Genomic DNA, 72,089 nt, shown 5'->3' with positions numbered 1-72,089 from the left:
TAGAAGCTTGTGGATTTACCACCAAACATCAAGCCTATTGGTTGCAGATGGATTTATAAAGTTAAATTTCATGTTGATGGCACTATTGAGAGATACAAAGCAAGATTAGTGGCCAAATGTTATAATCAAATTGAAGGGTTGGATTATTTTGACACATATTCTCCAGTTGCTAAACTTACAACTGTCAGACTTGTGATTGCTTTGTCATCCATTCATAACTGGCATCTTCACCAACTTGATGTTAATAATGCCTTTCTTCATGGTGAACTACAATAAGATGTGTACATGTTAGTTCCCCCTGGTATTAAAATTGATAAACAAAATCAAGTTTGCAAGCTTCAAAAGTCTTTGTATGGCTTGAAACAGGCTAGTAGAAAATGGTATGAAAGATTAACTTCTACTCTTTGGGCTCACAATTGCCTGCAGGCTACCTCTGATCATTCCTTGTTTGTCAAGAAAACATCCTCTTCATTTACTATCCTTCTTGTATATGTTGGTGATATCATCCTTGCAAGCAACTCCCTTCATGAATTCACCCACATTAAGTCAGTTTTGTATTCATTGTTCAAAATCAAGGATTTAGGTCAGTTGAAGTATTTCTTAGGCATTGAAGTTGCTCATTCCAAATCAGGAATTTCTTTGTGCCAAAGAAAGTACTGTCTGGATTTGCTTGATGATTCAGTCACTATAAGTACCAAACCTGTCTCCACTCCATCTGATTCATCCATTAAACTTCATCTTGATTTTGGCCCTCTCTATGATGATGTTCCTGCATATAGAAGATTAGTGGGCAGACTTCTTTACCTCAACACTACCATACCTGATATCACCTTCATCACTCAGCAGTTGAGCCAATTTCTATCCAAACCTACACAATCTCATCATCATGCATCTATAAGAGTCTTAAAATACCTTAAGGGATGCCCAGGCAAAGGTTTATTCTTCCCAAGAAACACTTCTCTCACTTTGCAAGGAATTTCATATGCTAATTGGGCTGGCTGCCTTGAAACTAGAAAGTCTATCTCCGGTCAGTGTTTCTTCTTATGAAGTTCATTAATTTCATGGAGAACAAAGAAACAAATTACTGTATCCAGATCTTCTTCTGAAGCAGAATATAGGGCATTAGCTTCAGCTACTTGTGAGCTTCAATGGATTTTATATCTCCTCAGAGATTTGCATGTTTCCTGCTCCAAGTTACATGTGCTCTATTGTGATAATCAAAGTGCTATCCATATTGCTTCTAATCAAGTTTTTCATGAGATGACCAAAAACTTAGAGATTGACTGTCATCTGATTAGAGAAAAACTACAATCTGGCATACTCAAATTGCTTCCAGTTTCTTCACAAGATCAAGTAGTTGATTTCTTTAAAAAGGCTTTGCTTCCTAAGACCTTTCATGTTCTTTTATCCAAGTTGGGTTTGATAAACATTTATCAACCTCCATCTTGTGGGGGGATATTAGACAGTGATCATGATAATGATCACATCACTTAGTTTCCCATTTCTTGTTGAGCAAGTAACTGATATTAGGGTTCTTATCCTCTATTGTATGTATATGATAGGCTACTATACACTTAGATATTAGTGTGTGTGTGTGTGTGTGTGTGTGTGTGTGTGTGTGTGTGTATCAGTTGTAATCACTCTTTCATCAATAAGAATTCATTTCTATTCATTTTACTTGGTTTCCTAATACAAATAACACCAATAAATGTCCCCTTGAGTTTTGCTTGGTTAGTAAGAATATTGCATACTATATGTAGGGGTTAGGGTTCGAATCTCGGACACCCTACTTATTCACATTAAAAAAGTGAATTTCTAGTTAATAAGTTACTTGACAAAGAAAATGTGAATAACACCAATAAACTTAGATGCATGAAGCAAAAGTACAACTAGCATGACAACCAATAATTATTACAATATCAAGCATAAAAAAAACAGATATAGTTCTAATCTAGAGGTCAAAGAAGAAGCATGAATAGAGCATAAGAACAATACACCAGAAGTTTTTCATGTTTTGTCTAACAAAGACCTGCATCTAGAGGAGAAAAAACCTCTCCAGTCCACTGTCAAAGAGTTATTAGAAAGAGTTACAAGAAATAGGGTTCAATAAGGTCGCCAAGAAAGTTATAAAAGTGACCTATTAAGGCTGCTTCCAATGTATCCAAGAGCAACCCTAAATTTTTCTCTTTTACCCTCTAACAACCCGTCAATAATTTTCACTCTCAGTGTGTTTTCTGCGTGTTTCCCACCCCAATAATCTCTACCCCAAAAGGTACTAATTCTCACCTAAGAACTCTTTTGATTCACCAAGATTCAAAATTTTCTAGTCGTTTTGAATCTCACCCTAAGACCCTCAAGACTCAACATTTCATATCTCCTTCCTTTCGTTTCATGAGATTACACAGAAAGAATAAGTTTTGACCTTTTATACACGTCAAAACTTATAAATATGTTTTTATGCACCTCATATGCGCCTAACGCATGATATAACAACAATATAATTCAAACCCATTTGGGTTAGTCTGGTGACATAGACTTGGGACTTTTTAGTGCGTTTCTATCAAAGCCTCGAGTTTAATTCTTCACGGTGCCAATTTTTATGGGGAAGAAAGCATATTTCTAAAACATTATCAAAGAGTCGTTACAAAAAGATACAAAGAGATATAAGAAATTAACGTCAACAAGTTCTCTAAGAGCAAGCTTAATTTCAACCTTTTTCCTACTCTCTTAAGTTGACCGAGAGAGTTACAAAAGTGAACATGAAATTTAGCTCCCAATGTTCTCCAAAATATCCCCCAAATTTCTTTTATTTGCCCTTGTACAATAACTCAACAATTTTCACTCACAAGGTGTTTCCCAAGTGCTTCTCACATGTTTCTCACCACTAAAATCTCTCCCCAAAAGCAACCAATGCTTTTGAAAGAGTCCCCTTGTTTGGTTCTCCAGGAATAAGATTTTTATACACTTTATGAATCAAATCCTAATATCCTTAACTTCTAAAGTTTCTAAAAGTTCTCTCGTTGGATTTCATGAGATTACACAAAAAGAACATGTCTTGAACTTGTATTGTTCCTACTGCACCCTCTCGTACGCCTATGGTATAACTCAACAATTCAATTTGTACAAACCAATCTTTGCGCCTACGCAAGACATAAAACTAAAACATGCAGAACACAAATTAAATTTTGTTTATTGGGTTATTGAATCCAATTTATGTATTGGGAAAAACCAACATTGTTGAATATTGGGTAATTCAATCTACAACTGTACCCTTAATTTTGCTTATAAAATGAATTAAATAATAGAATTGGGTATTTGTTATACATATTTTTTTGCATATTAAAATTTGATGTGTGTCTATATATATATACAACAGCATTTGATTGAATTGACTTAATTAAAAATTTAATTATTGAAAGATAGAAAATAGTTTGCATTTGTGCATATTAAATAAAACATATGATAAAGATAGTCTCTGTTGTCTCTTTGATGAAAATTTCATTATTATTTTTTTCATTATTTTTGAATAACTTAATATGTTTTTGCTTATGTAGGGAAGTTGAAGAATTTGAATGGAGAGTCAATTTAAACAAGTATGAAAGAATGAAAATTATATTCCCAAACAAAAAACTATGTCGCTAATATTTGTCTATCTGTAATCTATTGTCATATACAATCATAATCATGAATATTTATATTTCAATTATTCAAGAAATAGGATAAAGGTACTTACTTATATAATGGAGGGAAGACAATTGGTATAATCCTATGAAATTTGGTTCACAACGTAATAGTTGTATGGTCAACTGTCGGTTTCTATGTACAAATTTATTACTTATTTCAAAGTATATTCAGAGTATCCTACATCTACAATCTACAATGTAAACAATTCAAACCTCTTCTATTCTCAAGTATGTAACACCCATACTAAACTTATCTAGAATATTTAGCATGTGCGTTAAATTTAGTACTGGATACATTAAAATTACAACATAATTTCGACCAAATGAATATATACATCAATATAAGTTCATACATCAGATAAAATATCAACGGCCAAATACATATATCTTCAGCTGGTATGAAACGAGCTCTTGACGATAATCCCTTCGACTGCGTATCTACCTCCACTTGATACGTGCAACCTGCTAATCTGTAAAATAAATAAATGGATTGGGGTGAGACATAATGTCTCAGTGAGTTCCACCTATCCTAGGTTGTAGGCAATCACAGGGAACCTAGGATCGCCATCTGTCTCTAAACTCAACCCATTCTGGTTTATACAATTTTATCAAGTAAAACTGAGCTATCGAGGGATAACTAGGATCGCTATCTGAATAACTAATTCAGCTCTGATACTAATGCTGAAATCATAATCATAATTATATTCATAATGTTTGTCATATTATGTTAGAAATGTTAGCGTTGAACAAACAATATTATCTGAGTTGATTTTACGAATAAACCCAGGTGGAGTAACCCCGGAATTTATTCCTCTGCTAACCGGTATATATATAAATATTTCCAACTGACGGGGATACCGGACTCCTCTGATTATTGTGGGGTCATCCTCACGGATAGTGCCCGTTCCAACTGGCGGGAACCTTTCGTATCCAACTGGCGGGATAGCGAAAGCCACAGCTTAAACATGTTTTAATATTATATCTTGAACTGATTTCTGATAACTGAGTTAATCCTCAACTCCACTACTGACGGGGGAGCTAAAGAGGAATAACTTATGTTAACTGATTTTCTTATAATAACAACATTCTGAGTCTAATAATAAAGACGTAGTAATTTCGTCTTGATTCTGAAATTTATTCTGATACTAACCTATTCAGGTTCTAGGCATTTCGTATCCAAAAGATTATAATATTTTCCCCATATCCTGATAAATTAAATTCGACTAATTAAGCCGAACTTCCATACTTAGAATTCTCTACTTTCCAATGATAGGAAATTTACTCATAAATGATTTGTTTCAATGGCTAATTTAGTCTAAACATTCTTTTACACAAATAAATATACACTATGGTAGTATATGATTAGAGGATATTCATAATACAATTTCGGCTACATATTCGATAAAAATGAAAATTTAGAGTCTTAGCCAAACCAAACCATTATATCACTTTAAAAGTATAATTTATATTAGCTAATAGTCGAAATAAAGTAATAAACTCCAACAATTCTCACTTTCCGGAATGTTAGCCGAAATTGCATATTTAATTCATACTTACGTAAAACTTGTCATAATATTTTTCCTCTAACTCCTACATTACCATAAGCATATTTATCAACATATAAACTATTTTAGAGTACACTAGCAAGGGTATAAATCTCATATCATAATGTCTCTAAATTTGGTCCTAATGTACCAAAACATATTGTATTACTCTAAAGGCATAATTTAACTACCCAAAGGGAAGTTTTCTAACTAAAAGGAACTCATCTCATCCTATTCCAAGCTCTTGAACAATATAAACATCAATTGAGCACCAGCCACTGCTCTTCACCTCTGCCTCTAGTCGGTCCTCCAACAAACAGCCCAAAACTGCAACAGTTTAATTCATCAACACTAGAATCTCGGTTCAGCACAAAACATACATCATCCCTCACACTTCAAAACCATCTCCAGACTTCAAAACTGGACCAGAATTCGTGAAACTGGTATTAAAATGTCCGTAATTTCGTTAGCTTTCCATAGCATCAAAAATCACTTGATTCCAAGTTATAGAGAGAAAGTTATTACCATTTTAGTGGAGCCCTGTCCCAAAACCCGTAACAATTTTCCAGCAGAAATCCACAACTTCAAACGCACTTTCTGAGTTCGTCACTAATCCAAATTACACGAAATTTATATCCAAACTGAAGTAAATTAAACGTACAATTCAAATATCCCATAATTTCACAAGTTTAGGCTACACAGCAACAGCTATGACTCAAGTATTCCATACGAAATTCCACTCAAAAATCCAGTAACAAAGCTAATTAAATTTGAGAGTCTTACTAGGAACTCACCCAAACTCTAATTTCCAATAAACTTTCAAAGGGTTCAGCACTACCTTTTTCTCCCATGTTGCTTACTCACTCCTTCCAATTACTAACTTCGTTAGTTATCATGAACTACAATATCATATACAGGGGCGGAGCCACCTCTTAGTGAGGGTGTGCACCTGCACCCCCTGACATTGTAAAATTTCTACCAACTATATTAGTTTATTTGCATTTGCACACCCTGGAAAAATTATTTTGCACCAGCATACTGTTTCACTTAGGGATTTTGCACTTATCCAATTATTCTTCTTTCATCTTCGGACGCATAAAGAGGTGCTCTGACAAACTTTTCCACTTGTCTTCCATCAACATTCAAGCTTCTACTTTCTTAAGTGCTTAGATTACTTTTCCTAATTTTTTTTATTATAATGCATCACTTCAAAGTAAGTTCTCAAAGTTAAAATAAAAGTAAATGTAGAACAAATACATACATGTTTTTCAAGTCTTGATCAGGACTATAGCACATGGCCAAGTTCACAGTTTGCATATCTAATACGGAAAATACTTATATGTTACAAATATTTGGACACAATATTTCAACATACATATAACAAAATATATATCATTTTAATTAAAAAAAATATCATTTAATTATTTTAAAATACATATTATTTAATTCTTTCTTATTTTTTATCTTTTCTCAAATATGTGAGTGTATCCGTATATTGTGTCCATCCAAAACTAGTTCATATAATACTCAACAAATCATTTTTTTTATTTCACTCATTGTCTTTTTTACTAAAATTAGTGTGGAGCATCAATTTGTCATATAAAAATGTCTAAAATAAATATCATTTTGTTTTTTCAATTTTCTATTTATTATTTATCTAATTATCCTTCTAAACTAATATTGTCTACATAATTTTGAATCATGAAAGACATGAAAATTTATGTCCTTACTTTTCTTTATATTTGGAAAAAATAGTTTTTGGTTAAGTAAAAAATTATGAAATTATAAACTGTCATTTAAATTATTTACACTAAAAACTCTGCACCCCCTGATCCAGGGTCCTGGATACGTCACTGATCATATACATATAACTACTACAGCCATCAACCATTTCAATCATAAATTTAACTTCCAACTTACTAGAGAACTCACATGCTTAAGAGTTGGTTTCTTTTATGAGCTCCAAGCTGCAAAATCAGAACCCCAAGATACTGCCCTTTGCACTTTCTTCACTCCTTGCTGCAATATATCAATACAAACCATACACCATCAAAACCATATACACATGTGACATGTTGAGCTTGAATAGAAACAAAATCCAACCTAGAGAGAAAGGGAAATGGATCGGCCAACAGAGGGTGAGAGAGGAAGGGGAATAAATTCATGATTTACACTCTAAAATACTACTAAACTATGATGCTTGTATGTTGAATCCTTTGGTTTTAAGAATGAGTTTGAGCAATTTTTGGTGAGTGAGGGGCGTGAGAAGAAGATATGAGGGAAATGGTGGGAGTGTTTTCTAATGGATAAGGAATGAATGGAAAGAATGATAGAGAAAAGGGAGGATTTGGCTTTTAAAAAAAAAAAATCTCAAGTCTCAAATGACCAAAATGCCCTTTAAGGGAAAAGACATGATTATCCTCAGTTAATTCGTAACCATTTAATTTCTCATGTCCGTTGGAATAGTAATACGAGAAACTTTCCAAATATCGTCGATTTCTCAATAAGTAACTAATCCTTTGAAAATTATTTCCGTTCTGACATGTAATTGATAAGGCAATTTATTTATAATTACGCGGGATATTACAAAATACACATGGCATGGTTCTAGGCTCTATTACAATTAATGATATACTAATTCAAATATTTATCAAGTACACGTGGAATGAGCTTTCAATGCATTCATATCTCTGTCTATTCAATTGGTTTGTACAACTCACCATTCATTGTTTTGAAAATCAAATTCAAATCTCTTCATATCCGTGCATTCAAGCGCATAACATCTCTCCATATCTCTGCATTCAAAGGCTTTGAAAATCATTAGCCTATAAAAGGCACATAAAATAAACCTTAGACATCATTCCCACTTTTCTAATGATTCAATATCAGTAATTTCAATTTCAATAATGTTTGTGTTTATTCATATGTTTCAACAATACTTCTATAATATTAAGTGTTCTTCTGTTTTCACTTTCTTTCTTTGAATCCTTTTGTGCATTTTGCTATTGATTTTCATGGTAGATATTTGATTTATCCAATTTTACCAATTTTAGTCCAAGTGTTCTTATTTGATTTATCCAGTTTATCAAAATGAGCCACAGATGTTGCTCATTTTGTTATGGTTGTTATCGTGTCTATCTTTTCTCCCTCATCACTAAACGGTGCCATGATAATTGTTTGTTGCATTGTTAAAAATATCATTTGTTTTATGCAATGATGAAATTGTCATTTTCCAGAATTGACTCTAATGATCCACTTATAACTACTTGACCACCATTCCGTGGAGCTCATCCTACCGATAATATAGACCACATACATCATATACTGAATGAATTTAAAAAGTGAAAAGTTTCTTACATTTGAGACCGGAGGGAGTATTTTTCAGAAAAATGCTAACATGCATCCTTAGGGCAGTATGTTAATTAGGGCACATGTTAAGGTATTAAAGATGAAAATTATGTATTGAAAATTGTGTTGATTTATTATTTGTGGAAACCTTATAACATGTCATTAGGGCATGTGCTCTTGGAACACATATTAGAGTAACCCTATTCATTTATTTTTTGACACAAAGAGTAACCCTATTTTTTATGCACTATTTAAATCAAAATTCAAAAATTTCATCATGATTTCTCAATTAAAAAAAAGCACTTCTTTGCTCAAAATAAAGGGAACTCCTATTTATTGTTTCTTTGATCATAAACCGATATAGATAAATATACAAGTTTTTCTCTAGGGAATCATGTGGAAATTTTTCTAATATAAGAGGCAAAAGGATTGTGTGTTTTAACATAAGGGAGGCATGAACTATAGTTCAAGATTCTATTAAGTGATGAGAGCATTATTTTCTCTAATAAAAATTGTAGCAAATGGATGAAAATATTTGCAATATAAAGAAGAGTTGTTCATAAAAAAAAGTTTTATCGAAAAAGACTTTTTTAGAGGTATCAAAAAAAGAGTTGTTCATCAAAAGACGAGAAACTTTTATTTTTTTAGTTACAAAGAGAAACTTTTCTACCATTTAATATTATAATCTGAAAAAAGAGTTGTTCATTAAAAGAATCTAAAGAAGATTTGTAGAAATTATAATATGGAAAATTTTCATAAAAAAAAAAAGTTTTATCGAAAAAGAATATATTTTAGAGGTTTATGAAAAAAGAGTTGTTCATCAAAAGAAGAGAAACTTATATTTTTTGGTTATAGAAAAGAAACTTTTGTACGATTTAATATTTACAATATGAAAAGGAGTTGTTCATAAAAAAAATCTAAAGAAGATTTATAGAAATTATAATATAGAAAATTTTCATAAAAAAGAAGAGTTATTAATAAAAAAAAGTTTTATTGGAAAAGACTTTTTTTAGAGGTTTTATCAAAAAGGAGTTGTTCATCAAAAGAGAGAAACTTTTATTTTTGGTTACAGTAGAGAAAATTTTCAACGATTTACAATATGAAAAAAAGTTTTTCATAGAAAAAATCGATAAAATATTTGCAGAAATTATATTATGGAAAGTTTTCATAAATCTGCATATTCATTAAAGAGTTGTTGTCCTTTTTTTTTTTTGAGAGAGATTATATGAAAAGGTTAAACTCCCACAATTTAACAAAGGGAGCTTCTATGGTGCAGTCAGGAAACTGACTTTTTTGGAAAAGTTATTTTTTATCTTAATGTTTGATTCATTTTTAAATTGTTGATTATTGATTAATAATCAATGGTAATTCATCTAGTAATGTTTGCAACATCTTGGACTTACATTTACTATTTTATCGTTGGCATCTTTAACATGCAAACATAGTTGATGATATTATGTGATAGTTTTAAGTGTTACACTTTGTGGGGTGTTACACTTAAAACAAAGTAGGATAAAATTAGATTAAGTGTAGTCTTGTTAATTTGATGAATTGATGATACTATGGGAACTGAACTTTTGATGTCACTGTACAAACAGTGGGGTGTTACTCAGTGCATTTTTGATGCTATAGTGTTAACTTCACCAGAAAAGTCATTTTCAAGACTTCACCATAGAATTTTCCTTTAACAAATCAATTTTTTACTTCAAAAAAAAAAACAAATCAATTTTTGAATAAGCCTGGATTCTTAAGTTTCTATTTTGACAAATTCTAGATTTTAAGTTGTGAAATTTTTTCTGTAATTATTACTATAATTATTTGTGAATTTTGCTAAAAAAAAATCTAAATTTTATTGTAACTTTTTTGTTGTTAAAAGATTTTCGATTGCGATTGAAAAGTACAAACATTTGAAAAATAATACTTTTTTTAAATGCATTTTTTGTCGAACCAATCAATTCAAACAAACCTTGCATCATTGCTTTATTTTGGTTCGTTTTCACTTTTAAAAAATGCTAAAATCCAAACGGATGCAAATTTGGTTGTTTTATTCTCTCTCTTCGTTTTTATCTCTCTATTGTTCTTAACCAACCAAAAAAAAGAAAAACAAAGTTGCCATGAAAGTTATAAGAAAGAGATGTACAAATATCACTACTCTTAAACAATTTTGATTGAAAACTGAACCAAGCCAGTTACACCTCTAGCTAGGGGTGTTCAAATCCAAACCGATCCAAAATAAAACCGCAAACCGATCCAAAAAAATCGAAAACCGCAAAAAACCGAATATATTTGGATGCGTTTGGATGTTGTTTTGTAAAAACCGCTAAGATCGGATCGGATTTTGGATCACTTTTTCAAAACCGAACCGAACCGCAAAAATAAATATTAATACTTATTTATTCTTTTATTAGTATTATATATTGCATTATTATAATCATTGTTAAATTGTAATCTTATATATTCCACTAATTTAATCTATATTATTATTACTTCATATGTTTCAAAAATAATTGATAATTTTCATACTATAATTTTAATTTTTTAATTTATTTTGCATCAAACCTATTATTTTTACCATGTTTGTGTAATATTAATATTAATAAAAAAATAATATTTTTAAAAAAAGAGTAAATAAAAAAAAAATATTTTGCATTTTGGATATCCAAAAACCGATCCAAATTAAACTGCATATATTTGGATCGGTTCGGTTCGGATTTTTTTAGAAAACTCATCCAGACCGAACCGAACCGCATGTGATTTTTTTTTTTGGATCGGTTGACATTTTGCCTCAAAACCGATCCAAACCGCACCGCGAACACCCCTACCTCTAGCTGTCACACATTTTCGTTTGAAATAGCCTAACATTAATGTTAGTTTAATTAAACAATTCAAATAGGGTCAAGTTAACTTGTGCCCTTAGGGCACATGTTAAGCATTAATGTCATTCTATTAATGGTAAGAATTTATTGTAAAAAGATTATATTAAACATTTTGAGCAATAAATGAACACAATTTCCGATACATAATTTCTATTAGTGGAATTCTTAACATGTGCCCTAAGGGCACAAGTTAACATTTCCCATTCAAATATGCATCACAATCAAATATATCTCTTTGACTTTGTAAATGGTAGTTTAAAAAATTATTATTACAATCAATAATTTGAATAAAACACATTTACTCAATAATATAAGGGTGTGTTTGTTTCAAGTTTACTAAATTTATTCCTAGGAACAACATTCCTTGGAACTTTAAGATGGGAATTTTATTCCAAGGTTTATAGAAAAAAGATGTTTGTTTAACATTATAATATTCTCAGGAACCATAAAAATAGGAAATATAATAGGCAATTACATATGAAATTATTCCCATCTTCATGGGAACTTTATTCCCACCCTTTTCTTTGGGAAAATTTTTCTATTCCCACGAATGTTTTATACCCAAGAATAAAATTTAATAAACTTGTAACAAACATAGGCATACATATTTCTATCTTTTTATTCTCGGGAATCTACGAATATAACTTGAAACAAACGCACCCTAATTATTGCACTACCTCTCATACAAACACAGTTGCAAAGAGTGTACTGCACACCTTAACCAAAATATATCTATATAAAAGGATAACTAGCCAACAAATGTTATACGTCAATCATCGATCTGAGGGATATGTTTTTTCTCTTCTACACAATACATATGTTGTGCCATGATTGAGTCTATTGTTCATTAGTTTGCTGAGTTACGTTTGTGTATTTTTCTTAATTTATTTTAATTTTAAAATGAAACTCCACTTAGATAGAACTAGAAAATTAAGTGTAGAACATAGTGGCTAGATCTACGGTTTTTTTTAGTATACCTTTAACATATAACTTATTGAATTTGTTCATTTCATTTACTGATTTGAGTTTTCCTATGAGGTGATGAAGTTTTTAGTAGTGCATGGAAATGCTTGATTAAGTTTGAGGAATATCATAATTAGTGCAGCTCCATCCATATTATTATTTTTATTATTCAATTTCTCTCTTTGATTTGTATTTTTATTTTATTGTTTCATAGCATTGATTGTGTTTAGAAATCTATTATTAATGAATTTTTATTTGATTTCTTAAAGAAAAAACAATGTTATTACATGTTGAAAAGAGATGATTGATCTTTAGCATATAATCAAAAGTGTTGCATAATATTTCCGTAAAGAAAACTAAAGAATTGCCTCACCATTACATTGTAGTCGGCCAATTGTTTCTATTCGCAATAATTTATCTACAACATTTGTACCATAAATATATAAGAGACCAATTCTCTAACTTCTCTTTCTCTATTTAGGAATCCTTCAACCGGTCGATATTTTCCTTCACTTGACAAACAATGTTTTTTGTTAGTTCCTAAAATTCCTTTAACATGTAACTTATTAATGAGTTTGATCATTTTATTTAGGCTTAAATGTGTAATTAGTCCTTACATTTTCATCAATTTTTGGGATTGGTCCCTGCGCTTTTTTTTGTTTGGTTTAGGTCCCTGCAGTTTGTGAATATTTTGTTTTTTTTTTTTTTTTTTTGAAGAAGTGAATATTTTGTTATTGGTCCCTCTGTTAGTGCACTGTTAAAAAAAAAATTCAAAACTAACAGAGTGCCACGTGGCCCAATTATTTGCTGCCACGTGGCACACTAAAAGACAAAATTTTAAATTATTAAAAGAACTCAAATAAAATAATTGTTTTGTAATTATTAGTATTATTATTATTATTTAATTAAAAATATAAACAAAAAAGGAAGACAAGCCATGAGTGAGAAGTAAAGAAGAAAGGGAACAGCGTGAATGAATAATTCTGCAGATTGATAATCGATTTCGACATCCATCATCAAGTTTCAAGTCTGTAAAAATAAAATCTGCAGATAAAAAAGGATGGGTAAGAACCAATATGAATATGTAGTGCAAAAACAGTAACTTGAGAAGAAGATGAAATTTTATATGGATTATGATTTAAAAGTGAAGAAGTAGACATGGTGTTTGTCATTTAGGGTGGGCATGTATATAGCTTTGTTCTTTTTGGTGTTTAGGCTTTGTTTGCCCCTCTGTTTGTTGCACTTATTTTTCTGCATTTTCCCTTACTGCTGCTTCGTTAATGACAGTATGCAGGGGTTTATTTTTCAGTGTATCAGCTTTGCCAATTTGCACTTCTTGTGTTTGTCTTTTCAATATATGCCGATTAAAAAAAAAGACACGGTGTTTGTCAATGGTGGTGGTGATGAATTTTAACTATAAAATGGCTCATGAAGAAGTATATTTAATTTTGTTTTTTAATTAAATCTGAACAAATATTATTTATATAAAAAGGAAATCATATAACAATTATTTTATTTCAATTTTAAAGTTTTATGTTTTGTCAGATGCCACGTGGCATGAAATAATTGGGCCACGTGGCACTCTGTTTGTTTTAGTTTTTTTTTTTAACGGTTGACTAACGGAGGGACCAATTACAAATTATTTAGAAACTGCAAGGACCTAAACCAAACAAAAATAAGCGCATGGATCAATGCCAAAAACTGTTGAAAGTGCAGGGACTAATTACATATTTAAGCCTTTTATTTACATATATGACGTTTCATGTGAGGCGAAGAAGTATTGAGTGGTGTGTGGAAATGCTTGATTAAGTTTCAGAAATATCATAGTTAGTGCAGCTCCATCCATATTTATTATTTTTATTATTCAATTTTTCTCTTTGTTTTGTATATTCTTTTTTTGTTTCTAGGCATTAATTTTGCTTAAAAATCTATTATTAATGAATTTTTATTTGATTTCTTAAAAAAAAATCAGTGTTATTATTTTTGTTATGTGAGTATAATCTCCATAGTTAGTGCAGCTCCATAGATGATTGATATGTGAGTATAATCTAAAGTGTTTCATATTGCTACCACAAAGAAAACTAAAGAATTATCTCACCTACGCACCATAATTGTTCCTGTTTTCAATAATTTATCTATTCATCTACATCTTTTGTACCAAAAATATATAAGAGACCAATTCTCTAACTTCTCTTATTCTATTTAGAGTCCTTCAATCAGTCTAATATTTTCCTTCACTTGATAAGAAATGCTTTTCTTTTTTACTAATAAAAATCTAAAATTTTATTATAGTCAAATTAGCATTCAGTTCCTTTCATAATTCAAGAGACATGTGTTAAAAGTGTAGTACAATCTTGAAACCGTAAAACTTGACCTAAAAAAAACAGAGAAAAATATTATTTTTGAACGTGTGAATGAACACTAATTTTAACCTATATTTATCTTTCAAAAATAAACTTTCTCTTTTTGGCCAAAATATAATTTTAACATGTGAATTAATGCTTATTTTACAGTTTAATATTTCTCTTTCTTTTAATCATTGTATTTCTTAATATGTGAGTATAAATCTTAAACAACATTCATTTTGAAATGAATTGACTAATATTCTAGCCGAAAATAATTGTTATCATGTGTTCTCGCATTCATTATACCACTTAATATAAGGAAATTTTCAAAGAAATTGTTGGTCCTATTTATATGAAAATGTTGCAGCTTTTAAGGTGTCGCTATTGTTTAAAAGAATTTTTCTACCACTTATTTAATGGTTATCTTTTTAGAGGGTTGCAATATACAACGACAAATATTTCCCGAAAATTCCACGAAGTGACTCAACCACCACACACCAACTTTAACCGACCCATCCTCCAACCAAACCCGATTCACACAGATGTTTATCTCTTTTCCGTCACTTCAGCATCCTCCCTGCCTTCTCTTATCCGGCAACGCCGTACCATCACCTTCAGGTTTCATGGACTACGTACTAAACCGTTCAATCTATCCGGAAATGGTTCGCCGTCGAGAGCATCCTCAAACTGTTAGAGATCCTCGGTTACTGAACAATATTTCATTTTGAAAGAAGTTACATTTCATTTTGTGATATCAAGTTTTCGGGTTGAATTGATGGAGAATGAGAAAACTAAGAAAAATGGGAACTTTGTAGTGAATAATTTACTTGATGAGTTTTTAGTGGGAAGAAGAGGAGAGGATGAGGTAGAGAGATGAAAATTGAAAGCAGGAAAAAATACTAAAAAAGTGGAACACGCAAGGTTTTGTTTTGGAATACGTAACAAAGTAGCCTTGGATAAGAGAAAATGTGCGGTGTTACAGTCTTTCGTGATTTCTCGGGACAAAAGTTTTCGCTATGTTTAGCATTATTCATCTTTTTAATATTAGTGGATGTGTTTAATGTTTCACAATTTTTTATAAGGGTATATTTGCAAAAATGTTGCATGTAATTTGACAGGTTTGGTAGATATATGGAATAATTGGATTGTATAAAAAAGATCATGAGCAACATATCTTTGTGGCATCTATGATTTAACTATACAACGACGCCTATCTATTTCGCTTTTTCCTGTTATCGATTATCGATAGAAGATTGTTGATTAGTAAACCAACAACTGCAAGTTCCTTAATTATCTATCTTCTCCAATGACAAGATGAAATCTCATTCAAAGAACTTAATAACAAAAATAATATTAACTATATTATTAAACTAACAATCACAATATCTTTTGATTTAAAAAAAACTTTCCTGATTAGGGGTAGTTAAATTAATAGTTACCAAAACCCTGTTGTCTATACAAATTGTCTTAGAAATTTCTTAAATAGAAAAAGATAGAGACAACTGAAGAGAGCGCAACACATTTTAGTTCATTGTCTTACCAAACTAGGATGATCACTTTGTCGTTCTCAGAGTTTGGAATTTGAAGACTTCATAACAAGTAGCAACCGTTGTTTGAAATAGGAGCGAAATCAAAGTCCATGTTTTGGAATCATTCATGAACAAAATAAAAAAAACAAGGATAACATGATTAAAAGAAGTTGGAAGGGGGGAGGTTTGCGATGGGAGAGAGGGAGAGAAGTAGGATATGAGGGAGAGAAGGAAGAGAGGCATGATCATCTTGGAGGAGAGTGGTGGGGGAGAGAGAGAGGGCAGGCGGCACATTGTAACTAAAATGACTCTAACAATGGACCGTGACCCTTTGGCAGTAAGTTTGGTCAATCTATAACACATAACCTATAGGAAAGTATGGTACTTCAGAGGACGTTGATCACCTTTTTCTTCATTGTATTTTTTTGACAAATTTGGATGCTCATTACAATTGGTTAGGCTTCATCTTGGTCTATCCGTCTCATATTTTGAATCATCTGACTCATATTGTGGCTCTGGGAGGCTCTTCAAAAAAGTTATGAGCGGTACTTGATCTGGTTTGGTATTCGATTTTTTGGGTCATCTGACAGGAAATAAATGCATGTATTTTCCAACAAAATCAAGATTTACTTCATCACCTTCTTGACAAAATTAAATTTCAATCTTTTTTATGGCTGAAGGCAAAACGTGCCATTTTCAATTTTGATTATCATATGCGGTGGCTCATTCCTATTTTGTGTTTGGAATGAGCTATGTAATTTCAGTTTTTTGGTCTCTTGGGGACTTCTTCTCCTTCTTTTTGATGTAACTGTTACTTTTCTTTGCTCTTCTCTAGCACTCCTTGTGCGGAGAAGGTAAAGGCGTTTGCTTAATATAATTCTATTTTACCTTCTTACAAAAAAAAAAAAAAATATCTATAACATAAAACCATAAATTTAATTTGTATACAATAATAGAAAAATCTTTTACAGATATGTCCGACCAAATTATACCATGATACTATTTTTTAAGTTAGTTCCTAAAATATCGCAAAAAAAATATTTGACGTGATTTAGCTGGATGTAAAAAGAATTTCATAGCTAATACATGAAAATTAATCTCTAAAACAAAATTATTTTCTTAATAGTGATTTATTTACCCGTGCTTGGCACGGGCTCCATACTAGTTCTTTTTATTCTTACTTTGTGTCCAGATTTTGATATTGTATATCAATTTTCTATCAACAAATAGATTGTTAGAAGTGAGTTTTTGACAAGTTAAAAAGTAAGATTCAAACATGTTTAGCTAATAAACGAGTCAACGTAGGTGTTATATCATATTGCTCGCATATAATATCAAATTAATAAAGTTGTCTTCGAATATCTAAACATGGAACTTTTTGTGTTTTTAGTGCAGAAAAGTGTTAGTTTTAGATGAAAAGACCTTGTGTGTTACATTGATCTAAATATTCAAGGTTTTGAAAAGAAAATATGTGCAAAGAAACGTAAAACACTGAAAGGATAAAAATAAAGTGATGTTGTTAATGTTGTTTTGATCAAGTCAAAACATTAAGGATAAAAATAAGGTGATTGTTAATGCATATGTGAATGTATTGGCCCTACCAAATTTTAAATAATATTAAGTGACTATTGTTTATGGTGATTTTGTTGATCTTGTTTTTTTTTTTGTTGATCTTGTTGTATATCGGGTCTTTGTGTCTATATATATAACATAAAATTTTGATTTTTGAGTTTTGTAAGAAGTTTTAGATTTTGAAAAAATATTGAAATTTTTTTTTTTTTACATCAATAAATTTATATTGATTCGACCTATATTAATTTGTGAAAGATACCTTTTGCAAGAAAATGGAGTTATTTTGGGGCTCAAAAGTTTGAAATTTCAATTTAGATTGTAGTTAGATTGATTTGTATGTTTAAAACGATGAATATGATGATATGGTTTGTAATTGAAGGCTAAAGATTTAAAAAGTTAGCATTGAAATACTATATTTTGAAACATTGGAGTTTTATCTATATTTTGAGTTTTTGTTTGATGCGTGAATGATAAGAAAATCATGAAATTATTAGAAACCCCCCTTAAAACATCAATTTAAATATGATATATCGTCATTTTTAGTTCAAAAATCTAAAAGAGAAACCAAAAATAAACAATTTTAAAATGAAAAAAGAGAAACCAAAAATAAACAATTTTAAAATGGGAGGATCAATTTCATGATTGAGTGAAAATCAAGAAGATCAAAACTGTAACTAAGCATCGTATCTATTGTTTGCTTAGGTTCATTTTTTGCAGCAATGGAGGTGTCAATAGGAACCTAGTTTTACGGTGTATGTTATTTTGGGCTAACAATGTCCTCTTGTATGATGTATTCATGTTTTAAAAAGGTATAACCAATTTTAAACAACTTTATTGACAACACTTATTTTTCTCTATTTTTGAACAATAACAATAAAGAGATCAAAAGAAAGAAAGAGAATAAAAGTACAATGAGAGTCTGAGAGAAATGTCACAACAATTGTTTAAAAATGGTTGTTTAAATATCATTTCTCTTTTCAAAATAAAGTTTTATCAAAGAATTTACCGTATTTATACATTTTGTAATGCTTGATGTTGATATATATCTTCAACGGATTTTTTTCTTATTTAAAAAAGAAGGCATTAGTAATCGAATTAGAGACTGATCTATTCAAATTGGTTGCTAAATCTATTGCGAAATTAGTCTCTATATTGGTGACTAACATCAATCTCTAGTAATGTAATCACTAAATGTTGAATCGCCATGCCAAGAAATTGGAGTACTACTTTACCTATTTGCGGGTGTTGAGAAATTCAAATTCATTTATGGTAGTTAAGCTCGAATTTCCTACATCAATATAGTCACATCGTATGACACTATTCAATTTTTGACTTTTTTAATTCAGTTATACTCTCTCTTTCCATTCCCATCTTTATCTATTTGTTCACGCTGCAACTTTCTCTCTCACACCCATTCTTCAGCGGCTGGCCTTCTCTTCTATCTCACTGACCATTTTCTCTCCCTGACCAGTCTTATATGCAAATCTCTCTCACCACCGACAATCAACATTAGTGTTCTATGGCTGATGTTCTATCTCACCAACCGTTCTCTCTCTCACTGGCCGCCGATCTTTCTATTCTATCTCTTTTTCTCTTGCTCTCTCACGCGCTCTCACCACCAGACAACGACGTTCTTTCTTGGACGGTTGCAAATTTAGTGGGGAGATGTGGGTTGCAGATCTAAGTTGTAGAGATAAGGGGGGAAGTGGAGAGAGAGAGAGAGAGAGAGAGAGAGAGAGAGAGAGAGAGAGAGAGAGAGAGAGAGAGAGAGAGAGAGAGAGGAAAGAGCAAGAAGAAAAGGGGGTCCTGCCATTTTTTATGTATTGCCCGCAGCCTTACCTTGTTTTTAACACGAGGCTATTTTGAAAACTTGAACTCGTTTCGGTCACATGACAACAACTTTACAAGTTGATGTCTACCATATGGTGTTGAAATTACATGTTTAAGTAGCATTTCTGTAAGAAATTGGTATTCAATACAAAGTCTTTTGAGGCAATATTTTCATTGTGAAAAATCAATAGCAAGACATTATTTGAAAAATCAGTAGCAAGACATTTTTTTTTTTCAATTAAACTTATTGTATTCCAATGAACTTGTCTTTATTAACTACTACTTTAGCTATTCAAGAGTGTTAAGAAATTGGTATCAATGGCTCTTACAAAATTATTAAGCCAAAATTTCTTGAACATGGCACATAATTTTTTAATGGGTTCAGATTTTTTCATGTTGCACCGTACTATTTGATGTGTATTCACTCTCCACATCTCTCTTTCAACCTTTCTTTGTTTTCTCCTTCCCTTCCCTTCGGTCACAACAAAGTTTTAGTTGAACGGAGGTTTATTTTCTCTTGCTCTTCCTTGTTGTAGCAACCTACACAATCAATGACAACGGCGACAAACTTTTGATACAGTGCCAACAACATTACCTTCGAATGGGAGCACAACCGTTAGTTGCGGTGAATGGGGTGCATCGTACCACGGTGGAGAAGCACTTGCGAAAGGTTCTCGCTGAAGAAATTAGGGTAAAGAGCTTTTCTTTCCCTTCTGTGCTCCAATATTTATAAATTCTTTAGATGTGAAATTATTTTAGGAATATATAATCAATTGAATTAAGAGGTTAACAACACCCTCTACAAAGATATCTCATCTTAACGGGTGTCTTGGTTGCAGGGAAAATACTTTTTCAGTTGCAAACTGCTGAGTAGCGTAGACAGATTTCTATATTGCATTTTAGTTAATTCTTTTTTATCCTAATTTGTTTATTGTTTATGGGTCTCCATATTCAGATGATAAAAATGTAGTAGATGATTGTTCTGGAATTGATGAGATCAAATGGTAATGAAACTGTATAGGAATAGTAAGGATCGAGGTTGTTTTTCTTGTCTACAAATTTTACAAAGAAATAATATCATTTGTGTGTAAATTTAGCAGATTATTTTCTTCTTCTTTCAAAATAATCTGTTAAATCTACACACACATGATCTTTTCTTAGTAAAAACTAGACAATGACAACAATCTCATCAATCCATACTATTTCAATAAAATTTCATCATCATTTACTTTCATCAATTCCATCCACAATCAACTACTACATCTTCATCTCCTAAATATAAAGACCCATAAACAATAAAAAAAATTAGGACAAAGAAGAGATAACAAAAATGCAACGGTAATCAATCTACATTACTCATCAGTTTGCAACCAAGAAACTAAAAAGTATGTTGCCAGCAACCAAGATACCCATTAAAGTGATAACTTGTTGAGGGAGATGTTAACCTCTTAATTCTAATGATTAAATATTCCAAAAGTAATTTTACATATAAAAAATTTACAAATATTGGAATACAGAAGGGAAAGAAGAGCTTTTTACCCTGGTTTCTTCACCGTAAACGTTTTGAACGTGCTTCTCCACCGTGGCATGATGTGCCCTATTAACCGCAGTTAATCACAGTTCTCCCATTCAAAGGTTTCACTTTATTGTTATGACTTTATAGTGCCTATTGCTCATAAGGTTTTTTTTCTCTCGACCTTTCTTATAAATGAATTTTAATAGTCATCCTTTTTTCCCTCACCCTTCAGTATTTTAGTTTGCTAGCACCTAAAGGTTGCTTAATATATTTCAAGAGATCCTGGACCAAAGTACTATAACTTAAGAAGGATTACAAGGACAGTAAGTGTTCTCAGGTTTCGTCAAATCTACGACACATTTCTTGGTATATCGCTCAAAGTACCTAACATTGGTAATTCATATTTTTAGTATCATTCCTATTTTGGTTTTGGTTGTTGTTATTGTAATCAAATTAGAAACATGCATTATAGATTATTCTTTACTTGATACTTAATAGCATAGCACAACCTCTTTTTCTACAGAATCCTAATCATAATATAGCACAACAGGAAAACTAAAGCAAATGAAGCTTGATGTTAGTCGTGAACAATAAATTTCTACAGGTTGCTTAATGTTAGAACAACAACTAGTAATAGAAGATTAAAAGAACACAAAAGTAAAAGATAATGGACACGAACGATCTTTGTTAATGCACTTCGTCCAATGGTACTCACCTCTATGACTATAGAGTAGTTATATAGTTCCGTTTGTATTACTATGATGAATTAGGGTTTCAGTGTTACATGCAAAATATATAGTACTACTACTATGATTCATTTGACAATATTATCATGGTGAATGTCAAACCTTGACGGATATCACCATGTAACATTTTATGATCTTCTGCGGTGTCTTGTATATATAATCCATACTCAACACTTTATGATCTTCCTTTTCACCTTGAAATTAATCAATCTATTTGTAATGTTTTTATGTTCTTTATTCAGGCAATCAATAAATTTTTTTTTCCTTTTTTCTTTCCCAACCATATGTTAAATGTCTAATAAAAATTTATGTATTTAAAGGTTTAAGGGATTTAGAGGCCTTCTGTTTGGAACATGTTGATTGTACAAAATGAGGGAGAAGTTGAAAAAGCTGGAAATCTCCACATGTACATGACCTTTATTTATATAATTTCATGAAGAGGAGAGTCCACATCCCTTGATTTTTCCTGTTTATAATGTTTTGTTTTTCCTTTTAATTTCAATTTTCTGTTTTGAACAATTGGGCTCATGAATATTTGTCTGAAGAACCACTAGACTTCACTTTTGTAATAGGCACAATCAATTGTTTTATCCTCTGTAGCAATGGATACATTTGTAGAAATTGAAACACCTCTGCAGCTTAGATCTAAACACAGTAAAATTATCAACAATAAGGAGGAAGTGCTTCGTTGAATTGTGATTTTTGTGGTGGTGGTGACTGGTGAGGAAACTTGCGCTCATATTTTCTTGCATTGTGAGTTTGTGAAGGTATGGAATTTGTCTGTGCATTTTGAATGTTGGAGTGCGGAGATGCAGAGTAAGAAGTTACGTAAGGGCTGTTGGTCAATTTGACATGCGTCTATCTGGGTGGGGGGGATGACATAGTGGAGGAGATCAAGGTTTTGTCTTGGCAATATAGCTTCCATAGAATTTTGGTACCGACCTTTTTACAAAGTTTTTATCAACTTACTTCTATAAGTTATCCAAGATAGCTTATCAAAGCATCTCTTTTTTATTGAAGCTTACTAAAACATCTTGTAGCATATACAAAAGCCATTTAACTTTTATTTTTCCATTTGCTATTAGCTTATGAAAATACATAAGTGTTTGTGTTAAAAAGCTGTAAATAAAATGTTTATCCACATAGACAGGAAACAATTTTTGCGCTGGCTAACATCGCATAAACAGCACATTGAAATAGCTTCAAAATATTGATGTTTATTTAATGGGTTGTGTATGTTCTTTTTAAAGCTTACAATCTCATCTCTTACTCATGATACACTCTTCCAGTTAGTCACCAATTATTTTATCATGTTTTCCTAAGCTACTATCTCATTTTCTAAGAAAAATATCAATCTTAATATTGCTTTGAAATACTTTTGCTGATCAAGAAAACTACTTTTAATCATCATAAAATTCTTAATATATACTTGCCAAAAAAGATACACCTCCCAAGCAGTCGGATTACACTTATTCAAGATGTCGGATCAAAATCGAACGGTTATATTCTAAACTCGGTATTTTAAATTATAATATTAAAAATTAAAACCTACATTCTTTCTAACCGTCCAATATTGCTCCGAATGTGTGTTCTCGTTAACTGCTGGGACTCAAATTTCTTCAAAATAAAAGGGTAAACTATACTATGGTTAGATGCACATTAGTAATATGCATTAGGACCTACTATTCATTTCTTGAACCAGCATCATGTATCTTGGATGGTACTTGATTTCTTCTATAAACTCCCCACAAGTAATACTTTGATTGAAACCCTGCATAATGATTGATTAACTCAAATTTGGCACAATTAACAAACAATAAAGTTTAAATGAAGAAGTAGCATATATGTAAATGTAATGTAACTCACTCTTGTATTTGCTTGGGAGCATGGTAGAGGGAAATATTAAAAGCTCAGCTTTTTCAACCCTAGCTCTCATGGCAAGGTCATTGGAAATCATTTCATCAACTAGCTGGTCAAAATATCTCTCATCCCTGTAAAAAAAGACATTGTTTCTCATTTCAGAGTTATCTCACTTGGTAAAAAAATTATATCCTGTTTAATTAATTTTTAGGCTTCATAGCAGTTGTCGCCCCCTAACTTTCACGAAGTTGTGATTTTGTAGTTTTTTTTCTTGGGGGCCAAAATCATTTATTTTTAGGCATGAAAGGCACTCATGAAAGGCACGACAGTGTATTTTTAGGCTTAAGAGCACCGATGTATGCATACGTCTTAAACATATGTTTCTTTTACACAATAATGATCATTTATTTTTTATCGTAATAGTAATTAGAAACATCATGACATAAATGTGTGTGTTGTGTAAAAGAAACATCATAAATAAATGTTTAAATGACATGTTATGTAAAAGAAACATTGTTATGATTGCAATAAAAGAATATATTTAAAAACTACATTATTCGTAAAGTCTTCATCTTCTCCTTCTATTTTCCCTTCTTTAATGAGAACTTTTGTTGAAAATAATTTTTGAACTCGACATATTTTAGTTTGCCTTGACACATTATAGTATAGAAAACGCTTTTTAAGTGGGGTCAAAATGACTTTTTAAGTCGGTTCTTGACCCCACTTATAGGTGGCCGACTTAAAAACTATTTTGATTTTAAGTCGGATGAAATCCCACTTAAAAACCTTTAATTGAGTCGGGTCATCCCACTTAAAATATTTTTATTAAGTTGGGTCACCCCACTTAAAAAGGCTCAAAAAGGATAAAAAAAAATCATAGTTTTTAAGTCTATGTTGTGATCCTACTTAATAACCTTGCTTAATTTTTCTTTTAATTGACATTGCCATTATGATTATAATAATATAGAAATTAACAAATTAATCTAAAATTTCATACACAATCACTAATGTAAAATATCATTAGATCAAATTTCATACCAAACTGTAAACAACTTCAAAGTTACAAAATCATTCATTAATACCATAAAACTAGACGTAATAATTAATTGTCATTGTTTCAAAGCATGTTCATTGCTAGACATGTAAATTGCATCAAAGTCTTTCAAGAATCAAACTTGCACAACGTTCTTGAACATTCATAATTTCATCATCAGTAAACGGAGTTTTGTCTCCAAAAACCTGAAGAAGAAAAAAAACATTAATTATAATGTCATGAATTCAACATTTTTTCAATGTATCTCTCAGTAAAAAAAAACCATTCAAAAGCTAGCTACAATCTTTACAATAATGCTCACTACCATCAAAGGTTCCAAGTATCATTTACAAACTTTGGTTACGGAAATATTGCCACTAGTATCTTTTTATCTTTTTTTCACCTCTTCATATCTTCAGTTTCTCAATTTTTAAAATATAATTAAAACCCTTTTTAAAATGGCCATAATATCATCGCCTGCAATCCTAGATTCTCATAGTTGAAACTCAAGACACCACATGCTTGAGATGACAAAATGTACAAATTGCAGGACTACATAGGTGAACTTTAGCCTCCAAAAAAGATGCAACAGTAATACCTGAAAATGCTCATTATGCTCAGGCACAGTGTTGTTCTCTAGCACAACAACAGGTCTACCAGCAATATCAAGGGTGAAAACTTTGTCTGCAACAATTATATGGATGGACTATAAAACCCAAACAAGGGAATGGCATATATTGGAAGAAGATGTCAAAATAGTAATACCTCGTGTCTTTCTTTCATAGGAAATGGAACAGATGGTAAAATATCTTTTGAACCCTCTGGCAAAATAACCTGAAAGTTGCAAGCACCGACGAATGTATTAGTAAGTCATACCTACACAATATACCACAACGACAACAACCAAAGACAGAGTAGGAAAAACTGCAAAAATTGAATCCTTGGTAAGAATATTTCAGATTTAGGAATGAATAACTGTGTCAACAAGTGGTTACTAGTTAAACACATGTGAAATAATTAAAGTTAATATTTATATGCCTAAATTTATTTTCCAGTGCTATACTTCTAGTTCCACTGAAAAATATAAAGGTAAAATGTGATGTTGCATAACTCTGATAGATAAATTCTCGAAAGATTGCATTCCAAGTTTGCAACGAAAAAAGGAAAAGAAAAAAGAACGTAAAATTATGTATTGACAAGATAAAATGATCTCACTCACCTTCAGAACAAGAGTGTCAATCACCAACTCATTAATGGGGGAACCAAAAGAGATATTAAGGAAGCGCTTTCCATCGACTCCAAACAAGAAATCCTAAAGTGGAAACCCATATTCAATGGTAAAATCCAATCCTTGAAAAATCTGCATGCAGATTTATATTAAATAGAATAAAACCAAATAACAATCCTCACCTAGAAGAGTAGGACACAGTCAGAATCCTGTGAAACATCAAACAAAGGACCAGCTCCAAATGCATAGGATAATCAGTCAGCACGCCCAAGTAATAAAAAACCTAAGATTAAGGAGCGAAACAAAATCAGATACCAAAACACAAACCATGAGACCAAATCTAGCATCTAAGAATATTAGTATATGGATATGAAAAAACTTAAGGCCTCTGGTGATAGGTTTAGAAGCCGGGTACAATCAAAAAGGATAAAAACCAACAATACTTGTTTGTTATCTCAAATATCATGTAAAACACATCATAATAGCTTAGCTACATGAAGAAAGAGACTCCATATATGCAAAAATAGCATCGCACAGTTTTCAATAGAACACATGACAATTTAAATAATGAGCGGAATAACAATACCTTCGATACAAGTAGTGCAGCGACCTTTGGTGCGGATCAAACTCCTCGTCTTCATTCAAACTCTCACTATTAAACACACACATGCAAAACACACATGTTTAATCTTCAACATTCATTCTGGCAATTCACACTAAAAAACTAATACAACCAAGTAACAGTAGGTCGAAACATGATATCAACAAGCCAAAAAAAAAGCACAGAGGGCTACAATAAAAAGTCTTAATATTTTGGTATAACTCTGATTGACTCATTCATTCTGTCAATGGTGCATCGCGGAAAACTCTGACTGACTCATTTGTCTCCTATTAAAAGGATTAGAGGGAGTATCTGACATTGTAAACCAAAGCACTACAAAGACAGACAAATTAGTTTTCAATTTTTACCTTGTTCAGTAATAAGGATTTCCCTTCAGCTGCCCTTTCAAGTGCAGTTGTCTCTAAACTGAGTAGAGAATAAAGAAAGCTCAACGAAGGTTGTTGAAATTCAACGGAAGTAGGGTATAACATGTCAAGTATTGATTGTGAGTGAAAGAGATTATCATAAAAATGTTAATTGAAATAGCTTATATATAAGCACAAGCACTTAACTGAAAAGTGGTTAATTGAGTTGATTTTTTAACAATATAATAGATGACCCTACGCAAGGATGACTCATACAAATTGAGATAGAAATAAAGTGAATTACTAAAAAAATTAAATGAATATATTAGTACTTTCACAAGTGAGAACAAGCTTCCAGCAAGAAATGTGCTCATAAATTGTGCTAGCAACCAAGGAATTGGTTTCTATTTTAACTTGTTAGAAGCTAGAACAATTTGTAAGGTCTTTCTCAGATAATCAAAACTACCATTTTATAATAATAAATTATAATAATAAACAAGACACTAACCGATGCACCACCTTTTGTTCTTGCACATAAGATTAGTTTTTTCAACACCATGAAAAGATCCAATGTTCTTGAAATTAAGGAAATGCATAGTGACTTCAATAGGACCATCTTAACTTACACCGGAAACTATTCTTCAAAATAACATATGTTTAAGACGTATGCATACATCGGTGCTCTATATCTATCACATTCATAATAAAGTAACTTACATTGATAACACAGAGCAAAAGTAATTCCGATATTTGAGTCTGCATCAACAATGCATGTTGAATTGGAATTCCCGTGAAGAGTACTGAGTACCAATACCACTGTCCAGTTTTGGATGATGTTGTATAAAATGATACATATGAGTATTTGCTTAATTCAGCTTATGTTAAAAGGAAATAGTTATACATAATGAAAGTAATTAGGTAAATGGTGTTTATTTCTTAGTCCAGTCATAAGGAAGGTAAATGATACATATGACATTTTCATAAGTTGTTTTCAGCTTATTTTCATAAGCTCTTGAACATAGCTTGTGAAAATAGCTTATACTAGTTTATATCAAAATAATTTAACTTTATTTTACCTATTGTTATAGAAATAGCTTATACATAAGTGCATATCATGATAAACACTAAAAAGCCTATCATGATAGTGCTATAAGCTGCAAATTAACTTGTTTATCCAGACAGGGCCTATATCCATAAGCTCTATAGTATAGCTTACAAAAATAGCTTGTAGGTTTAGATTATATGAAAACAGATTGATTTGATTCTATGCTTTGTTATAGAAATAGCTTATACATAAGAACATAACTGAAAAGTGGTTAATTGGGCTAATTTTTTAACAATATAAGCACTTAATTAAGCTGTTTATACATATGGCAGTGGCAGTAGCAAGAAAGCCATCCCATAGTTTGGTGCATCATTAAGCCATGAATTATGTCATATTTCAGTTCAATTGAAGCATGAAGCAAAAGAGCCATGGCATGTTTGATGTTTCGATGCATTCAAAAAAACCCATTAACAATTTTGAATCCCCATTCCCCAAATTCTAAAACCCTACAAAAATTCCCAATTCTAAAACCCTGAAACAAGCAATTGAATAAGGAATGTTTCAATTAGAGAATCAATTGACTTACCTTTGACTTAGAGTGAGTGAGAACTGTGAGAGATATGCTGGGTTTGAAGAAGAGATAAGCTGCTGCTGCTGAGAGTGGAGAAGAGAGAGTCATGGTTGCGGACTGGGTTTGTTTGTTGTTGCGAGAAGATTCATAGCGGTGATTTGTTTGTGAGAAGAGAAAAGGTAGAACGATCACGCGAAGAAGAGAAAAGATAGAGCGATGTATATGGTTTCCTCGGATCTTATTTATTTTATTTTAATTTTAATATAGATATAAAATACTTTTTAAGTGGGGTTAAATAACTTAATATCTATTGAAGCTAAAAACCTCTCATCCGGCCAACTTTTCAAGTTATATGGATAGCAACCCACTTAAAATCCTTGTGTCAATAAGTGTTTATTGCACTAGTTGATATTGATATATTGATATTGTCAAGGCATATTTTAGTTTATAAACATCAATATTGATATATTGATGTTTCTTTTAGACAACACACACATTCAAATTCAACTACACATGTTGGAATCACTACAAAAAAATCTAACATTTCAACAGTTACTACAAGCATCTTCATCTGCATATTATGACAGTTATGATTCAAGCATATTTATTTTGAAACCTTGACAATAACAAACGTCTATCTTTAGACAAATCATTCTGATTTCACAAAATTACAACCTAGCTTCACACTACAAAGAGACAAAGTCAACCTGCTTTAAAAAGAAGAATTTGCACAAATATGATAGAGAACAACAATTGCAATACATATTCAAACCCGTTTCGTAAAAAATTCAATATTTCAACAACCAAGATTCATGTAAGACCCTCACAAACCCTCTTGCAGAATTGCAATTTACAGACTTATTAAAAAAATAAAAAATTTCATCCAAGTCAATGCAAGTCACAATAAAATTATAAAGATTACACAAAAATCACAAATAACAATGTTGAAGTGAGTATCACCTGTTTTCTTAAAGTAATCAGGGTTCCAAGAAAATACCGTGCCAGACTTATTTGATAGGGCCTCGGATTGAACCAAGTCAACAGAATTTCCAGTTCCCTTCCACCAAGTCTCGACTATTATTTTCATCATGTCTTCCCCTGTGTGTTTGGTTTCTGTAAACCCAGCTATCACAGGACAAACTACCCTGAGTAACGAATAAATCATATAGGTTTTACCAACTTTTCCACTCCCACGAAGATTCCACAGCGAAACGAACATCTGATAAAATAAATTACATTTATCTTATAAATACACACTACCAATAGCATAATACAGGGAACGAAATGAAGCACTGAAAATAAAAACTACGTTATTTGAACGTAAAAAATTAAGTTTATGCAATTTAAAGTACTGGGGTAGGTTAGTGAATATGATAAAACGCAAGCTACCCCTTTTTCTGAACTATAGTGTTAAGTTTACTAAAAGGGCTAACAATATGGTGGCACACTATCTAGCCAAACATGCCCTCACTGAAGGATCTAGAACTTAGACGAGCATATGTAAGAATATTGAAACACAAAGAAAACGAAAGTAAAGCAGAAATAATGTTGCGCACCTTTTAGGAACCTTTACAGAACCAGAACCTTTCCTGATAGCACAGCTTCGAACCAGAATCGGGGGGGAGGGGGGGCGCGACAAACAAGTGAGGATGGTTTGGTGGCAATTTAGGGTTTGCTTTTTTTTTTTTTACTTTTATTACTTAGGGTTTGGCCCCTTAAGTTTGTCAAATGTTGCAATTTTGGCCTCATAATAAAAAAAAAATTGAATATTTTAAACCTTTAAGATTTATCCCCTTTGCAATAGTGACCTTTTGACCAATTTTGACTGGGTCAACACTTAAGTGTCACTTCATTAATGGATGTGAGTTTCTACAAAGGATATTGTTTTTTTTTTAAATGTGTATATCAGAAGAAGATGTATATGAAAATTCATTTATAGAAATTATTGATATATTGATTTATAAACAAAATATTGTCAAGGCATACAACAAAATAATTTTTGAACTCAACATATTTTAATTTTCCTTGATGCATTGATATTGATATATTGATATTGTCAAGACATATTTTAGTTTATAAACATCAATATTGATATATTGATGTTTCTTTTACACAACACACACATTTATGTTATGATGTTTCCTTTACACAATAATGATCATTTATTGTTTATTGTAATAGTAATTAGAAACATCATGACATAAATGTGTGTGTTGTGTAAAAGAAACATTGTTATGATTGCGAAAAAAGAATATATTTAAAAACTACATTTTTTGTAAAGTTTCCATCTTCTCCTCCTATTTTCCTTTCTTTAATGAGAACTTTTGTTGAAAATAACTTTTGAACTCAACATATTTTAATTTGTCTTGACGCGTTGATATTGATATATTGATATTGTCAAGGCATATTTTAGTTTATAAACATCAATATTGATATATTGATGTTTCTTTTACACAACACACACATTTATGTTATGATGTTTCTTTTACACAATAATGATCATTTATTGTTTATTCTAATAGTAATTAGAAACATCATAACATAAATGTGTGTGTTGTGTAAAAGAAACATCATAAATAAATGTTTAAATGACATGTTATGTAAAAGAAACATTGTTATGATTGCGATAAAAGAATATATTTAAAAACTACATTATTCGTAAAGTCTTCATCTTCTCCTTCTATTTTCCCTTCTTTAATGAGAACTTTTGTTGAAAATAATTTTTGAACTCAACATATTTTAGTTTGCCTTGACACATTGATATTGATATATTGATATTGTCAATGCATATTTTAGTTTATAAACATCAATATTGATATATTGATGTTTCTTTTAGACAACACACACATTCATATTCAACTACACATGTTGAAATCACTACAAAAAATTCTAACATTTCAACAGTTACTACAAGCATTCTTCATCTGCATATTATGACAGTTATGATTCAAGCATATTTATTTTGAAACCTTGACAGTAACAAATGTTTATCTTTAGACAAATCATTCTGATTTCACAAAATTACAACCTAGCTTCACACTACAAAGAGACAAGGTCAACCTGCTTTAAAAAGAAGAATTTGCACAAATATGATAGAGAACAACAATTGCAATACATATTCAAACCCGTTTCGTAAAAAATTCAATATTTCAACAACCAAGATTCATCTAACACCCTCACAAACCCTCTTGCAGAATTGCAATTTACAGACTTATTAAAAAAATAAAAATTTCATCCAAGTCAATGCAAGTCACAATAAAATTATAAAGATTACACAAAAATCACAAATAACAATGTTGAAGTGAGTATCACCTGTTTTCTTAAAGTAATCAGGGTTCCAAGAAAATACCGTGCCAGACTTATTTGATAGGGCCTCGGATTGAACCAAGTCAACAGAATTTCCAGTTCCCTTCCACCAAGTCTCGACTATTATTTTCATCATGTCTTCCCCTGTGTGTTTGGTTTCTGTAAACCCAACTATCACAGGACAAACTACCCTGAGTAACGAATAAATCATATAGGTTTTACCAACTTTTCCACTCCCACGAAGATTCCACAACGAAACGAACATCTGATAAAATAAATTACATTTATCTTATAAATACACACTACCAATAGCATAATACAGGGTAGTTTGTATATCAGAAGAAGATGTATATGAAAATTGATTTTCTTTATTCTTACAATAATAAACCATGCTTTTTATTTCTTAAATATATTATATATTGATATATAAACTTACACTGTTCGCCTAATATTTCTGTTGTTGTGTTATAGTTTTACAAAACAAAAATAAATATATGAGTTATTATATCTACATGACATGTGCGGTTATTATATCTACACTAGCGGAAAGACGGGCACGATAACGCATGTGATTATTTTATTATGTTTGTTTGTATAATTTTGATTTAAATTTTTAAATATGATAGAAATTATTGATATATTGATTTATAAACAAAATATTGTCAAGGCATACAACAAAATAATTTTTGAACTCAACATATTTTAGTTTGCCTTGACGCATTGATATTGATATATTGATATTGTCAAGGCATATTTTAGTTTATAAACATCAATATTGATATATTGATGTTTCTTTTACACAACACACACATTTATGTTATGATGTTTCTTTTACACAATAATGATCATTTATTGTTTATTGTAATAGTAATTAGAAACATCATGACATAAATGTGTGTGTTGTGTAAAAGAAACATTGTTATGATTGCGATAAAAGAATATATTTAAAAACTACATTTTTCGTAAAGTTTCCATCTTCTCCTCCTATTTTCCCTTCTTTAATGAGAACTTTTGTTGAAAATAACTTTTGAACTCAACATATTTTAGTTTGCCTTGACGCATTGTTATTGATATATTGATATTGTCAAGGCATATTTTAGTTTATAAACATCAATATTGATATATTGATGTTTCTTTTACACAACACACACATTTATGTTAAGATGTTTCTTTTACACAATAATGATCATTTATTTTTTATTGTAATAGTAATTAGAAACATCATGACATAAATGTGTGTGTTGTGTAAAAGAAACATCATAAATAAATGTTTAAATGACATGTTATGTAAAAGAAACATTGTTATGATTGCGATAAAAGAATATATTTAAAAACTACATTATTCGTAAAGTCTCCATCTTCTCCTTCTATTTTCCCTTCTTTAATGGGAACTTTTGATGAAAAATATTTTTTGAATTCAACATATTTTAGTTTGCCTTGACGCATTGATATTGATATATTGATATTGTCAAGACATATTTTAGTTTATAAACATCAATATTGATATATTGATGTTTCTTTTACACAACACACACATTTATGTTATAATGTTTCTTTTACACAATAATGATCATTTATTGTTTATTGTAATAGTAATTAGAAACATCATGACGTAAATGTGTGTGTTGTGTAAAAGAAACATCATAAATAAATGTTTAAATGACATGTTATGTAAAAGAAACATTGTTATGATTGCGATAAAAGAATATATTTAAAAACTACATTTTTCGTAAAGTCTCCATCTTCTCCTTCTATTTTCCCTTCTTTAATGGGAACTTTTGTTGAAAATAATTTTTGAATTCAACATATTTTAGTTTGTCTTGACGCATTGATATTGATATATTGATATTGTCAAGGCATATTTTAGTTTATAAACATCAATATTGATATATTGATGTTTCTTTTACACAACACACACATTTATGTTATGATGTTTCTTTTACACAATAATGATCATTTATTGTTTATTGTAATAGTAATTAGAAACATCATGACATAAATGTGTGTGTTGTGTAAAAGAAACATCATAAATAAATGTTTAAATGATATGTTATGTAAAAGAAACATTGTTATGATTGCGATAAAAGAATATATTTAAAAACTACATTATTCGTAAAGTCTCCCTCTTCTCCTTCTATTTTCCCTTCTTTAATGAGAACGTTTGTTGAATTTTGATAAACTCCTCTTGATAAAGATACAAATAATTGACCATGGCTGAAAACATGTCGTGTAAGATAGATTAAGACATTGGGAATTGTATGCCCTTGTGACTTATTTATGGTAATACCAAAACTTAGTCTAACGGAAAATTGTTTTCTACTAAGCACAAAGGGAAGTCATGAACTTGCATTTGTTTTTAATTTAATTCGGTGCAAGAATGCTCTATTTCCAGCATTGCTTTCTATTAGGATTTCCACATTCAACATATTCTCAAATAAACCACGACATAACAATCGTGTTCCATTACACAGGTCATATTTAGGGTTTATGTTTCACAACAACATCAAATGTGCACCTTCTTTTAGCTTTAAAGTATGTGGTGGGATACTTTCTTGAGCAATTGAGTTTAGGAATTCCTATTGATATAAGTTATGGGTATCCCCTTCAACCTCGTTAAATGACAACAAATTATGTTATTTTCCTGGATATTAATTATGAATTATGACATTACTCCTCGCCTATGAATCACATACACTCCTCATATTAGATGTGTCTGAACACGTGTTGCATCCGCATCCATAAATATAATTACCCTAAATTATGTGATTTTCTCAAATTATCAACGTTATTGGCGTGTCAGTATCCGTGTTGTATCTGGTGTCGGTGTTCGTATCCATACTTCTTAGCGATCCTCTCTTTTTATTGCCTCTCAGATGGTGGTTTCAATGTGACCAAAAGCAAAAGATAGTGGTTTGAAGCTTTCTAGTGTTTCTATTTTTAGTTGTTGTTAACATGAGTGTTGTTATCGTTTAACAATTTTGAATTGTTTAAATGGTTTTAACACTTTGATTTCACTGTATTTTGTTGGATATTGGATAGGGGCCATGGGACCAGTTTATCAATTGTATATATGCAGAACGTTTGGAATCACAAAGAAAAAAGCAATGCTTTTATTCCTTTGAACAACAGTGGAAGGAGCTTAATGGCAGGGGATGTTATTGCTTATTTTCCTTTTATTTAATAATTAAAAAAAACCATGGTTTTCATTATATAAAAAAAAACCACGCTATCATAGTTTGTATAAGCAATTATAAACCAGCAAAGTCAAATAATTATTAAAATTAATGGTAAACAATTTGAATCATAATTGATTATAAACCAGCAAAGTCAAATATGTAATCCATAAAATTAATCGACTTTGATTAGTTGTAAGATGAAAGAAAAAGAAAAAAACTAAACAGGTTTATTCTGAATTTTGATGCAAAGGGTTGAGAGAGGTTGAGAAAAACTAAACAATGCGGGAACGAACTACCTGTGAGAACCCTAGTTATTAATATTTAATATAGTGCTAACAAATCTTTTTCTAAAATATTTTGAGTCCTAATCATTTTTTAGAGGATTTAAAGTCCAATCTTTAACATTATATTTTGCTCATGTTTGTTACTAATCCTTTTATCAGAAGATTTAAAGTTCAATCTTTAACATCATTTTTTGGTCACGTTTGTTACTAGTATTTTTTAGAGTATTTAAAGTCCAGTCTTTAACATTATTATTTTTTGCTCACGTTTGTTACTAATCTTTTTTTTAGATGATTTAATGTTCAATCTTTAACATTATTTTTTGGTCACATTTGTTACTAATAATTTTTTAGAGGATTTAAAGTCCAATCTTTAACAATATTTTTGCTCACGTTTGTTACTAATCTTTTTTTAATGGATTTAAAGTCTAATCTTTAACAATATTTTTTGCTCACGTTTGTTAGTAATCTTTTTTTCGAGGATTTAAAGTTCAATCTTTACCATTATTTTTTGCTCACGTTTGTTACAATTGATCAAAGGCTACGGAAGAGTAAATTATATTAATAAAATAATATGAAAATACTGTTTTTTGTGGAAGTAATAAAATAATATGGAAATATTGTTTTTTGTGGAAAGGATATGAAAATAGTTGCCAATCTTTGTCGGTTATATTGAGGGGAACAACACAGATGTACAACGTAAAATCGGCTGATAAAAAAGTAACATGAGTTTTTGTTTTGTGCTAGTTTTTTGTGAGTTTGATTTGTGGTTAACAGAGGTAAAAGATGGTTAACGAAGACGATTAGTACATGGATTAGTTTTCTCAATATATGGATGTCATTCGAGTGACATCGGAACCCATCCGAGTGTTTGTTGCGTAAGTGTGGTCGCTGTTGTTTGCATTGCAAAGCCTAGGCAAACGTAGGCGGCATCAACAGTTGCCTTGTAATCGCTGTCATTAGGCATATGGCAGAAAAGGTTTGTCATGGATAAGCCAAACATGTGCTCAAATTTCTAATGCAAACCAGCTGAAACGTATGTCATTAGAATGAGATCGAAACCCAATTGAGTGTTTGTTGCGTTAGTGTGTTCGCTGTTGTTTGTATTGAGAAGCCGAGGTTGAGGTAGGCGGCGTCGACAGTTGCCTTGTAGTCGCTGTCAGCACGCATATAGCAGAAAAAGTTTTGTTTTCTGCTGCAGCGAATTTCGGATGTCGTGGATAGTTGCCTTATGGTTCTTTGAATCTGTCACAATTGTCTTATGGTTCTATGAATCTATCATAGCGGCAGTTTGTTTTTTTGGATGTAGAGAAGTTTGATGTCATGGACTTGTCCGGTAAGTCGGATACTTTTGCAGTATGTTTTCAGCCCTCGATTTTGACGTGCGTCCTATACACACTCGTTGTCAATAAAATTGCCTCATTATGAAAAACTTATAGTCAAGTTATCATGACACTTTTTAACCATAGTCAAGCACTGAATGTAATCATTCATGATACCTTGCATATGATCATTCAGAGCATTGTTAGCCGTTTTCTAAAACAGACATATAACCACCATTTGCTCTTTAATTATACATTTAATCAATCACACAATCACATGACAGTCACAGATTTTGTAAAACATATGATCATATATAAAAGATTGAATAAGATGACGGATGCATCAACTACAACCTTAATTTAAAAGCAATCGTAAAATATTCAGAATTCAGACGCATAAACCAAACACAAACTTAGCATTAATCAAAGTTTACCATGACACACAAACATACATTAACCAATTCTGCATGATAACCAAACTGAACTCAAAAGAAGCCATATATAAAACATGGCAGCAAGTACATAATAACAAAAGTCCACCAAGCCAAAAAACTACAGAATCCATGTCTTCTAGCACACATTATCGCAAAGCCCACTAGACTCTCTTCCTAACTGGGCACTACGAGAAGTAATGGTTAACCTGGTACACATGCCTTAAATCAGCATTGTTCATAGATCTCACGAAACCCCTATGAATGCACTGCAAAGGAGCGTGCCTTATATGAAGAATACCATTCCTTGTATTTTCGGTGACAACAAGCTTTCTAGCATGACCTTTGACCAAGTTACGCGCTGCACATAAGCGTCTCCAGTCACCTCCAATCCTTCAAAATATAGTATTATCTTCCATAATGAATACCATATCACACTGCCAAATATATCCTTGCTGATCTATGATAGATAGCTGAGTCGCATTTGTGGGCAATGCATCCTCGCAGAAACCAAACCAAGACACACCTGTGTTTAAGAGAATAGGAATTAACATTACTTACCATAATCAAGATTCTAAAATATAAACCTATAAATATAATATGAAACGGCATTTACCAGATATCCAGAGTCGATGTCAGAAGATGTCAATATATGAACAAACGTGCGATAAAACTGCATCACCATGCTGCCATCATTTGGAGTGATCATCTTTGATATAGGAGGAAGACATTTATTAGGATAGTCCACTTCCACTCCTGATCTGTCTTTTATGGTCATATGCATAAGGTTTGATTCTACATAGGTAACACTGACCCATGCACCAAGGCCAATTAAACCCTATCCAACCATCCCTGAAGTACACCTTGTCATTTTTCTTGTGGACCTTAACCTCGAACATGTTCTTGTTAGGATCACGCAACATGACATAGTCATCAACACACAAACCATATTCCTTAGCAAAACACGACGGCAATCTCACCTTCAGCTGATATATACATAAAAAACATGTCGTCGGTAATTGAATAATAAATAAATTAAGAATGCATCAGTTATACGGGAAACGCATGTGTTATTTCTATTATTAAAGTGATACAATTTATAACCTTGCATAATTAATTAGTTTCGGAATGGAACATAATAAGACTCGGTCAATTGCTAGCATATGTCATTCTTTTGTTGGATTAAATCTCTCCTAATTGCCTCTTGTACCATGAATAGAAATTAAGGCTGCATATTTATTTGTTGCTATGATCCTATTTCAAAAATAAGTAAGTTAAAATCATATCCAAAAGAAGGCAGTTCTGATGATTAGTTAATCGTCAAGCAACAGGAATGCATAAGCTTAAAACAATTGATAGTGGTTAGGATAGGTCTGTATCTTAAAAATATTGCAGAGATTCCTAACTGATATATATTTCTTAAGCTTTAAGCAATAGCAGGGCAATGACATAAACCACTCCACACATTAGTTTTTATAAAATTATTAAGTGTATTGAAGTCAGAAGATTACTCCAATTTGAATCAAGGCAAGATATTGTGTCATAACATTATGACCTTCTGCTCATTAGATATCAGTACTCCTGATAAACTAAATTCTGCCTCCAGAAATCAATTTATAAATTATGGCCGAGTCGACTTTGTGTATCTTGATTCACATTGAGTTATATTATCACAAAGTCAAACAATTGCAATTCCCAACTGTTTATTTAGGATAACCATTTAGTGTGTCTAGTACTGTCTATACATCTATAAGTAACAGTCCCCCTGGTTGATACTTATGAAGAAAATAAAATGCAAACTTCTTTGGCTAGAAAATAAAATGCAAACTTATATGCATTTTCTCAATTGAATGGCACATCACTTACATTTGTGATCTCAAGCTCCACGTAGTAGGTATTCAACTTTTGCATCTCTCGTAGAGAAATTTCATCTGCGATACGGATAGCCGTTCCTGAGACGATGACAATACGAATAGTTCAATAGCTATCGCAACACACTACAACACACCAAAGAATGACAGGAAACAAAACCAAATACCTATTGGGGGGAACCCTGCCTCAGCAGCATCTAGGCAAACTATTTTATCCATGGGCTTGAGTATGTCCTGGTGCTTGCAGGGAATATGGACATGCCTCAGGTAGACAACTTTGTTCTCAGACTCGTGCGTTACAGCTAGCTTTAGGGGATGGTTTTCTAACAGCCTACGCGCCTTGCAAAGAGATCCCCACTCACCTCTGATTTTGCACACCAATTCATTTTCTGTCTCGACAATCTGAAATGAGCACTTCCAAGCAAATCCCAAGTAATCAACGACTTTGATCTCAGTTTCCTTAGTTGGCAATGCACTCTGACAAAATCCTAACCAAGGCAAGGCCTGCAGTGGCAAATAAACAAACATCATGAATGATTACTATTATTCATATATTGAAATATAATCAAACAATATAAAAGGTATGTACCAAAAATCCAGATTTAACATCAGATGCAGTCAATATTATGACAGATGTTGCGCAAAAAACCAATGAACTGCATTGACATAAACCGCAATCCAACTTTGATATTATTGGAAGAGTGCAATCAGGGTAGTCAATTTCCTCATCAAACCTATTTTTCAAGGTCATCCTCATAAGACTCGAGTGTTCATAGGCAAGAGTTGCCCAAGCACCAATATCAATGTTGTAGAAATCCTTCAAGCCAAACCACCCATTCTTGAAGAATACTTTGTTCTTTTTTATCTCAACCTGAACCTCTACCTCATTATTTCTTGGATCACATAGCATAATGTATTCATCAATGTGCATACCAAACATATATTCTTAATGCATATATTCTTAACAACCCATCTATTTGTATCAGTGACAAAGTAAGTAGCAGGACCAAGTGATCATTAATCTACATCAAAGATGGGCTGTTAGTAATGGTTTATCATACAATATCCTACATCAAAGTGATCATTATTCTTAATGCATATATTCTTTTCAAACCAAACATGATGTCAACCAAACACATCATAAAAAGAAATGGATCATACATTAAATGGATATCATTCCAATATACATGTATTACACTAAGTAAATGCCCACCCATTCATGCTAACAAAAATTTTGCTTAACAGTGATATTCATTGACTAAAATAAAATTTTCATTACAAAAAGAAAAACACAATTCATATAATAACCAGTAGCACATATCACTAACTTAAAGTAAAAACAGATTAATAGCAAGTATGAAAACTTACAGAACATATGTCGTACTCCATGTGAAAGGTTCGAAGGTTAACCAAATCCTTCCTAACGCCTCTGTCAATCTCCCCACCAGCATTGCCTTGAACTGTTGACATGAGAGGAAAGATGCACAAATAATAATAAAAACTAACGGCCACAATAGAAGGAACACAACTATATAACACCTCGTGTTTCTCATTTTGGATTCATAAATTTCATGAGATAAAAACTACATATATATGATTTTAAACATGCATGTTCATTAAATGTGATACATGCATGTTCATTAAATCTGTGAATCCATAATGTCCATATGTTAATGTCTTAAACAAATAGAAGTTGTTGAGCACATGGTTGAATACTCAATGTCAGAAACAAACTAAAGTGATCTAAAAAGAATAAACACATTAAAACAAACCACTTAGTGTTTCTGATTTTGGATTCACAGATTTCATGATATAAGAGGTACATATATAAGATTTTAAACAAAAACCTAAACACCAAAGTTGCAGAAAAATGATTTGTGAGTTTGGATTCACACCTTTCATGAGATAAAAAATACACAAATAAAAACTTGAACAAAAACATAACACAGTTGCAGAAAGAGGTTCTCAATCATATTTGAATGATCAATGGCAAAAACAATTTCATGTGATACAGAAAATATTACACATGCAGAATCAATAAGCTATTCATTCATACCTTTCATCAAACATATCGCACCAGCAGCTTCACGGTCCTTGACATACATAGTAAAGTCCCCAAAGTGTTCCATTCTTGGCTCTGGTAGAAAAAACGAAATGTGGTTGATGTCTTGTGGTTTACGAAGACATACTCCTCACTTAAATAGAAAGACAAACTACCTTTACTTCATTATTTAGTGGAGAAAATCTCATGTGTTCATTTCTAAGTTACATAGCAAACATTATGCCAAGTGGATGGTTACTTGCAGCAACCATCATTACCCCAACCATAGGAAACGTGTGCACAATTATCCATGCAGATTTCCTTCAAGCAAGCAAGCATCATTTCTAAGTTACATAGCAAACATTGTGCCAAGTGGATGGTTACTTGCAGCAACCATCATTAGCCCAACCATAGGAAACGTGTGCACAATTATCCATGCAGATTTCCTTCAAGCAAGAAGCAACTCCCAAGGCCATAACACATGATCTGAAGGGCAACAAAGTCATTTTTTCAATTTAAACCCTAGGGTTTTCCCTCCATAAGAATTGCTGGTTAAATTGAGAAGAGCTTGCTTAGGGTTTTTGAAGAATTTGCCTGCAGCACTGGTCTTCTTTTATAATATTAAGATGCTAAAGATTAGATTAGGACCAAAAACAGAAACCACACTCAGCAAGAAATAAGGAATCCAATATAAAACTTTCATTGAAGTGATAACAAAATCGATAGTAGGGTTCATTAGCATAACAATTTCCTTTATGCTAGTATGCCAAAAACTAGCTCAGTGATGCTCAATCTATGAAACACTGACACATACACTGACCAAGATACTAATACTGACACGCTGACACTTGTAAAATTTCCTTGAATGTAACCACATGTGTCAGTATCCTGTTGGCGTCTAATTCCGACATGTGTCAAGTGTCAGACACATTCAATCTCAAGTGTCAGTGCTACATAGTTCTCAACAGAAAGAACAGCCACACTTACCCAAATGTCAATATAACCAAGTTCGCTAACAGCAAAGTTTGCCAATCTCTGAACATCATCAGCCTCACAAACATCGCAAGAAATGCCTACAACTTTTGTTTGAGAAAGCTTTGTCAAAGATGAACCAACTGCATTGGCAATGCCGTCCTTTAGATTTTCCTCAAGCTCGTTGACAGTTGCTTGCACAGACTCAGGGATGCCTTCACAAAATTCGAGAGCAGGAGCAAAAATACATTGTGAGCAACAAAATATATTAATTTGATCTCTATAAAATGATCTCATAGTTTGTGATACCACCTTCGTGAAGTAACAATTACACGATCTCCCGAAAGAAGAAACTCCCGCGCCAAAGCTTTACCCAGTCCCCTTGTACTGCACACAAAATTTACAAGATGCAAGAGTCAGTGTCATGAAAAAAAACTTAGATGTAATCAAAGTAGACTTTAATCGGTATGCAAAGTCGACGTTAATTTTTTTTACTCATGCATCCAAATACAGCTCACCCACCACATAGATAATTGTGGAGATATTTTTTGCAAAAATAATAAAATAAAAATGAAAGATGCTACATAGAAGAATGCATAGGCTCATTAAAAAGCAAAAAACGTTGGAAATCGATTTCTAGAATACTGTCGGTGAGTGAACGTACCTTCCAGTTATGACAACATTTCGCGGACCTTCGCGACAATAATCCTCTAACACCCAGTTAGCACCTATCATCGTCCCAATGATAACTCCTCCGAGCCAACTATACCATATCAGTGCATCCATCTGACTATCTCCACCTTCACAAAATTTCCGAAAAATCAGCATCACATATTATATGAGGAACCAATGGATATAACTATATAGTTTAATAATTGCATGCACTTAATGTGTAATTTTATGATATAGATGTTTATGTTATAATGCGGCGTCTTGGTGAGATATGATCCAACGATAGTGGAAAACTTGTTTATACTATTGTCGGAAACTCGACTTTAAGTGCAAATATTATCATATACAAATTCTAAAATAGGAAAGTAGAATATATACCAACCTGACATCTGAAATCCAATTGCAAGGATGACACCAGTGCTCATCAAGGTCACAATATATCTTCCAATTTGAACAGCAATCTTGTTTTCACAAATACATAAACACAGTTATATTCAACATTTAATACCACACAAGATTGAAAAAAAGAAAGAAACAAGGAAATAACACAACACAACAAGGGCTATTTGGATTTGCTTATTTGAGCTTATCTACAAGATTAAGCACTTGTGAGACTAGATTAAGTACTTGTATGTGAGACTAGATTAAGTGGATCAATACATGAAAACAACTTTTGTTTTCAGCTTATTTTCAACTTATTTCTGTAAGCTATTTTCAACTTACTTTCTGTAACTCTCCGAGATAACTTGAGAAAACAAGTTATGGATAAGCACTTATTTTATCTTTTGTTATAGAAATAAGCTATAAATAAGTTTCCAAACTCCCCAAGATAACATATGAAAACAAGTTATAGATAAACACTTAATTTTATCTTCTGTTGTAGATATAGCTTATCCATAAGCACTTATATGCTAAAACCACTCAATTAAGTTGTTAATCCAAACAGAGAATCAAGAATGATAGAACATAAGAAACATGTACTCACCTTAGATAGAACCTCATCAACCCTAACAAATAACTAATAGTAATACATAAATACATATATGATAAGTGCTTATACTATATAAAACAATTAATTATCCAAACAGACTAAAAAAATGATAAAACATCAAAAACAAGAACTCACCATAGATAGAACTTCATCAACCTAACAACAGCTTGTCTATACTCATCATCCAACTTAGAACCCATCATAAAATTCCCCAACAAAACATTTCTAAAATTACTCCAAAACCCATTTTCCCTTTGAACTTTCACTTCATATTTCTTCAAATTTCTCAACTTTTTCTCCTTCACATCACCACCATCTTCACTCTTGAAAGCCCTACACTTTTTCAAACACAACCCACCAAAATTTTGTCCAAAACCAAACACCCCAGATGAAGAATTTGAGCTACCAAATCCATTTCTAAGCTTATGTCTATTCAAATTACACTCTGGAAAAACTTGAAGCTTAACAATTGTAGTAGCCATGTTTAAGATAAAAGTTCATAAAAATGTTACAACAATAGTATTGATATTTGATACATAAATGTGTTGAATTAATGTAACATGTTTGGTTTATTTATTGTTGTGATTTTGGTGAGAATTGATAACTATGTTTTTGTAATTTTGTGTGTTGTGAAAATATCTGATTCATTGGAAAAATGTAACATAATAACAGTAACGTAAGAAGAAAAGCCAGCCCCGGACCGGGGTCGGCATAGACACTCTTGATACGAAAGAGAGTGTGGAGGGATGTTCATGGGTGGCACTTCCATGACTTTTTTGCGGGAAAGTCATGTGACTTTGGCTTAATCTTGTCCATCGGATCAATCATACGGTTCAAATCATGACACATGTCCAGTGGCGTAGCCAGGACCCTGAGTCAGGGGGTTCAGACTTTTGAACTATAATCAATAGTTATATATATACACACACACACACACAAACACACACACACACACACACACACATATATATTATATATATATATATATATATATATATATATATATATATATATACACATATATACACACACACACACATATATATATACATATTCAAAAATATATATTAAATGCAAAAAATTACATGCATACTCGACAATTGTCCTCAACGTGATTTCGTTCTATGAAACACTGAATAGTCAACTCATTATCTATGTTGACCATATGTCTTTTAGGTTCAGTCAAATTTGTTTTTGGAATGTCGCATATTCTTAAATACATGGGTGTAATTTTTTTATCGTCTCTAAATATAAGATCTTATTGACCTAAAAATATAAATTGAAAAAGTTGGTAGTATTATTAAATTTATTGATAACTTCCTTAAAAAAAAATTGTTGATAACTAATATTGTTTTGCAAATTTAACCTCTAAAAGAGAAAAAAAAAAGAATTATGTTTTTTTTTATCATCATAAGATTTAGCACAAAGTGCTAAAAATCATAGCATAATTAATGATATGTTGCTAAAGATTTAATATAAATTGTTTAATAAAAATTAACATACCTTACAATTTTTCCTCTATTATTCCCTTGCTAATGATCAATTATAACTTTATGTTATAAATTCCACTAAAACCTTAACCAAAATCTTGTCCATACCATTTTTACTGATATATATTGGTTTTAATTGACTAAGTTGCACAGCTTGCTATCATCGGGCTTATTAAAAAGTAATATTGTCAATGAGCTGCATACATGCATAGCTAGGCGCAAACTTTCTAATTTCTATGAGATAGTGGTGCAAGACATAAGTGTTGAGGGGGTTCAAGAATAAAATAACATGGAAAATTGGTATAAAGTTAACAAAGTGAGGGGGTTCACTTGAATCCCCTGGGTGTAACGTGGCTCCGCCACTGCACATGTCTATTGCTTTTAAAAAAGAAAATCAAAACTGGTATTCTGAACAGAAAAGAGAGAACACCAGTCTTCTAACCCACTCTCTCCCTTCCCACTTCAACCCCAAACACAACACCACCTATTTTCTCCGCCAGTCCGACGTCAATCTCCGCCGTGTTGTCGCCTCCCTAATATGCCAAGGCATATTTCTGTAAGTTCACCTGCCATTATTGAATTGATGATTGTTGCATCACTATTATTCCATTGATGACCATTGTGGCATAACCTACATGTCTCAAGCAATACAAGTCAGTTATCTTCTTTGATAACAAGCCTGTTTGCAATTTTCACTATGTTTTTTTTCCACAAAACAAGCCATCCAATTTTGAAAATAGATTGAGTAGGCTGGAGGAGGTGAATTGCATAGCCCTGTTGCAGAACGATTTTGGACAGTGCGGCGGATGAAAGCGTCAGAGAACGACGGCAGCGGTAACACTTGTTCGTGATGAATTCTCCCCTTCATCAACCTTCTAAATTGAACAAAGTGTTCTTCTCCGACACAATTAAATGTCAATGAGATACCTAGCCAGCTTCCCACTTTTCTCCAAACCTCCTTTGAAAATGTACATGAGAAACCCATATATGCTCCCGATTCTGCTACTTGGGAGCATAATGGACAAACTAAGTTTTATGCTTCATTTAAAATGCCTCTCTTACACAGTTCATCCCGTGTTGGCAATCTCCCCAACAATAGTCTCCAGCCATGCACTTGAATTTTTTACGGTACCTTTGTTTTCCAAACAGCCATGACTGCCTTTCTCAAGTTTCCTTCCACGTTAGTTTGATTATAGGTTGAATTTATCTCTTTGTAGCATGATTTAACCGTAAAACCATTTATTCGGTCGAGAATCCAAATCATTTCATCGCTAATCAACATGTTTGGCTTAATTTCATGCAACAGATTCTGCAATTCTGTAAGCTGCTGCAGCCTCCCTTCTGCGCTGAGTTCCGAGACTTTAATGCATAAGTTCCAAGTCCAGCTATTGTTTGTCCAGCTCCCCATATCTTCCACACTACTGTGTTTCAGCAGCTCATACCATATAGCATTCTCTTCAGTTATTATGCGCCATTTCCACTTGCTTAGTAATGCTAAATTGAACTCCTCCACATTCTTAATGCCAAGACCTCCTTCTTCTTTTGTTTTACAAACATTGTTCCAACTCAGCCAACATATTTTCTTGTTTTCTTGGACTCCACCCCATAAAAAAGAGCGTTGTATTTTCACAATCTCTTGCAATACTTTCTTGTTGGCAATAAGTGGACTCACATCTGCAGCTGTGAAACAAATAATCAGAATTACAGATCAGCCAATGACATGTTGGTATTAAGCATAAGTATAGTATTATTATACGGTTCTCAATTTGGTGATCCATTTTCAAGAACTTCTATTGCTTTACTCAATCAAATTACATTATATATAACTCAATTAAATCTTAAGATAAAATCCTACAACAACAAATCATTCTCTAATTTAAAATAAAGCAAATTAAATGGCAATAAGCCTTACAACAATTTCTTAAAATAAATCAACCAATTAGAGCACTGTCCAAAAATCAAGAGCATGTTGGCATTGAGCATGTTTTTATAGTTCTCTGTTTGACATTGATTTTTCAAGAGCTTCAATTGTTTTATGAAAAGAACATCAGTGTAGTTTACTTACCCTAGATTGCATCCTTCACAGTGATTCAGCTGAATCACCTGCCCATATTACAATCCTCCTTATAACTCGGCCAAATCGTTGACAACAGATATCAGCCCTTCTGATAGCTCTGCTGAATGTAGGGGACACAGGTTCCTAACTTGCAACCAAGACCTTTGCACTTGCACATTGTAAATTGCAACAAAACAACCCAAGTGTTTTACTAAATGGTTACCTTTCCACCATTTAGTAAAATCGTCCTGATATTTATATCTAGAGCACCAATTGCAGTGCCTAAAACAGTCAAAACACCACTTTTGGAAACCTCATTATTTGGCACAACATCAAAAACCAAATCAACAATAAATCACGTCTCCGGGAATCAAGACCCCTTGAACACTCAATTCTAAGCGGGATAAGATCAAAGTAAAATAAATAAACAACATGAAAGGAAAAGACAATAGAGCAATTAGGAAAAAAAGAGAGAGAACAAATGCATGTCCAAGGGAGAAAATGAATGTACACAGTCCCATCACCGCATGTAAATCCTTCTCTTCCAATCACTTTAAATACAGGCACAATTTAATAAAAATAAATAAAAAATAAAATGGAAGCAACTCAACAAAGAAAAGAAACAAAAATCATACGATTGATCTTACTTGAAGATAGTTTAATTTGTTAGAGTCACAATTCCAATACATCTACCATCTCCGGTGCTTCATTTTACCTGGACAGGAATTGCAAGAATTAAAATTTAACTAAATATTCAAATGGACAAAACAATTCCTTAGCCATTATTCTAAAAGAGAGAGAAAGCTACACTACTGAGAGTTCTTAAAAGCGGGAAACTACAACAGTAGATTTAAGTCCCTTGATAATTTAAAAACAAAAAATTGATTTGAGATAGTATGCTTTCAATTATGCAAAACTCAGACATATGACACAATAAGCAACACACAATAGTGTTATGAATTCAACCTACCATAGAAAAGAAATAAAAACCATTGTGATGAAAGTCTCTGATTCAAAAATATAAATTACAATCAAACATCAAACATACATAAATTCAGGAAATAAGGTGTTTTGATACGGAGGTGCAAACAGAGAAGCCAGAATTAGTGCCAAAGGATAAGAGTAGAGTCCATATCCCTTGATTTTTCCTGTTTATAACGTTTTGTTTTTCCTTTTAAATTCGATTTTCTGTTTTATTATACTTATGAACTTGATTTTTTTAACAATTGGGCTCATTAATATTTCTCTGAAAACAACCCATTTGGGGTTGACCTAGTGGTTGGCTTGGGATGTTGGAGTTTACTCCTCCAAAGGTCTCAGGTTCGATTCCCTCTAGTGCCAATTTCGGTGGGCAAAGTCCATACAAAGCTTGCTCTGGCTTTAAACGAGGTCCCCGCAAGTGGGCGGTGGGATTGGTTTCATTAGTCGATTCTTAGATCGGATACCGAGTTTTCAAAAAAAAATAATAATAATATTTCTCTGAAAACCACTATCTCTTTATTCTATCTTTCAATTCACATGGCATTGGCATGCCATATTATACTTATGACTTCACATTTGTAATAGGCACAATCAATTGTTTCATCCTTTGTAGTAAAGGATACATTATTAGAAATTGAAAGACCTCTACACCTCGGGTCCAAACCCAGTGAAAATATCAAAAATACGGAGGAAGTTCTGCGTTGAATTGTGATTTTTGTAGTGATGGTGAGGAAACTTCCGCTCATATTTTCTTGCATTGTAAGGTGGTGATGAAGGTGTGGGAAAAGGTGTTCCAGTGGCTCAATTTTAACTTCTTAATTCCAAATAATTTGTTTGTGCATTTTGAATGTTGGAGTGTGGAGGTGCAGAGTAAGAAGTTACGTAAGGGCTATCAGTCAATTTGACATACGTTTATGTGGGTGATATGGAAGATGAGAAATGATAGAATCTTCAATGATAGAAACAAAGGAGTGGATGACAAATTGACAATGACATAGTAGATGAGATCAAGGTTTTGTCTTGGCAATGTAGCTTGCATAGAATTTTGGTGTTATATTTTGGGTTGCCGTATATTTACAGTGCTCTTGTAATTTTTTCTCTAGCCGTGTCGTCCTTGTTGTGTGGTGTAGCTTGTTCTCCTTTCCCTTATTTATTATCGGTCTCACTTGAATAGTAACCATTATGTTGAGATGTAGAATTGTTGTAATGGAATAGTAACTATTAAACACGGACGCTCCTCGGATGAGGCATGTCCCGGTGTCGACATGCGTCGGTGTTCGACATCGACACGACACCAACATATATAATTATATTGAATTATGTTATTTTCTCAAATTATTATTGTTGTCGACATGTCAGTGTTCGTGTCGTGCCCGAAGTCTTTATCTGTTCCCGTGCTTCATAGAAGAGTAATGATATTTGTACAACCATAGAGTCATTTCTACGAAGCGAATCCAATGGTCAATTCATTTCAACATTTTAACCGACAAAAAATGATCAAAATAACCTTATAGTTTTGGCCAACATATATAACGACATATCTATGTAAAAGATTTGCTAATGGACAAACTAGAAGAGAATTCACACCATGTTATGATTAATGAATTTGATTACCTAGATGATTGTATCGATCTAGATAATGCTGTTGTGTATCTTGCAATTTTGGCCAACATATTTAACGACATATCTGGTGATGAAAAACCTGACAACAACTGTGTTTTTTATGTTGATATTGTCGTTGCCTGTTCATGTTTTAATCTGTATATGTTGGAGATTGAGTTGTGTTTTATAGTTGTTATCATAACTGATGTGGTTTGTGAACTTGTATGGTTGCATATATGTCATCTTAATAATAATATGATCATGGTTTTTGGTGTTGGTGTAAGCGTGTAACATTTGTATATCATTAATCATTGCGGTGTAATTTGCTACAATGGATGGCCGGTATAATAGTTGGACACTAGTTCACATCTTATTTGGATTGGTATTTTTTGAACTTATCTATCGACATAAGTTTTGTAAAACTGTTTAAGAGAACTTTTGAAAACAACTTACGAGTTATAACATTTTATCATAAGTTTTTCCAACTTATTTTCATAAATTCTTCACAATGGCGTTTTAATATGAGTAATATGTATGTCTTAGTCAACCGTATTATATGCTAGGATATTTCCTATATTTAATGGCATATCTGTAACTTAGGAAAGTAGCTTATGTGAATTATCTGTACCTTTAATTGGGAGATATTGTTAGAGTCAACTAGGAGTAATTAGTGGGAACGGGTTTCCTATGTTCATATGTATATGTGTATCTATTTCATGAGAATAAAATATTAGTATCAGATCCTTATTATGGCATCAGAGCTGATATTGGGAGAGAAAGGAGAAAAACTCCAAAAAGATGAAGTCCCAAAAACTTCATCTTCACAAGACCAGAATACGAATGGGGTTAAAAGAACTCCATCACCATATGATCTAAACAAAAATGACAATCCCGGCAACATCATCACACAAGTGCAGTTGCGGGGAGAGAACTATGACGAATGGGCACAAGCCATCCGGATTTCTCTGCGTGCTCAAAGAAAGTGGGGCTTCATAGAGGGAAGCCTTACACAACCAGAAGAAGGATCACCTCAGATGGAGGATTGGTGGACTGTCCAATTCATGCTGGTGTCGTGGATCTTAAACACCGTTGAACCAAGCTTGCGTTCGTCCATGGCCTACATGGAAAATGCAAAGGATCTATGGGACGACATCAAAGAAAGGTTTGCAGTCGTTAATGGACCTAGAATCCAACAGCTGAAAGCAGATTTGGCAGATTGCAAACAACACGGATTGAGCATGGTGGCATATTACGGGAAACTGAAGTCTCTTTGGGACGAGCTGGCCAACTATGAGCAGATTCCAAAGTGTTCGTGTGGAGGCTGCAAATGTGATATTACAGTTCGGCTTGAAAAGCGAAGAGAAGAAGAAAGGGTCCACAAATTCTTCATGGGTCTAGAAGACATAAGCTATGGAACTGTGCGGTCTAACATACTAGCTGCAGATCCTTTACCATCAATGAGCAAGGTGTACTCCACTCTCATACAAGAAGAAAGGATGAAAACCATTACACGAGCCAGAGAAGAACGTGGACAAGTCATGGGTCTTTCGGTTCAAGTGGGTTCTAGAATGAAGGGACGTGGAGAGATGAAGGATAAATCTATGGTCTGTCAACACTGTGGGAGAGAAGGCCATGATGCAGGTGGCTGTTTTCAATTAATTGGATATCCAGAATGGTGGGGCGAACGACCCCGCAGTGAGGCAAGAACCAACGGACGAGGAAAAGGACAGCACCGAAGTGTAGGACACGGAAGGGGAGGACTGGTCCGTGCCAATGTTGTACAAGCTGCAGGAGGACAGCCAAGCAATCCTATTACTACTGCAGAATCTAAAAACACTGCGCTGGCTGGTTTGAGCAATGAACAGTGGCAGACTCTTCTCGACATGCTGAATAGCCGTAGTACAAACGATAAGATGACGGGTAAGAGTACATGTGATTTATGGATTATAGATACTGGAGCATCTAATCATATGACAGGAAATTTCAAAAACTTGAGTGATTTCAAGACTGTGGCAGCATGTTCAGTAGGGTTGCCGGATGGACAACGAGAAGTTGCGACCAAGGAAGGAACTGTGATTCTTGATGGGGGTCTACGACTTAAAAATGTTCTTTATGTGCCAAAGCTGAAAGTCAATTTAATTTTTGTTTCACAGTTGATAGATGAAAATAAATGTATTGTCCAGTTTACTAACAAACTATGTGCGATACAGGACCACACTTCGAGGATGCTGATTGGTGCGGGTGAACGAAAAGATGGGCTATATTTCTATCATGTTGTCCAAGATGTGAAGGCCTACCAGATTAGTGCAGAAGATCAATTTGACCTTTGGCATAAGCGTTTAGTACGCCCTTCCTTGAAGATGGTTCAATTAATTCCAAATGTAAGGAGTAGTCATAGTAAGCATTTATTGAATAAAGTTTGTGAGGTATGTAAACGAGCAAAACAAACTAGAGACAAGTTTTCTTTAAGTGAGAATAAAGCAATGCAAAATTTTGATTTGATACATTGTGATCTATGGGGACCTTATAGGACTCCTTCCTCATGTGGGGCATCCTATTTTTTAACTTTAGTAGATGACTACTCTCGTGCTATTTGGATATATTTGTTGCGTGAAAAAAGGGAAGTGTCACAAACAATGATGAATTTTATTGCTCTTGTTGATAGGCAATACCATAAACAAGTTAAAATTATAAGAAGTGATAACGGAACAGAATTTACTTGTTTGAAAAAATATTTTTCTGAACATGGCATTATCCATCAAACCTCATGCACAAGCACACCACAACAAAATGGAAGAGTCGAAAGAAAGCATAGACATATCTTAAATGTAGCGAGGGCGCTGAGATTTCAGGCAAATTTACCTATTAAATTTTGGGGTGAGTGTGTGTTAACTGCAGGATATTTGATTAATCGCACACCATCACCAATATTGAATGGAAAAACCCCATATGAAATGCTTCATGGACAGCCACCAGACTATGAGCACTTAAAGGTCTTTGGATCATTATGCTATGCATACAACCAAGGTCGCAAAGGTGACAAATTTGCTAGCAGAAGTCGTAAATGTGTATTTGTTGGATTTTCCTATGGGCAAAAGGGATGGAAAGTATATGATTTGGAAAGGGAAGTTTTCTTTATGTCTAGAGATGTGGACTTTGTTGAAACAGAATTTCCGTTTGCTTTACCCATATCCAAATGTGTAGAAAACCAAAGGGAACAAATGGTACACATTGATGACTGTGCTGATGAAAATTGTGATGCTGAAATGATGCATCATGATGACCAGAGCCCTGTAGTGAAGGGGGGGGTCTAATGCTGATAGCCCTCAAATTCTTGGTGAAATATTAGAGCCCACACCAAATATGAGTGGTATAGATGAAGAAGTGGAATTAACTGCAGGCAGTGATGAATAAGTGGAATTAACTGCAGGCAGTGCCGATAATGCCAATCATCTTGGAAGGGGTCATAGGATAAAACAACCATCAGTGAGGTTGCGTGGTTATGTGACTAACACCATCAGAAAATTAAGCCCATCTACTTGTTCCCCCACCACATCACATGACTCAGGTGCGTGTTATCCTATTGCAAATTATGTAAACTGTGATAATTTTTCTACAAGACATTGTCAGTTTCTTGCAGCTGTTAGTGCAGAACGAGAACCCATGTATTTTAAAGAAGCTGTACAAGATGAAAGATGGTGCTTGGCTATGCAAAATGAAATACAAGCACTCCAAGATAATGATACATGGTCCATAACTCATCTTCCTCCAAACAAAAAGGCACTTGGATGTAAGTGGGTATACAAAATAAAATACCACTCAGATGGAAGTGTTGAGAGGTTCAAGGCACGATTGGTGGTTTTTGGTAATCATCAAGTTGAAGGGCTAGATTATGACGAGACGTTTGCTCCAGTAGCTAAACATGTAACTGTACGCATTATCTTAGCTGTAGCAGCTGCAAAGGATTGGGAACTGCACCAGATGGATGTCCACAACGCATTTCTTCATGGTGAACTTCAAGAAGAAGTGTACATGAAAATGCCACCTGGTTTCACCGTGCAACAACCAGGTATGGTTTGCAAGCTTAGGAAGTCTCTTTATGGCTTGAAACAAGCCCCAAGGTGTTGGTTTGCAAGGCTATCTGCTGCATTAAAAGACTATGAGTTTCATCAGTCTTATTCAGATTACTCATTGTTTATATTGAACAAAGGAACATTGCAGCTAGTGGTGCTTGTTTATGTGGATGATCTCATAATATCAGGCAATGATAGCATGGAAATTCAAAAGTTTAAATTATATCTTAGTGATTGCTTTCATATGAAGGATTTGGGACCATTAAAGTATTTTTTAGGAGTGGAAGTTGCAAGATCTCCTACAGGCATATTTCTTTGCCAGAGGAAATATGCTTTGGATATTATCACAGAAGCTGGATTACTCGGGGCCAAACCAGTGGCGATTCCTCTAGAGCAGAACCATCAATTGTCATTAGCAGAAGGCCCTTTATTACATGACCCCGCACAATACAGACGACTTGTGGGGCGTCTAATTTATTTATGTTTTACTAGACCTAAGCTCTCATACTGTGTGCATATTTTGTCCCAATTTATGCAGCAACCAAGAGAAGAACATTGGCATGCTGCTCTACGGGTGGTACGTTACTTGAAGGGGCAGCCGGGACAAGGTATCCTATTGAAAAGATCTTGTGATCTTAATATTTATGGTTGGTGTGATTCTGATTGGGCTAGCTGCCCCCTTACAAGAAGATCACTTACAGGTTGGTTCATTCTCTTAGGTGAATCCCCTATTTCTTGGAAAACCAAGAAACAACAAACAGTATCCCGATCATCTGCTGAAGCAGAGTACCGTTCAATGGCCACAACGACATGTGAGTTAAAATGGATTAAAGGTCTTTTGTTCAGTCTTGGTGTGGCACACACTCAACCCATGCATCTCTATTGTGATAGTCAATATGCTCTACACATGGCTAGAAATCCTGTTTTTCATGAACGAACTAAGCATATTGAGGTGGATTGTCACTTTGTACGTGATGAAATTATCAAGAAAAATGTTTGTCCATCCTATGCTCCTACTCATACCCAACTTGCAGACCTCCTCACCAAGGCCCTTGGTACTAAACAGTTTACATTCTTGTTGAGCAAGCTGGGCATACACAATCTCCATGCGCCAACTTGAGGGGGGGTAATGTGAGTAATCTGTATGTCTTAGTCAACCGTATTATATGCTAGGATATTTCCTATATTTAATGGCATATCTGTAACTTAGGAAAGTAGCTTATGTGAATTATCTGTACCTTTAATTGAGAGATATTGTTAGAGTCAACTAGGAGTAATTAGTGGGAACGGGTTTCCTATGTTCATATGTATATATGTGTATCTGTTTCATGAGAATAAAATATCAGTATCAGATCCTTATTACGTTTTGTAAAACTGTTTAAGAGAACTTTTGAAAACAACTTACGAGTTATAACATTTTATCATAAGTTTTTCCAACTGATTTTCATAAGTTCTTCACAATGGCTTATAAAAAACTATCATTATGGCTTATGAAAACATCTTATAACATACAAAATCCATGACTTTTTTAAAACTATTACTTTTTCCACCCTGCTGCGTTCTCGCGCGCTCTGCAAAAATCCCAAAATACCCCTAGTCCGGATTACGTACTCCGGACCAAATTGTTAGTGTTTCCGGAAAATATAATCTGGACAAATACGCTATGAATATTTTGTGTCTTTCTTTGATGTCAACTGTCTTTGTTGACCGTTATACGACTCCCCGCATAAGCTGCAATGCAATTGCATGGGTCGTATGAGCGGTCAACAATGACCATGACACCACAAACACTCCTAAAAGCTACCTAAAAAACTTAAAAAAATTGAAGAAAATGTAAGGAAGGAGGTGAAGAAGAATGAAGGAAAATGTTGAAGATCCAAGCATTTTGATAGCCTAAAACAAGTCCAAGGTCATTTGGAAGTCAAAGAAAACGTGTTTTTCATTCAAAACCGTCCAAAAAACGAGTTAAAACTCCACTAACCGGCCAGACCTTTGGTGAAACGGCACCGGCCAAAATTTTACTGAGGTGTTCCGGAATATAAAATCCGAATTGCATGTAGATGTTCCGGATCTTATAGTCCGAACTGCACCAGACCCTTTTATTTCGAGCATTTCTTGGTGAATGGCTTGGAAAAAAATAGAACAATGGTACATAACATAAAAAGAAGCAACATAAGACAAATAAAAAGTTAAAAAACTCATAATAACATAAATGATGAATCTTTTAGGAATGTGTTCGAAGAGGAGCTTTTGAACTCGATCCTGCCGGCCTCCCAACTGACATGTTACGATCGGCAGGCCGATATGATCGAGTTCATAAGAACCTCTTCTTTGGAGTTAGATCTGCAACACAATGAAGAAAGAAAAGGTGATTTCAAGAGGATTTCTTTGAGTTAGATCCTGCTACCTTGCCAAATGACATATTCATCTGGCAGGCAGCACGATCTAACTCATAGAAACCTCTTGATATTTTTGAGTTATCTATCTATCAAGGAGGCATCAAGGACTATCTATATATTTTTGACAGCATGCAGAGGATCTTCATCATGTCGTTATATAGAGATCTATATATTTAAAACAGCGTGAGAAAGATCCTCAACTTCATGACAAAAATTTGCATGGTTATCTTTGGTGTGTTTGTGTGTTTTGCTTGTATTGAAGATCAAAATTGGAGAGGGTGTATTTATAGAAGTCCTTGGATGTTGTGGACCACATAAACTCTTGGTGCAATGTGGATCACACAAAAGAATCCTATGCTGAGGTATTCCGGATTTCGTTTTTCGGAACACACTAACGCCCTAGGTGAATCCGGATTGCATAATCCGAAAAGCATATATGTGGTTATTTTATCGATTAAATGAACATCTTTGACGTAAATTAAAACATATTCAAAGTTTAAATAATGTATATATTATTCAAAACATAATGAAGCAGCTTAATTCAACAACACATAACTAACACGCAATTAAAACAATATAAAACACGCGATTATTTAAAACATAGCACATTATCACGGATCATCTAAACTAACTTCTTCCTCCTCTGGTCCATCCAGCAGAGCCCTGATCTCTTCGTAGTTCCTGGGTCGGTGCAAACTTTTCAGAATTTGTTCAACAGATCTAACCAACGAAGCGTCCAACTCGATCGGTCCTCTAGTGTTGTGCTGACCAAAGACAGAGAACATGGTTCTCACGTCGTCGTCGTTTGTGAGTTTCATCCGGCTGAAGCGAAGAGATTCGGCTGAGTTGAACAATGGATCTCCATATTCGACATCGACCACCCTTCTCGTGTCTCTGCGGTTGAGTTGACGGTTGATTTGATCTAGCTCATCCTTCCGCCCGGAGAAGGTGACATCGTCGCGAATCCTAAACAGATGGGGTGGTGTTCCACCTTTGTAGTAGACTGCCGTTAGCTTGGTGTTCGGATCAAAGTCAGGAAATTCCATGTTGAAGAGGCATCTGGGCGTTGTAGTTTACTTGTAATGAAAATAGGGATCCCGATTTATAGATGTATATGGGCGTTGTGGACCACGAAAATTGTAGGTGCAATGTGGGACACACAAAAGAATCCAATGCTGAAGCAATCCGGATTTTAAAATCTGAACCAAGCATCACCATACACAGTCTCAAAACGTGTAAAACGTGTTTTTACACGTTTTTTCACTGTAATTATGGCCTTCAAACAGGTTTTTGGTCCCTCCCTCCCTATAAGTAGGCTTCAAAAGTTCACAATTTCTCACACCTTCTTCTTTCTCCTCTTCTACAACGATGTGTTTCCATCGCTGGTCTTTCATATAAAGAGACCTCTTTGGAAATCCATCAAGGGTCATATGATCAGTAAATAGGGAAGGGGTCAGTCTAGGTGTGAGGTTGGTTTGTCTGGGTGTCATATTGACCATCATGGTCTCTTGTTCCCTAGAGGCCCCTGTGCCCCCTCTGTCTCCCCACCAACACCAAAGCTACTGGTATGTCCCATCAGGCAACATTGATTTCTTCTTCCCCGCCATCTTCTTTCCTCCCACCCTCTTTCCTCTCCACCAGTGGCAGCAACCACTGGTATAGCTTATGTAATAAGATAAAATTATAAATAGTTTTAGGATATAATAAGCTTAAAAAGCTTGAAAATTATTGTAATGTATTGTTCATATATTAATAAAATGAGTTGTTTTTATTCTTGTGTCTTTTTATTTCTGTTTTTTATTTTATTCGCATTTTATTTTACGAATTGTAAAGCTTAAAATTCCAAAAGTTCTGGTAAAACATTATTTCGGATTTTAAAATCCGGAAACATCTGCAAAATTCTAAAAATGTAATCCGAAAAAGGAAATCCAAACCAGGGGTAAAATTGGAAGGAAAAAAAATAAGGCTCGCAAGGAAAGGCATAGGGTGGGAAAAGTAATAGTCCTTTTTTTATTAACATTTGCCATAAAATTAGCTTATGTAAGCTTATACATAAGTGCTTATCGAGATAAGTGCACTTATGTATAAGCCTAGATTCCGCGACAATCTCATCTCTTACTCATGATACACTCTTCCAGTTAGTCACCCATTATTTTATCATGTTTTCCTTTGTTTGAATTGATTATTAATAAAATGCAGACGATCTTTTCCTAAGCTACTATCTCATTTTAAAAAGTGTCAATCTTGCTTTGAAATACTTTTGCTGATCAAAATACCTACATTTAATCATCAAAAAATTCTTAATATATATACACTTGCCAAAAAAGATCCACCTCCCGAGCAGTCAGATTACACATATTCAAGATGTCGGATCAAGATCGAACGGTTAAGTTTTAAACTCGGTATTTTAAATTATAAAATTAAAAATTAAAACCTATGTTCTTTTTAACCGTCCGATATTGCTCCGAATGTGTGTTCTCCTTAACTACTGGGAATCAAATTTCATCAAAATAAAAACACCTACTTCTGATAAAAACTGAACCAAAAGGGATATAAATACATAAACTATGGTTAGATGCACATTAGTACTATGCATTAAGACTCTATTCATTTCTTGAACCAGCATCATGTATCTTGGATGGTACTTGATTTCTTCTATAAACTCCCCACAAGTAATACTTTGATTGAAACCCTGCAAAATGATTAAATCAAAAACTTATACACAATTAACAAGCAATAAAACTCATATATGTAAATGTAATGTAACTCACTCTTGTATTTTCTTGGGAGCATTGTAGAAGGAAATATTAAAAGCTCAGCTTTATCAACCCTAGCTCTCATGGCAAGGTCATTGGAAATCATTTCATCAACTAGCTGGTCAAAATATCTCTCATCCCTATCGAAAAGACATTAACATGGAGAGATCATATCAGATCTATAAAAAAAACTTATACAAAGTCTTATCTCAATAAGCAGGGTTCGCTACATGGATCAAATTACGCCATAATGTTCAATCATAAAACCATATTTGGATGAGTAGTGAACACAATAAATAATAAAAAAACAAAAATGTTTATCGAATCAACCATGTTATTAAGTTTGTGCAAAACCTCACCTTTCATTCTGAGGAAAGAAATAAAGGCCAATGCTTAGATTATTCGTTCCAAATTTCCGGAAACTTTCTGGCCACACAGCTTCTCTTTGAATCATGTCTGCTTCAAGCACATTAGGTAGATGTTTTGTCTCCTCGAGAACTTTAGGACATGCTAAAGTGGACAAGTGGCACAATAATCCAGTGATGATTTTGTCAAAGCTTTTGTTGAGAACCAGCAAACTTCCCCTATTAACCACAAAATTCAACTTCAGACAATGATTTCACAGGAGCAGCTATAAAAGTTACATTAATTCCGAAATAATGTAATAGAAGTCACAAAAAGAACAAATTTCTTACCTCCAGATTGGATCAGAAATAGGTTGTGGATCAGCAATAGTAACAGCAGTTGCACATCCTTTGCTGGAATCGACTTCACCTTTTTCTGAATCAGTAATCTCAATATCTGAATCTGTAGCCTCGTCGTCTAAATCTGTCGACTCACTATCAGAGTCATTTATGACTACTACTTCACCTTTTTCTGAATCAGTAATCTCAATATCTGAATCTGTAGTTTCGTCGTCTGAATCTGTCGACTCACTATCAGAGTCATTTATGACTACTACTTCACCTTTTTCTGAATCAGTAATCTCAATATCTGAATCTGTAGTTTCGTCGTCTGAATCTGTCGACTCACTATCAGAGTCATTTATGACTACTACATCTGGCTCGCAGTCCTCACAAAACCAAATAACCTCATCCGTAAAAATGACAGGCCCATCTAAACAATACCTGAAAGGCCAAAAGGTGTTTTAGAATGTGAAACACTGCGATAGCAAAAGCTTCCAACTCCATAAAATGCAAAAGTTTCATGTTAAGAAAAATATGATGGCAAAACACAGGAGCAATGGAAGTTCATCGTATATTAATACAAATGTGTTGTTCACTAAATTAAAAGAAGAGAACAATGGTGTTCACACAATTATATACTCTTATAGAGTAGATGCATTGGAAACACAGGAGAACAATATCTTACGATATAAAACAATAGTCACGTGCATTTAAATCATGTTTTAGATCCATATTACCCTTATTAATGTCTTCAGAATTCTACTTCTAAACCAATAGAAATTTAAAAGCATGTCCATATGGCAAAGAAAATAGATGCATCTGCTACTTGACAACATAGTTATAATTTGCATGGGTTATCAAATAGAATGGTTTGATGATGGATTGGTAAGCAGCTGTTTTTTTTTTTTTTTTAATTTAATCATATAAAATAGATATTGGGTTCTACCATCAAGTGAGTCCCACCATCATTAATTATTTTTGACTCTTTCTGGATTTTTTTGTGTCTTTATCTCTCCAAATAGAAGAAACGGAGATGGTCATAAATGGAGAGGATCTTAACTCGTGTAAATAAGTTTCTTATTTTGATCTTAATTTGTCTAGGTATATACGTGTGTAGATTTCATACGTGTTTGTCCAACTGGATCTGAAAAATTGAACTGTGTTAGATATAATTAATGGTGATGCTAACATATGTCATAAAATCATATGTCATGAATAACAAGTCTTTATTAAAAAAAATGAATTTAAACTTTTTGAGAAATAAATTGGAATAATTTTAAGACAAAATTTTCACATTAGATTTCTTAACATATGATACATGTTAACATTTTCCATAAATAAGAATAAGTCAACTCAAATATGTTTATGTCTAAATAATGAAAGAATTATCATCATATATTGTGCTTTTACTTATTGAATTCAATAGTTGGTTAATTTATTACTACATTCGCCCTTAAATATATGACATTTTTCTTCAAATACATGAATTAAAAAATTTAATAGTAGTATTAAATTTGTTTATAATTGTAACCAAAAAAAAAAATTTGTTTATAATTATTACCATTGTTTTTACAATTTTTTTTTAAGAGACTTTTACAATTTTATTCTTAAGAGAGAAAGTTAGTTTATAATGCTAATATGTGCCCTACTTACGGCACATGATAAGGATACCAAAAGTAGAAATTATGGATCTTAATTAAAAATAGATGCATTCTGGAATGCACTGGAATTTTGTGGTAGACTTGGACATGTTCCATGGCGCGAAGTCTCTTACCATCTAATAGCTCTAATTGCGGGGATATCTAAAAACGATTCTCCCCCTCTCAGCCACATAAAAATCTTTCTTAGTCAAGCTGGGCCCTGATGAGGGATGGGAATGGCTGAATACATCTGCCTGTACGCAGCTGGCCAACAACTGTATCGAGCTACAAGCCCTTCTCATAAGATGTTGTAAGCTATGGGCCATAAAATGTCCGACGAAGCTTAAAGCAGACATAAAGAGCTAACTTTAAAGGGGGCCAACAAGCATCTTTAAAGCAAATGCCTGTGAGAAGCTTTAGATCTTATTTCAGCTTTTTCTAACAAATTAAGATGGAGCCAGTCCAAAAAAGGATCAGGGTAACGATGCGAAGCAATGTGTATCGTTTCAATATTCTTTGGAGTCACATATCCGGATAGTAACAGATGTGGTTGCAAAGTACAACGATTAAAATTAGCTGCAAGTAGATTCAATGCAAAATAGTAAATGGAAAGAGTAAGTCGTAAGTACCTATGCAGTGCACAAGCTTTACATTTGTTGCAAGACACCAATGTCTCTTCAAAGCCTACATCGCCACATGTAAGACAGACAGGTATCTGCAACAAGTAGGCAAAGTTTTAATTCAGTGATTCATAAAAGGTATATAGCTCAAAAAACACAGATTTCGAGAAGAAAAAAACACTATTATTTGAAACTTCCTAGGGAAGTCAGAAAATGAGAAAAACCTGAGGCAACTTAGTTGTCTCTGACACGGTGACGAGAACATCCATCTCCACTTCCGATTGAGAACTTTCGTCTGCAGGTTCAGTTTCAGTACTAACCTCTGAAGGAGCATCAATCTCCACTGCGGCTTCCGATACTTGAGGTTCAACTACAGTATCTAGACCACGTTCAGATAGGAGTTCAAAACTTGACGCTGATGCATCTGGTTCTGTAACAACTTTGACTGCTGCATAATCAGAATTCACAACTTCTGTTTGGTTGTTAGTCATAGAACCAGCAGTGTCTGTCATATTAGAGCCTGTTGAGGCATTCACCAATCGTGGCTGATCATTCTTTTCCACAATATTTTGAAACTTGTGATGTTCTTTGCCTTTTGACTCTTGAGACAGTGAGGCCGAGACATGTCGAGACTGTATTTCAAAACTAGATCCTTCAACAGGGATTGGTGCAATTTTAGGTGAAGCCACACACCCTGATGGTTGTTTTAATCCAGATCTTTGGACTAGAGATTTGACTGAACCTGACTTATCATTGACCTCGGGTTTTGATGATTTCACGGGTCTTCTTACCCCATTATCCATCTTCATGTATTTATCTCCTACGGCTCCCATAACATCACGCTTGGAACCATCATCCTTTGCACCAGTGTTATCCATAAGTTTCCGTTTAGACCTTTCAGCTGGAACATTCTTGTGCTTTAAAATGGGAGCTTCATTTTTCACATTTTCTCCCTTTAAACCGCGATCCTTTGGGCTAGTGTTATCCCCAAGTTTCCTTGTAGAACTTTCAGCCAGAACATTTTTCTGCTTGAAACTAGGACGCATTTTTCCCACCTTGAAACCCCGATCCTTAGCACCAGCATAATCCCCAAATTTCAATTTGGAACCTACAGCTGGAACTTCCTTGTTGCTGAATCGAGGAGCTTCACGACACACATTTTCTACAGGGTGCCCATTTTTCTTAGACTCTGCGACTTTCATAGGTTGAACCACCGGCTTCATTCCAGAAGAATTTGGAAATACTCTACTATCTCGTCCATTTGGAACACTACGTTCCGTTGATTTTAATAACATTCGATGTTTCTTTCCATTATTATGTCCTTCCAAACAGTTGCAATGCATCTTAACATTACAAATTTTACAGCATATTATATTTGACTGCCGACTTTCTACTGGAGCTATAGCAGGAATAGTTGGTCCCAGCGTTTGAGGCGGTGAGCACTTATCATCAAAGTCTTCCGGTATATTAATACATATGTGTTGTTCACTAAAACAGAAGAAGAGAACAATGGTATTCACACAATGATATTCTCCTATAGAGTAGATACATTGGAAATGCAGGCGAACAATATCTTACAATATAAAACAAATCACGTGCATTTAAATCATGTTTTAGATCCATATTGCCCATATTTATGTCTTCAGAATTCTACTTCAAAACCAATAGAAATTTTAAAGCATGTCCATATGGCAAAAAGAAAATAGATGCGTCTGCTAATTTAGTGATGATGAAAACCTGCTAAAACCATAACTTAACATCCATCTTAACTAATATATAAGATCTTATATCTGCTTTTTCGAACAAATTAAGATGTGGCTAGTCCAAAAAAGGTTCAGGGTAATGATGCGAAGCAATGTGTATCGTTTCAATATTCTTTGGAGTCACATTTCCGGATAGAAACAGAAGTGATTGCAAAGTACAATGATTAAAATAAACTGCAAGTAGATGCAATGCAAAATAGTACATGGAAAGAGTAAGTCACAAGTACCTATGCAGTGCACAAGCTTTACATTTGTTGCAAGACACCAATGTCTCTTCAAAGCCTACATCGCCACATGTAAGACAGACAGGTATCTGCAACAAGTAGGCATAGTTTTAATTCAGTGATTCATAAAAGGTATATAGCTCAAAAAACACAGATTTCGAGAAGAAAAAAACAGTATTATTTGAAACTTCCTAGGGAAGTCAGAAAATGAGAAAAACCTGAGGCAACTTAGTTGTCTCTGACACGGTGACGAGAACATCCATCTCCCCTTCCGATTGAGAACTTTCGTCTGCAGCTTCAGTTTCAGTACTAACCTCCGCAGGAGCATCAATCTCCACTGCAGCTTCCGATACTTGAGGTTCAATTTCAGTATGTAGACCATGTTCAGTTAGGAGTTCAAAACATGACGCTGATGCATCTGGTGGTGCAGATGCAAGTGGTTCTGTAACAACTTTGACTGCTGCAAAATCAGAATTCACAACTTCTTTTTGGTTGTTAGTCATAAAACCAGCAGTGTCTGTCATATTAGAGCCTGTTGAGGCATTCACCAATTGTGGCTGAGCATTCTTTTCCACAATATTTTGAAACTTTTGATGTTCTTTGCCTTTGGACTCTTGAGACAGTGAGGCCGAGACATGTCGAGACTGTATTTCAAAACTAGATCCTTCAACAGGTATTGGTGTCATTTTAGGTGAAGCCGGACTCCCTGATGGTTGTTTTAATCCTGGTCTTTGGACTGGAGATTTGACTGAACCTGACTTATCATTGGCCTCGGGTTTTGATGATTTCACGGGTCTTCTTACCCCATTATCCATCTTCATGTATTTATCTCCTACGGCTCCCATAATATCACGCTTGGAACCATCATCCTTTACACCAGTGTTATCCATAAGTTTCCGTTTAGACCTTTCAGCTGGAACATTCTTGTGCTTTAAAATGGGAGCTTCATTTTTCACATTTTCTCCCTTTAAACCGCGATCATTTGGACCAGTGTTATCCCCAAGTTTCCTTGTAGAACTTTCAGCCAGAACATTCTTCTGCTTTAAACTAGGACGCACATTTCCCACCTTGAAACCACGATCCTTTGGACCAGTGTTATCCCCAGATTTCAATTTAGAATCTACAGCTGGAACTTCCTTGTTGCTGAATCGAGGAGCTTCACGACAGACATTTTCTACAGGGTGCCCATTTTTCTTAGATTCTGCAACTTTCATTGGTTGAACTACCGGATTCATTCCAGAAGAATTTGGAAATAGTCTACTATCTCGTCCATTTGGAACACTACGTTCTGTTGATTGCTCATGTAGTTCTTCTAATTTCATTCGATGTTTCTTTCCATTTTTATGTTCTTCCAAACATTTGTGAGGCATCGTAACATTACAAATTTTACAGCGTACTATATTTGACTGCCGACGTTGTACTGGGGCTAACGCAGGAATGGTTGGCCCCGGTGTTTGATGCGGTAAGCACTTCTTATCAGCAAAGTCTTTTGGTGTTTGTTGTGGTAAGCGCCTCTTATCAGAATAGGGTTTTGGCGCTCGGTGTGGTAAGCACTTGTTATCGGCATATTCTTCCGGCTTTTGATGTGGCAAGGACCTTCTATCAGCAAAGTCTTCTGGCGGTTGATGTGGTAAGTTCCTTTTACCAGCAAAACCTTTGGGCGTTTGATGAGGCAAAGGCCTCTTATCACTGTAGTGTCCCGGCATTTGATCAGGTAACTGCCTCTTATCGACATCGCATTCCGGCCTTTGATGTGGTAAATGCCTCTTACAGAAGCGTGCCAACTTTCGATCTTTTAAACGTTTCTTATCAGCATAGTGTGCTGATGTGTGATGTGATGAGGGCCAATCATCAGCATAGCGGTGACAGCTTTGATATTCCAACTGATTGTCATCAGCAAAGTGTGCTGATGTGTGATGTGATGAGGGCCAATCATCAGCAAAACCCATATCGTGAGGAATTTGGTAATCGAAATTCAAGTTCAATGGTTCCCGACTGAAATCATTGAATGGCATATCATCATTGAACGGCATAACATCCCAACCACTTCTATAATTGTTTTGAAAATCTCCTATCTGCAAATAAGCATTCAAATATGAAGCAGTATGTTAGATATAAAACCATTATGTCTTTGACTTAACAACTTATGCATTTGAAACAACTAATTCATGAAATGGTGCATAGATCGATATTGCAGCAACATTCAGTAACAATTACCTCGACTCTCTTGCGATAAGGTTCAAACACGAAACCATTAGAATAATTATACCATTCAGAAACAAACTATATCATTCAAGCCACAATAAACTTAAATTCCAAACTAGTCCCAGTTTTGAAAAGCATTCAGATTCATATTCAACTAAACATGTTGGAATATTATCACTACAATCACAAATCCCAACAAAAAATTCTAACATTTCCACAATTGCTACAAGCATCTTCATTTACATATTATGATAGTTATGACTGTCATTTTTGATATAGTAACCTTGACACTGACACACATCGAAATTTTAGACATATCATTCAAATTTCACAAAATTTCAACTTAAATTCACAATACAAAGACAAAGTCAACCTGCTTCCGAAAGAACAATTTGCATCAATATGAAAACTTAGACGCGTTCTAATATACACACCAACTTAGAATAACTTTCTTCCTTTATACAAAAAAATTGATAGAGAACAACAATTGAGACATGTTCAAACCCGATTCGTAAAAAATTCAATATTTCAACAACCCAACATTCATCCAATACACTCGCAAACCCCCTTACACAATTTCAATTTACAGGCTTATTAAAAATAAAAAATTCCATCCAAGTCAATGTAGTCAATGTAAGTCACGATAAGACTACACAAAAATCACAAACACCGAACAAAAATCACACGATAAGACTACATATAAACCACATAAAACACTAACTTTACTGTTAAATCAAAGTCAATGTCCTTAAATCTTGAATAACAACAGAATCAAAGCAGAATATAACCCCAAAACCAAAGAAAAAACTTTAACCAGTTTAAACCCCTTTCGGAAACCGTTAATCATTCATGTATTGTTTACCCTATATCAGAATGATTTCAATTCAACCTTTTTCCCAAATCCCCAGTTCAAAAGAAGCATTATTTTTAACAATTAGCCAAAAAGAGAAAGATTCTTCAAATTCCTCGTTTGAGAAAAATTCCTCATGTTGGTCCCCAAAATAACAACAAAATTAGTAACTTTCACTAGTTAAAAACAAGTAAACCACCAAATTAGTCCTTAAAATTATGAATTTTGCAAAACGGTCCCCACCTCTAAAACTACGACGTAGTTCCCTATATATATTTAACCTTTAATATCAATCAATCACGTCCCTATGAATATTTCAAAAAGGTCTCTGACTCTATTAAACTGTCAATTTCGTCACTATATTTAACCATTTACTATCAACTGACCCTAGCATGTTGTCAAAATCACTAAAATTTGACAGGAATTCATAATCTTACGGACCAAACTGAAACCGCGGTACAAATTCAGTGACGAATTCGATGGTTTACTCGGTTAAAAACCCTTTTCAAAAGAAATACAATAACATTTAATCTTTTCCAAAAATCCCAATTTCAAAATACTTTACTTTTTAACAAAAACTCACTCAAAACAATAAGGTTCAAGAAAAGGCACAGAAAAAAAAAATCATCACTTTGACATTCAAACTCTCCTCGTAAAAACTACAATGTAAGAATTCACTTTAGCATTCATAAAACAACAACAAAATAACAACAACAACAACAACAACAACAAAAAAGAAAAGGAAAAAACAGAACAAGACAAGAAACGAAGAAGAAAAACTAACCATAATGGTGTTCTGAAGGATTAGAAGTGTTTCTCCGAAAAGAAGAACAATGAGAATGTAACAAAGAGAAGGGTTTCACTATGACGGTTTGTAAGGCTTTGAACACGCAATGATCGTAGGGTTTCAAACCGAAATCAATGAGTGAGTGACTGTGTCAAAAGATAGTGACGACAATATGATATTATTTTTATTTATACGTATTTTTTATTACCATTTTGGTCTCAAATTAGTCTCCCCACTTTATATTTACCCAAACCTGAGGTCCTACATTCATACACCGACAGGTGTTTTTTGACCCTGATCAATCTCTGACTTTTCAGTAAAAAAATTCGGTAAAGAGGTATTTTAAAGTACTTTATATTTGGTTACGAATCGGGTCCTCTTCTCTCTTTTTTTATTTTTTTAATCTTCATTTCCATCTTTTGTTTTTTTAATTAATTTTAATTTTAGTCTTTTTTTTTAACTTTTATTTTAGTCAATATTTCTTTGTTAATTTTATAAGTCCAATTGTATAGTTATCCTTTTTTTATTTTTCAGTTTTTTACTACTTTTATTCATTATTTAAAATCAAAAAAGAGGTTATGGTCCAACTCACGCCTCACTGAGGCAAACACAGCCTGTTCACACTCATCTGCCAGCAAACAATTCCAACAAAAAACCACTTTTTCTGCTTATTTGTGTTAGGAAAACACTGTTTCCTACGAAGGCCTGATCCACGAAAACTAAGAATATGAACAACCACCCCCATGATTTCCACTAAAACCTAAATTGTATTATTTTGAAATTTAAAAAAATAAAATTGTAACTGCTAGTTTGTTTCTTATCGTGGTTTTCGTGGATGTATTGTTTCGTGGTATTTAGCAAAGCTGTTTGTGTTATGGTCGACGAGCTTAACGCAATCGTAAATTAAAATTCTTACTATTCACGTAAAGCACTATTCATAAAATTACTGTTCACGTGAATTACTATTTTTGAAATTACTATTCCGTAAATAATACTGTAGCGGTAACAATAAAATAGAACACCAATATTTAATGTGAAAAACTCTCTGATATCGAGGGAAAAACCAAAGGACAAACTCCGAAAAATATTTCACTATATTAAAGAATATTACAATATTCTCTCCACTCTCTTACACACCCAAGAGATACAATATAGTGATTCCCGTGAGACCTACTCCTATTCTAATGCTATTATTTTATAGCACCTAGAAGCTATAGAGATGATACCCACCCGGTGTATTTTTCCCACACTCTCTGGATTTAACACTCAATTTTTCCTCTCACACACCGCTGCACAAAGAAGCTTTGCATTTCTGCTTTTGCTTCTGCTTCTCTGTGTTATTCTTCCTTCACTGCCAGGGTCTCTTTTTATAAGAGAAAGAGCACCGAAAAAGGCATGCCTTGCTAGCACAAAATTTCCACATTGTCTGCTAGCTCACATGCACCGAAAGGAAGGAAGAAAAATTAGTACTCCCTCCGTCCCATATTACTTGACCTAGTTGACTCTGTCACGTATGTCAATGCACAATTTTAAACTTAAATTTCTTTAATAATCTAGTATAAAAAATTACGAAAATTTGATATTTTGAAAATATTAATCGAGACGAATCTAACAACATCTTATATGCTATATTTTGTTTTTATATATTAGTAGAAAAATAGAGTCAAAGCATGGTACAAGAATAGTGCAAATATTCTAAATAGGTCAAGTAATATGGGACGGAGGGAGTAACAATTGTCTGCAAATTGATTTTGGCTTCTTTGACAATTTGCATCCAAAATTGTCTTTGGCAGGAACAGTACCACCTATGTGGGTGGGTCCAACAATTTGAACACACACAATTCCGGCCAAAAAAAAGGGGCAATCTCAATCACAGCAAATTCAACCTACAACAACAATTTTTCACAGCAAAAAAAAATTAATCATAACAAATCAATCCAATCCGTACAAACCTACAAGGTAGAAAGAAAGAGATAGGAATTGAAAAGAAAAAATAAAAAGAGAAGAAGATAGGTTGAAGAGGGAACAGAGCGTGAGTAGAGAGAAGAATATGGAAGAGAAAGAAGAAAGAAGAAAACTCAAACGAGTTTGGTCATCCACTTGATATTGATTTCTCACTTTTTGATCGACAGAATATTGATTTGTCACTTTTATATAGAGGTGTCAAACGAGTTTGGTCATCCTAGATTCTTAGTTTGACCTCGGAGGCCGACTATATAAATGAGTCGGTCTAATCCGATCTATTTGTAATTAGGTCACATATTATAAAATTCAAGGTGATCTATGTAGATTATTGTTTTGCTTGATTTGATTATTATTTTCTATTTATTCACTTTTTTTGAAGAAGCTAAGCAAAAACTTTATTAAAGAAACAGACAGTTCCTTCAGCACAAGGTGTGCTTAGAAGAAACTGTTGAATAAAATTACATCAATGTTAAGCCAGAATCAGCCAAAAACAGAATAAAATTACAGTAAAGCTTGTAGACAACATAAAGGATTTAGCCTCCAATAGGAATAGTCAAAATCGAACAAGGTATAGTGCGATTTCAGCCACCAGAACGTTTGGAGTTTCACCTTTTCTGCAAGAGTCTCAAGTTGATCTGACTTGTTTTGGAAAATCTTGTTATTACGGTCTTTCCAAATAACATAAATCACCGAAATCCATAAAATAGTAAACATTGTCCTAGAATTTTTGGAAAAGCCTCCAAGACCACAAAACTGATGAGAGTGAGTAATAGTGGTACCATTAAAAGCCGAATCAATACCTAACCATTTTCAAACCAATAGCCAAATGCGACCATACACTTCACACCGAAAGAATAAGTGGTCTCTGTCTTCTAACTCACCACACATGGCCGCACATGATAGTTGAGCTGCCTCAATTGCACCTCGCCTATGCAGATTATCCTTGGTAGGAAGTCTGTTCAAGAAAAGTCGCCAAACAAAAAGATTCACCTTCAAAGGAACAACTTTAAGCCACAAGAAACTATCAAACCTTCATTAAGATTGACTTCAGACACCATCAAGAAAGAATATGCTGATTGAACTGTGTAACTCTGCGATGTGTGGAGTTTCCACACCCACCTATCGACCGTGCCAACCTGCAAAATATAAGAAGACACCCTCTCCACACACTCCAATAACAGCCCCTCTTCCCACGCAAATAACCTCCTACGCCACTTCCACGCTTCACCTCCAACCCCCCCATCCTAACTCAAACATCTCCGACACCGTGGCTAGTTTATTGTCTGCAAGAGCGTAAAGACGACCAAAAGATCTTGCTAGAGGACAATCATCTAACCACGGATCCACCCAAAACAAAGTATCCCGACCATCACCCACCCTCCGAGTAATATTATCTACCAACCACCTAGAATCGACAAGCCCCACTCCCCTCCTGATTTGGTTTAGATTACGCCTCCAAACCGACCCTACACCCTCCCTAAAACAAACTCTGCCCCCCCCTCCTCACCATACTTTGCTCGAATAACAACATTCCACAAACTCTCCCTCTCCTCCAACAACCTCCACACCCACTTACCTAAAAGAGAAATATTAAATTCCTTCAACCTCTTTACCACCAGACCTCCATTCTCCGTTTGTAAACAAATGTTATCCCATTTAATCCAAGAAATTTTCCTCACCTCCTCACTACCCCCCCAAAAAAAATTAGAAAAAATAGAATCAAGGGAAGAAATAATACCTGAGGGAGCTTTGAAGAAGGAAAGGAAATAAACCGGAATGGAGGACAGAACGGACTTGAGCAAAACCAACCGACCTCCCAAAGACAAATTTTTACACTTCCACCCAGACAAACGTTTATGGATCCTATAAACCAACGGATACCAAAACTGAAGCTTCCTCGGGTCACCACCAATAGGCAGCCCCAGATAAACAAACGGAAGGCGCCCATGCTTACACCTCATAACCGAAGCTGCTTCATGAAGCCAAGAATCATTCACATTAACACCAAAAAGCATGCTTTTATTGAAGTTGACTTTCAGTCCCGAGATGGATTCAAATAAAACTAACACCGCCTTCAAGGCTCAAACATTAGACCACCTCTTAACCCCAACCAACAAGGTATCGTCGGCAAACTGAAGATGAGAAACAGGCACAACAACCTGCGTACCAATGCTATACGGAGTAAAAATACGATTGGCCACCATAGCTTTCATCATAACATTAAGACCCTCAGATGCCAATAGAAACAGAAAAGGGGAGAGAGGATCCCCTTGA

At 33.6% G+C, this 72,089-nt stretch overlaps 4 protein-coding genes and 3 long non-coding RNA genes across 18 annotated transcripts in view; 1 reads left to right on the top strand and 6 right to left on the bottom strand.

Annotated features, from left to right (window-relative positions):
• Positions 1-1,047, top strand: part of LOC146914888 (uncharacterized) — a 3,862-nt gene extending 2,815 nt beyond the window's left edge. The window contains exon 4 of the mRNA XM_085721165.1: positions 293-1,047. Within this exon, the coding sequence (XP_085577291.1) occupies positions 293-1,047 (755 nt within the window). The remainder of the gene's footprint in view (positions 1-292) is intronic.
• Positions 1,048-3,954: 2,907 nt separating this feature from the next.
• Positions 3,955-7,809, bottom strand: LOC146914887 (uncharacterized). Of its 3 annotated transcripts, none has more exons than XR_015014438.1 (3): positions 7,160-7,809; positions 5,753-6,407; positions 3,955-5,667 (listed from the first exon to the last, which is right to left on the bottom strand). It is a non-coding gene; the product is annotated as an uncharacterized LOC146914887 (long non-coding RNA). The 3 variants fall into 3 exon arrangements; XR_015014437.1 differs by having other exon boundaries at positions 5,197-6,407; positions 7,160-7,246; positions 7,331-7,809; XR_015014436.1 differs by having other exon boundaries at positions 5,197-6,407.
• Positions 7,810-23,328: 15,519 nt separating this feature from the next.
• Positions 23,329-68,013, bottom strand: LOC146914882 (uncharacterized). Of its 2 annotated transcripts, none has more exons than XM_085717555.1 (9): positions 67,848-68,013; positions 64,227-66,083; positions 64,012-64,097; positions 62,246-63,509; positions 62,031-62,116; positions 59,771-60,202; positions 59,435-59,659; positions 23,819-23,943; positions 23,329-23,723 (listed from the first exon to the last, which is right to left on the bottom strand). In XM_085717555.1, exons 1-9 carry the CDS (start codon positions 67,848-67,850, stop codon positions 23,635-23,637), a joined length of 4,167 nt encoding a protein of 1,388 aa, XP_085573681.1. In that variant the 5' UTR covers positions 67,851-68,013; the 3' UTR covers positions 23,329-23,634. The 2 variants fall into 2 exon arrangements, with proteins under 2 accessions (XP_085573681.1, XP_085573680.1); XM_085717554.1 differs by lacking the exons at positions 23,329-23,723; positions 23,819-23,943 and adding exons at positions 58,578-59,011; positions 59,091-59,215.
• Positions 24,818-28,915, bottom strand: LOC146914886 (uncharacterized). 5 transcript variants are annotated; one of them, XR_015014431.1, is made up of 9 exons: positions 28,671-28,915; positions 27,757-27,855; positions 27,043-27,100; positions 26,660-26,725; positions 26,256-26,356; positions 26,065-26,157; positions 25,611-25,679; positions 25,444-25,529; positions 24,818-25,051 (listed from the first exon to the last, which is right to left on the bottom strand). It is a non-coding gene; the product is annotated as an uncharacterized LOC146914886 (long non-coding RNA). The 5 variants fall into 5 exon arrangements; XR_015014433.1 differs by lacking the exon at positions 27,043-27,100; XR_015014430.1 differs by having other exon boundaries at positions 27,757-28,886.
• LOC146914885 (uncharacterized) lies at positions 37,138-42,210 on the bottom strand. Of its 4 annotated transcripts, none has more exons than XM_085717557.1 (7): positions 42,071-42,210; positions 41,099-41,179; positions 40,411-40,502; positions 39,632-39,913; positions 39,210-39,546; positions 39,038-39,123; positions 37,138-38,157 (listed from the first exon to the last, which is right to left on the bottom strand). In XM_085717557.1, the coding sequence occupies exons 2-7, from the start codon at positions 41,169-41,171 to the stop codon at positions 37,906-37,908; spliced, it is 1,122 nt and encodes a 373-aa protein (XP_085573683.1). In that variant the 5' UTR covers positions 41,172-41,179; positions 42,071-42,210; the 3' UTR covers positions 37,138-37,905. The 4 variants fall into 4 exon arrangements, with proteins under 4 accessions (XP_085573683.1, XP_085573682.1, XP_085573685.1 ...); XM_085717556.1 differs by lacking the exon at positions 42,071-42,210 and adding an exon at positions 41,260-42,035; XM_085717559.1 differs by lacking the exon at positions 42,071-42,210 and having other exon boundaries at positions 39,632-40,064.
• Positions 42,071-44,549, bottom strand: LOC146914884 (putative chlorophyll(ide) b reductase NYC1, chloroplastic). The gene is made up of 6 exons (XM_085717561.1): positions 43,875-44,549; positions 43,713-43,734; positions 43,110-43,188; positions 42,720-42,855; positions 42,368-42,442; positions 42,071-42,270 (listed from the first exon to the last, which is right to left on the bottom strand). Exons 1-6 carry the CDS (start codon positions 44,198-44,200, stop codon positions 42,261-42,263), a joined length of 648 nt encoding a protein of 215 aa, XP_085573687.1. The 5' UTR covers positions 44,201-44,549; the 3' UTR covers positions 42,071-42,260.
• LOC146914883 (uncharacterized) lies at positions 46,768-48,428 on the bottom strand. Of its 2 annotated transcripts, none has more exons than XR_015014434.1 (3): positions 48,235-48,428; positions 47,274-47,979; positions 46,768-46,888 (listed from the first exon to the last, which is right to left on the bottom strand). It is a non-coding gene; the product is annotated as an uncharacterized LOC146914883 (long non-coding RNA). The 2 variants fall into 2 exon arrangements; XR_015014435.1 differs by having other exon boundaries at positions 48,313-48,427.
• Positions 68,014-72,089: the final 4,076 nt, after the last annotated feature.

The sequence above is a fragment of the Medicago sativa genome, chromosome 6 (genome assembly GCF_051527215.1).
Source record: "Medicago sativa cultivar Bolivia chromosome 6, Bolivia_mono, whole genome shotgun sequence".
NCBI classification, from domain to species: Eukaryota; Viridiplantae; Streptophyta; class Magnoliopsida; order Fabales; family Fabaceae; genus Medicago; species Medicago sativa.
Note: the sequence above shows the minus strand (reverse complement) of the source record. Positions and strands in the feature narration are given on the sequence as shown.

What these genes read in the sequence shown, in the direction of transcription:
- LOC146914885 (XM_085717557.1), bottom strand. Translation starts at nt 41,171, where the DNA reads ATGGAACACTTTGGGGACTTTACTATGTATGTCAAGGACCGTGAAGCT. An exon ending in TGCGATATGTTTGATGAAAG is followed by an intron (nt 40,503 to 41,098) that starts GTATGAATGAAT and finishes TCATGTCAACAG; the next exon opens with TTCAAGGCAATGCTGGTGGG. An exon ending in TGGAGTACGACATATGTTCT is followed by an intron (nt 39,914 to 40,410) that starts GTAAGTTTTCAT and finishes GTAGAGGTTCAG; the next exon opens with GTTGAGATAAAAAAGAACAA.
- LOC146914882 (XM_085717555.1), bottom strand. An exon ending in AAAGCTTGTGCACTGCATAG is followed by an intron (nt 60,203 to 62,030) that starts GTACTTACGACT and finishes TTGGCCTTTCAG; the next exon opens with GTATTGTTTAGATGGGCCTG. An exon ending in GCTCCCAAGCAAATACAAGA is followed by an intron (nt 23,724 to 23,818) that starts GTGAGTTACATT and finishes ATCATTATGCAG; the next exon opens with GGTTTCAATCAAAGTATTAC.
- LOC146914884 (XM_085717561.1), bottom strand. Translation starts at nt 44,200, where the DNA reads ATGGCTACTACAATTGTTAAGCTTCAAGTTTTTCCAGAGTGTAATTTG. An exon ending in TATAGACAAGCTGTTGTTAG is followed by an intron (nt 43,735 to 43,874) that starts GTTGATGAAGTT and finishes GTTATTTGTTAG; the next exon opens with GGTTGATGAGGTTCTATCTA. An exon ending in AATGTTGTCATAACTGGAAG is followed by an intron (nt 42,443 to 42,719) that starts GTACGTTCACTC and finishes TTTTGTGTGCAG; the next exon opens with TACAAGGGGACTGGGTAAAG.